Source organism: Lynx canadensis, chromosome D1, assembly GCF_007474595.2.
Source record: "Lynx canadensis isolate LIC74 chromosome D1, mLynCan4.pri.v2, whole genome shotgun sequence".
Lineage (NCBI taxonomy): Eukaryota > Metazoa > Chordata > Mammalia > Carnivora > Felidae > Lynx > Lynx canadensis.
The window spans coordinates 100,846,487-100,911,433 of NC_044312.2; the positions used below are offsets into that span (position 1 = coordinate 100,846,487).

The following is a 64,947-nucleotide window of genomic DNA, read 5'->3' on the forward strand; positions in this document are numbered from 1 at the left end:
GTTTTACACTTGGCAGTGATGGGTGGTATCATCCAGGAACTGCTTTTGGCAGGGTCCTTGGCTTTCATCATCACAGATCAAGGGTAGCGCAATGAGGGGGTCACAATGAGGGGGTTTGGCAGCAGGAATATGCAGAAGGTTAATGGGTAGAAGGGCGGCTAGAAAGCAATGTACAGTGTACAGAAAGCAAAGGTGAAAGGAAAGTGGTAACTGTATCCAGGTGGGATAGAAGAAGCTTTGCTTTTTTATATTAACAATCACTTTTTGGATATCTGAACGTTTGCAGGGAAACAAATGCACTTTCTGGGTATCTCTATAAAATTGACGTAGATTGGCTTGACGTCCTTGCCTGTTACATTTATTTGCATATCGGGAAAACACTTTATTTATTTATTTATTTATTTAGGGTTCCCAATGGTGTCTGAAAATTAAAATTTCATATTCCTCGGGAGAAGCCAGGATTGAAGGTCCACATTAGTGCTTTTCAGTTCTGGTCTTCTGGTTTTGTAGGAGAGAATGTTTGAATACATAGTTTGATTTTTGAAGTTAACCAATTGAGATGTGTAATGAACACCCTACCACCATAACCACCACTGCCTCCGCCACCACCACATCATAATCTCATAATTAAGTACCATCATGTGATGCTGTTTCAGTATCTGAACTTATAATTCCCACCAAATTGGCACCAAGAAGAATTACTTTAAGTGATATAGGCTAATGAGAAAAGAATCCAATGACCTACATAAGTATGTGCAATACCAACTGAAGACCAAATGTTATCATGTCCCATCAAAGATGCCCAAGACTCCTACATAGAAAGAGGTGTCAGAATAAATAGTTAAGTCCCAAGGAAGACATTCGTCAGAGCTCTCAGTGCCATAGTTACAAGAGGCAATTATGTTTTATGTTCTAAGTGAAGACTCAAGATATTCCTAATTTTGTGTCTTGCAGTTTCATTTCTGAAGCATTTGAATCTGGTCATATGAAGGTTATATTTAGAACAATAGCAGAAATTTTCTTGTCATGCTTAGTTCATTTAGATGCCAGATTCTCTTAGATGTTAAATAAAGTCTCAGTTGGAAGGGGTTGGAGAACTTGCAGGGAACTGAAAGATCTTACTTGACCTGGTACCTTAACAAAACTGCCTCACTGTCTCTTCTTCTGGTAAATGGTGAAAGCTTTTTATTTGCCTTCCTTCTGGGGGCTTTTTGTAGGCTCTCTAATTTTAGTGTCCTTGATGTGGAAAGATTTCTATTTCTTGTCATCACTGATGACCCCTTCTTAGCCCTTAGAAAGCCAGTGGTTCAGTTCCAAATTCTGTACTCTTCCCAGTGAACTCTTTTGGGCTGGTCCCTAAAAGATCACTTTCTGGCTTCTCTGTGGCAGTTTGTGGGAAACATCCAGGCATCTCTGCTCCCAAAGTGTTCTATCAAAGAAGAAACATTTCTAACATAGACTGATGTCAACCAGTCACCCTCATCTGATACCAACCAGTCTCTCTTCCTTCCTTGACTTTACTTACCTCAGTCTGCTCAGTGCACCCATATGGAAGGTCCCATGCTAGGTTCTCAGAGTAGGGCTCCGTCACACACGCACATGCACACACACAACACACACACACACACACCCCTGGGGTGAGGGACAGACATACCTCTACAGTGAATTCTCTAAAGCTGTTGTCACAAATTACTCAGCCACTTTATTACCCGACCACGTTTATATCCTTTATGTAGTTGTAGCATACTTCTGTTGATCATTTCCTTGGTTTGGAAGTAGGCATAAGATGATTTAGGCACAAGTTCACATCCATTGTGTCTATTCAACATTTCAGTTTTAACACCTTGCTACATAAGAAAGGTTACATTATAAACAATTTGTATGACCACTGGACCTGAAGAGAATTTATTTTCATTTGGAAAGTGATGGTAGACAGCACTGGAGGGGCAAAGATGGTGGAGCAGCAGGGTAGGTTTTTCTTTTCTCTCTCTCTTCCCTGAAATACAGTTAGGTAAGGGGCGCCTGGGTGGCGCAGTCGGTTGAGCGTCCGACTTCAGCCAGGTCACGATCTCGCGGTCCGTGAGTTCGAGCCCCGCGTCGGGCTCTGGGCTGATGGCTCAGAGCCTGGAGCCTGTTTCCGATTCTGTGTCTCCCTCTCTCTCTGCCCCTCCCCCGTTCATGCTCTGTCTCTCTCTGTCCCAAAAATAAATAAACGTTGAAAAAAAAATTAAAAAAAAAAAAAAAAAGAAATACAGTTAGGTCATCACCAAACCGTCTTGCACAACTAGAAAACAGATTTGAGGATTAACACCACAATCTGCAACATGAGGCACAGAACTCAGCAGGTACATGGTGCAGAGAGGTGAACTGGGTGAGAGAGAAGCTGTGGATAGTGGGGAGCTGTTTTTGCTTGTGGACAGAGGACAGAGACAGGGCGAGAGTACAGGAAATGCACTCCCCCTAACGGCAGCTGATGAGGAAGAGATAGCGTAGAAAACCCACAAGGACTGAACAAGAAAGAGAGATAGAAAACTTAGAAAGAAAGTTTACATTTACAAACTGGGGTTTTATCAAGAAAGGATGCTGAATTTTGTCAAATGGTTTCTCCATATCTATTGACAGGTTCACGTGGTTCTTCTCCTTTCTCTTACTAATGTGATGTATCACATTGATTGATTTGTGGAAATTGAGTCATCCTTGCATCCCAGGTATAAATCCCACTTGATGGTGGTGAATAGTTCTTTTAGTGTATTGTTGGATCAGATTAGGTAGCATCTTGTTGAGAGATTTTGCATCCATGTTCATCAGGGAAATTGGCTGTAGTTCTCCTTTTTAGTGGGGTGTTTGTCTGGTTTTGGAATCAAGGTAAATGCTGGCCTCATAGAATGAGTTTGGAACTTCTCCATCCATTTCTAGTTTTTGGAACAGCTTCAAAAGGATAGGCGTTAACTCTTCTTTTAGTGTTTGGTAGAATTCCCCAGGAAAGCCATCCAGCCCTGGACTCTGGTGTTGGGGAGATTTTTGATTACATATTCAGTTTCTTTACAGTTATGGGGCTGTTCAAATCTTCTATTTCTTCCTATTTCGGTTTTTATAGTTTATATGTCTCTAGGAATTTGTCCATTTCTTTGATATTGCCCAATTTATTGGCATATAATTGCTCATAATACTGTCTTAATATTGTTTGTATTTCTGCAGTGTTGGTTGTGATCTCTCCTCTTTCTTTCTTGATTTGATTTATTCGGGTCCTTTCCTTTTCTTCTTGTCAAACTTGTTAGAGGTTTACCAATTTTGTTAATACTTTCTTTTTTTTTTTTTTTTAAATTTTTTTTTTCAACGTTTATTTATTTGTGGGACAGAGAGAGACAGAGCATGAACAGGGGAGGGGCAGAGAGAGAGGGAGACACAGAATCGGAAACAGGCTCCAGGCTCTGAGCCATCAGCCCAGAGCCTGACGCGGGGCTCGAACTCACGGACCACGAGATCGTGACCTGGCTGAAGTCGGACGCTCAACCGACTGCGCCACCCAGGCGCCCCATAATTTTGTTAATACTTTCAAAGAACCAACTCCTGGTTTCATTGATCTGTTCTACTTTTTTTTTCAATTTTGATATACTTGATTTCCACTCTAACATTTATTATTTGCTGTCTAATGCTGATTTGGGGTTTTATTTGCTGTTCTTTTTCCGACTCTTTTAAGTAGAATGCTCGGTTGTGCATCTGAGATCTTTCTTCCTTCTTTTGGAAGGCGTGCATTGCTACATACTTCCCTCTTATGACTGCCTTGGTTGCGCCCAGATTTTGTGCTGTGGTGTTAACATTTTCTTTGGCGCATATACTTTTTCTGTACCTCTTTAACTTCTTGGTTAACCTATTCATTCCTTAGTAGGATGCTGTTTAGTATCCATGTATTTGTTGACTTTCCAATTTTTTTCTTGTGGTTGATTTTGTGTTTCACAGTGTTGTGGTCTGAAAATATACAAGGTATGATCGCAATCTTTTTGTACTTATTCAGGGCTGATCTGTGTCCCAGTATGCGATATTTTCTGGAGAATGTTCCACGTGCACTGGAGAAGAATATGTATTGTGCTGCTTTAGGATGGATTGTTCTGAATATATCTGTTAAGTACATCCAGTCCAGTATGTCATTAAAAGCCTTTGTTTCTTTGTTGATGTTCCACTCAGATGATCTGTCTATTGTTGTAATTTGGGTGTTGAAGTCCCCTACTATTATCGTATTATTGTCAATGAGTTCCTTTATATTTGTGATTAATCGATTTGTAAATTTGTGGTATCAAAACTTGGGGACAGAAATGTTTACAATTGTTAAATCTCCTTGGCAGATAGACACCTTAATTTTGATCTGATACCCTCCTTCATCTCTTGTTACACTCTTTATTTTAAAATCTGGATTTTCTGATATAAGACTGGCTACTCCAGCTTTCCTTTGGCAACCATTAGCATGATAGATGGTTCTCTATCTTCTTACTTTCAATCTGAAGGTGTCATAAGTCTAAAATGAGTCTCTTCTAAACAGCATATAGATGGATCTTGTTTTTTCATCCATTCTGTTACCCTATGTCTTTGATTGCAGCATTTAGTCCATTGACATTTAGAATGATTACTGATAGATATGAACTTATTGCCATTGTGTTGTCTGTGGAGTTGGAGTTTCTGGTGGTATTGTCTGGTCCTTTCTAGTCTTTGTTGCTTTTGATCTTTTTTGTTTTGTTTCGTCTTTTTTCCTCTCAGAGAGTTCCCCTTAAAATTTCTTGCAGGTCTTGTTTAGTGTTCACCAACCCATCAGTTTTGTTTGGGAAACTTTTTATCTCTCCTATTTTCAATGACAACCTTGCTGGGTAACGAATTCTTGGCTGCATTCTGATTCAACATGTTGAACATATCTTGCCAATCTTTTCTTGCCTGCCAAGTTTCTGCGGATAGGTCTGCTGTGAACCTGCTCTGTTATCCCTTGTAGGTTAAGGACTTTTTTTTTCTTTTCCCTTGCTGCTTTCATGATTCTTTCCTTGCCTGAGTATTTTGTGAACTTGACTATGATATGCCTTTTTGATGCTTGGTTTTTGTTGAATCTAACGGGAGTTTTCTGGGCTTTGTGGATTTTGAGGTCTACTTTTCCACTATTATTTGCTCCCATGACCCTTCTACCCCTTTTCCCTCTCTTCATCTTCTGGGACCCCTATGATTAGGATATTATTCCTTTTTAATGAGTCACTGAGTTCTCTCATTCTTATATTCTGCTCCTTTGCCTTAGTTTTCCTCTTTTGTTCTTCTTCACTATTCTCTATAATTTTGTCCTCGGTATCATGAATTTGCTGCTCTGCTTCATCCATCCTTGCCACCATAGCACCATTCGAGATTGAATGCCAGTAATAGCATTTTTAATTCCACCTTACTGGAGTTTACTTCCTTTTTGCCACAGAAAGGGATTCTTCGTGTTTTTTGTTTTTTATTTTACCCTGGGTATTATTCTTACTATCGTGATTCTAAATTTGTGTTCTGTCATCTTGCTTGTAACTGTGTTGATTAAGTCCCTGGTTGCCATTTCTTCCTTTTCTTTCTTTTGGGGTGAATTCCTTCATTTAATCATTTTGAAGGAAGAAAAAGAATTAACAAAATAAAGTAAATAAATAAAAATTAAAAAATTAAAATCAACACAAAGAAATCAAATGTAGGATGCTGGTCACAGGTGTGTTCTGGATGTTTGTTGAAAGAAGTTTGATAGAATAGAGAAAAAAAGGAAATAAAAGAAATGAAAAAAAGGCAAACAGTTGAAAATTTAAAATAATGAATACAATAACAAAATAAAAAGTAATGAGGAAAGTGAAATCAATTTAAAAGTTTACAAAAACGTGAAAAATACAGTAGAAAAAACTGAAGAAAAATCTTTTCATAAAAATGGGAATAAGTATCAATTTTTTCTCTTTCTCTATTCACGAACAAGAAAAGAAACTAAAATTAAATATAGAGAACATACAGATGGGTGCTGGGTGGGTTGTGTGTGAGTGGATGAATAAATGGGCAAAGGACCTTGAGGAAGACACTTGTTAGGATGAACACTGGGTGTCAGATGTAGGGCATGAACCACTGGATTCTACTCCTGAAATTATTAGTGAGCTATATGCTCACTATCTTGGATGTAAATTAGAAAATATAATGTGGTATGTACAATGCAGTCATACCATTAAAATGAATGAAATCTTACCATTTTCAACAACATGGATGGACTTAGAGTGTCCATAAGCTAAATAACTCAGACAGAGGAAGTCAAATAGCACATGATTTCACTCATATGTGGAATTTAAGAAATAAGGCAAATGAACAAGAAAGGAAAAAGAAAACAAAACACCCAGACTCTAAAATACCGAACAGAAAATGCTGGTTGCTGAAGGGAGGTGGGTGGCTGTGTGAAATAGTAAAGGAGATCAAGGGAGAGAAGATACTCCACAGGTAGCCAGTCTGTGACACTTGTGATGAGCACTGAGTAATGTGTAGAATTGCTCAATAACAAAAGTGCATTTCATTGTTAAGTATAACTTGAATTGATTTAAAAATAAAAACTACTTGAAAACATCTTCATTTCCATATATTTTCCCTTCTCTCTTTACCTGACAACTTACTGACTTAAAAATATTTAGAAAGTGTAGAAATTTTAATTAGTAGTCTTCATTGTAATTTTATAATTTATGAGTATTTTTAAGATTTATATTATATCTAAGAGTGACATTTTCTAAAATAAGAAACAGGGAGAAGTTTAGAAACATGTTTAAAGTGACAGAGACACAAATAGTGAAGCTAGAATTCAATCATATCAAATGTGGTTAAACTTGTACATAGGCTCCGAGTTTTGTGTGGTGTTACAAAAGATTTGGCTTAAAGAGCAGAGCATTTGGGAACTTTCAGGAATCTATACCTGCTTGCTTTTTCTGTAGGGCAGGGACAGGAGTGGAGCACTTGGTAACTGAAATGAGAAGTGTCCCTTAAGACAGACTGGAGGGGGAGAAGGGCTCTGAGGACAGAATCTGCCCATTGATGGCATTGTTCAGGAATCCTTGGCACTGACGTTTGCTGTGGTCAAGGATTGTTTGAGATTATCCCTTGCGGTGGGTGGAAGGCCAGAGCCCTTGTCCCTCCAAAGGCTCGGCATTTGTGAACATCTATGAAATCTCTATAAATATAAGATGGAGGAGGAAGAAATGTTTAATTCGTGTGCTCTTCTGGGGAGTTGTTTTGGGGTTACAGAGTTGCTTTAAGAGACTTTTCTATCATCAAATATTGGGGATATTTCCTTTTTATTCTCGTAAGTTTTAAGAATAGAAGTGAGAAATTTTTTGCTGATATTACAGCTCTAACTCAGTCCTTTTAATAAAGACTGGCTGTCTGTGGAGTATCTCCTCTCCCCACAGACCCTGCACCGGAAAGCTGAGTAAATCTATTGGATGTATGGTTCACATGTTGCACACTTACTGCACATGATTCATCTTCAAAGTAAATCCGAATTGCGAGAGCAAATATAGGAGCTCTCTATTGGATCTCATCTCCTTTATGAGCAATAAGGTAAGTTTTCAAACCCAAGTAAACTATGTTCTTTTACTTGCCTCCCATGCAGGACTGGGTTTTAGGGCAGTTGCCATGATTTAATTTTGTCTCCTGAGAAGCTTGAAGCTCTGGGAACATATTTGTCTTAGTGATGAGAGGATCTGAATGTGTCAGGGCTCCCAGCTTTCACTGGCCTCTGCTTGAGGCAGCACAGTGTCTGGAAAAATTCTTATCAAAAGGGTGGGGGGTATATTTGAGGGGGCATAAGTATAGTGTCCTCTACATATGGGTTTCTTTTTCTTTTAATGGATTAAATAAGCAGCTGACCCTCAATTTATTTATTTCATTGAAATTTTTAAATTTATTTTGAGAGAGAGAGAGAGGAGAGAGAGAGAAATGGAGAATGAGTGACTGAGAGGCAGGAAGAGAGACAGAGAGAGAGAGAGAGAGAGAGAAAGAGAGAATCCCAGGCAGGCTGTCAGTGCAGAACCCTATGTGGGGCTTGATCCCACGAACCGTGAGATCATGACCTGAGCTGAAATGAAGAGTCTGACACATAACTGACTGATCCACCCAAGCGCCCCTATTCATGTGGATTTCTTATTTATAAGACTTAAGTTCTGGAAAAGGAACAGGTTGTATACTGACCATACGCAGTCTCTATGCATTAATACTGTTGATACCTCGATCTGTGGTTTACTGATTATTCTGCCAGTAATGATACTAAAGTTGGCTGTCCATAGCTCCTGAAAAACCTGCTTACAGCTAAGAATTATATTCTCTTTCTGCTGTTTGGGTAAGGGGTATATATGGAGTGGAGGAATGAGAAGCAAACTCTCTCGTGAAATCCGAGAAAAGTACTCTTTATCCCTAACAAGATTCTTTGCTCAACCTTACACTGTGGGCTTAAATGATAAATGTGAACATAAATAAATATAAATAAACAGAAACATAAATATAAATATAAATTCTGCTCTCTTTTTTAATCCCTCTTCAATTTGCATCCATTTGAGAGTCAGGATACATACTGGGCATGGCAGTGCTTTTCTTCTTTCCTGGTTCATGGTTTCTGGCTTTATGCCGGCTCCACCCAAATAAATGGAGTCTGATGCTTTGCAGGGCAGTGGTGGGTGAGGTGTGGAGTGTTCGAGAGGGAGAGATGACCATGGAGCACAAAGGTTTGAGTTCTGGTACTGGTTGCTTTTTGACTGCTCTCTGCTAAGCTGCTTCCCAGCCTAGTTGGACGTGCACAAAATAGAACAGTGTGAATTTGCCTAATGAGATATAAATTCCAATGAACAAAGATTTTAAAGAGAGAAGGAAAGAGGGGTATAATCAAGGGTTGCATGATTCAAAACACACACACACAAACACACAGACACACACACACACACACACACACACATTTTAACAGTTGAAGGCCATTAGCAAGAAAGTCGTTTGGGAAAACCTGGAAGGCTGTGCCGAGGAGATGGACAGGGTACTCTGGATCCAGGAAGAAATGGAAGGTGGAAGTTGTATCAGAGGAAGTCACATAACCACTAAGAAGTACTTAAAATTTAGGAAATGAGACGGTTCGGGACATATTCATGAGGGACAGCAAGTGTCAGGCATGGCTGGAACACACACAAGCAGAAGCCCTGGGAGGAAAGGTGGTAAGCAAGACTATGGCACAGCATTTGAGGACTTTGAAAGTCATGGTGAGTATTTCAGCCTTTGCACTTGAAAACCACAGTAACCCTTTTATCATAAGTTATGATTTATCATATTTTTAGAACACCCACTTTTCCTTTTGAAGTTGTAGCTAGGAGGTAAAAAGAGGGAGAGGATAGAGTGAGGAGAAGAGGGAACTTCTGAAATTGTGTCCTTTCTTTCTGTATAGAAACATAGAGGGTCCACTAAAGAATTGTAGGATTGACCATTTGTAATACTTCTGTTTATGAGTAACCAGCCTGATTTTGTACTATGAGCTAATAATGCTCACAGTGAAAACTCACATCATTATCTTCCACGATGTATTATTTTCTCCAACAAAATGGTGTGAGACATTTATTTAGAATTTGATGAGTATTAGACACTGTGTGAAAGGAATATTTATGTCCCATGTTTTGAGACTCTAAACTGATCCTATTTTAGGTCAGTGAAAATACTCTGTATGATATTATGATGATGGATGTATGTTACTAATATTTACTGAAACCATAATGTACCACACCAAAGAGTGACCCTTGGGGTAAACTTTGGACTCTGGGTGATGAGGATGTGTCACGGTAGGCTCATCAGTTCTGGGAAATGTACCGTTCTGGCGGGCGATGTTGGTAATGGCAGGGGTGATATTTGGGTGGCAGTTAGGGACCATATGGGGAATCTCTGTACCTGTGTCTTGGTGTTGCTGTGAATGTAGCACTGCTCTAAAAAAATTAAGTCTTAGCAACACGAACAAACTAAAAAGCAACAACGACCAAAAAATCTTATTAAAGTTGAGAGGAGGCGTGTGATTTTGCTGCCTCCTCCCCGCCCCGCACAGAGACAGCTGAGAGGGAGCCCATCTGCTGCTCCTCTGAGAGGGAAGGGACAGGTCTGGAGCCACCACTGAATCATACTCGGGATGCCTGCTGGGCCAGTCTTCGTTCTGTTGGGGCCACAGTGGATCCACCTGTATGCTCTCCATTGAGTTTCCAAGTGCAGGGGATACAAAGATGGATGTCTTCAGGGCAACCCTGACATCTTGAAGGGAGCAGGCACCTCATTCCAGATAAGCCCAAATCCAACTGGACTATGTTTAGAAAACTAGATAACTAAATTTTGATAAACAGCTGAATGATTTTGTTCTTCTGTGCTGAAAAAATCTTAATAAAATCAGCTCTCATATCTTGTATATCTCCAAATCTCATACTTGACTGCAAAAATATGTTCAAATTTCATAACGTGGCTTCCATGGCCTTTGGCAGAGATGAAACCTTGCTTTTCCAAGTTTTTCTACTATGACACTAGAATCAGTCTGTACCAGAGGTTTCATATTGATCTTCTCTATTTGTCCCATCATCGCCATTAAAACTTTGGTTGGTTTCTTTCATGTCAAATGCTCTCACCTCTGTGATTCTTGTTTCTCTGGATCACAAACTCTTTACAACCAAGGGTATGTTTTATTTCTAGTCTCATGTCATCATGGTTCACATATAGGGAAGCTGTTTGCACTTTGTATTTGTTTTTTAGTATGTATAAATGATATTTGGAGTTGCCATTACCAGCTTCTGATCACCATGAGCAAATTAGTGCCAAGATGATTTCAGTCACTTGGGGGAAGGAAATTAGTGTGAAAAAGCGTTGTGCAGATGTAGTATGGGTAAATGAACAGGTATATTAATATCTTGGTAATATTAACAATCATAATGGAATGTTGATACTAGTAATCATAATGAAAGAACCATTCCAATCACAGTTACTAAATACTTGCATCTGTTCTGTGTCGTACATACTGAATTATTTAGCCTTCATAGCAACACTAAAAAGTAGATTATTTTACTCTTCACTTTTATAGGTGAAGAAAATAAAACACAGAGATATGTACGGACTTTGCAATATGCCGCGATACTGAGCAGCGTGTGGGATATGAATCCAGTGGTTCCACTTCAGCCTCGATGCTCTCACTGTGCTAACTTACCTCTCTAGTGTGCTTTCAGGTGTTTGCATCTCAGAGAACTTGGTTCAGATCCTGACTTTTTTCAGTTAAAGCTATAGTTCATCTCTTAACAGAATTCTCAGTTTTTCACTGACCCATCTGTCCTTTAGTAATTTTAACTCTTCTCTCTGCAGATGGTTTCTATACTTGTAATACCAACCACATAGTCCCTTACATAATTAATGATATCATCTACATGTATTTTAAAACTCAAAAATCATTAAGAAAAAGTATTTTGCCCATTTTTGCCATAAGTCCAGGTAATTGTGATTTGATATTTAAAATCAAAGATGATTATGGAAGTATGAGAGAAGGGAATGGCAGTACAATTAGAAAATGTTTTGGAAAAAGACTAAATTAGAATGGGGAAATGGACAGCTTGTAATATAAGAAAAGGAAAAAAGGTCACAGAAAAAGGGAAAAAGTAAAATCATAATAGGGAGAGTAGCAGAGGCTGGGACTTACATAGTTCTCACTTATCATGAGCTGGATCTTTTTCTCATTTTATTTACAGCGTAATCATGGTTATGTGTAAAGTAGCTTTCCCCAGCTAGTAAAGAGTGGAGCTGGGATTTGAACCCAAGACATCTGACTGTAGCAACTGTGCTCTTGACCAAGAATGTAGTTATTTTCTTGATGAATATCCATCCCAGATAAAATACCAAGGTTGCAAATTATGAACTGAACAAAGATAAAAATTTCTCGTAAGAGCAATATTTTCATTAAAAATGTAGTAAAATGTAAAATGTGGTTGCTGATAAAAATGTGTAGGTATAAAACAAAATACAATTTTTTCTACTATCCAAATGAGGGAATAAGATCATGTCATAAAATAACCTTTTTTGTTTGTTTGCATGTTCATCAGCTTTTCTGCAAAATCATCAACTTTGAAATATTGACCATATGTGTATATAGCAAAAGGATGTAGAGATACACATATATGTTAATATACTTAGGGAATGTTTCTTAAAAGACATTTCTTTTTTTTTTAAAGTTTGTTTGTTTATTTAATTTTTTTTTATATATGAAATTTATTGACAAATTGGTTTCCATACAACACCCAGTGCTCATCCCAAAACGTGCCCTCCTCAATACCCATCACCCACCCTCCCCTCCCTCCCACCCCCCATCAACCCTCAGTTTGTTCTCAGTTTTTAACAGTCTCTTATGCTTTGGCTCTCTCCCACTCTAACCTCTTTTTTTTTTCCTTCCCCTCCCCCATGGGTTCCTGTTAAGTTTCTCAAGATCCACATAAGAGTGAAACCATATGGTATCTGTCTTTCTCTGTATGGCTTATTTCACTTAGCATTACATTCTCCAGTTCCATCCACGTTGCTACAAAAGGCCATATTTCATTTTTTCTCATTGCCACATAGTATTCCATTGTGTATATATACCACAATTTCTTTATCCATTCATCAGTTGATGGACATTTAGGCTCTTTCCATAATTTGGCTATTGTTGACAGTGCTGCTATGAACATTGGGGTACAAGTGCCCCTATGCATCAGTACTCCTGTATCCCTTGGATAAATTCCTAGCAGTGCTATTGCTGGGTCATAGGGTAGGTCTATTTTTAATTTTCTGAGGAACCTCCACACTGCTTTCCAGAGCGGCTGCACCAATTTGCATTCCCACCAACAGTGCAAGAGGGTTCCCGTTTCTCCACATCCTCTCCAGCATCTAGAGTCTCCTGATTTGTTCATTTTGGCCACTCTGACTGGCGTGAGGTGATACCTGAGTGTGGTTTTGATTTGTATTTCCCTGATAAGGAGCGACGCTGAACATCTTTTCATGTGCCTGTTGGCCATCTGGATGTCTTCTTTAGAGAAGTGTCTATTCATGTTTTCTGCCCATTTCTTCACTGGGTTATTTGTTTTTCGGGTGTGGAGTTTGGTGAGCTCTTTATAGATTTTAGATACTAGCCCTTTGTCCGATATGTCATTTGCAAATATCTTTTCCCATTCCGTTGGTTGCCTTTTAGTTTTGTTGATTGTTTCCTTTGCTGTGCAGAAGCTTTTTATCTTCATAAGGTCCCAGTAATTCACTTTTGCTTTTAATTCCCTTGCCTTTGGGGATGTGTCGAGTAAGAGATTGCTACGGCTGAGGTCAGAGAGGTCTTTTCCTGCTTTCTCCTCTAATGTTTTGATGGTTTCCTGTCTCACATTTAGGTCCTTTATCCATTTTGAGTTTATTTTTGTAAATGGTGTGAGAAAGTGGTCTAGTTTCAACCTTCTGCATGTTGCTGTCCAGTTCTCCCAGCACCATTTGTTAAAGAGGCTGTCTTTAAAAGACATTTCTAAAAGAAACCAAAAGTAATGATTTCTGGAGAGTAGGATTATATATTCAATTGCTTGGAGACAGCTTTAAATTTTCTTTCATATTTCTGCGTACTTTGAATAATTAATGAAAAACATGAATTATTTCATCAGAAAATATAGTTAATAAATGTACACACAATATTGAAAAATATTTTTAGTAATTATCCACAGCAATGATAATCTCTAGTATTTGGGACAGCAACATCATGCTTGGGAAATTACTCTAAGTTGCTATTTATGTGAGTCAAAATTGGAAGCAATATAACTGTCTCAAAGGAAAAACGGTCAAAGAGATTCCATATAAGAAATTTTATACAAAGTCACATAATTAAATTAACAGTTAAACTAATGATAATTTTGATAACATGGCAGGAAGGGTTATAATAATTCCAAGTCAAAATCAGGACACAAAATGATATTATATGATGATTTCAATGACAAACTCAATATGTTATGAACAAATACTTGAAATAGAACAATCATAACATAGTATGTTGGAATTATGGGATACTTTTCAGATGAAATTTTTAGAAGCGTGCTGGTGACTTCAGGGTAAAATGAACATGTCTGAGTAACATCTCTGAGGCCTATTTAGATTATAGGCATCATTAGGAATTTTATAGCATGTTGAATTCATAGGCAGAGATGCTCAATATTCTAGTTTAGTCTCACAGTACAGTCAAGAAGGTAAACAGTTTTCCTCAACTATTCCAACCTCATAGTTTTCTTGACATTGGTTATATAATGACATCAGGGAAGCTGATGTTGAACATGAAGGCATTAAGTAAAAGATTGTCAAAATAGATTTTTATAAAGCATATTATATCCAAGAAACTGATGGGTTCAGAGATGAAGAGGTAGGAGACCCAAAAATAAGTGAACTGAACTGAGAGTATTTTCTTCCAGAGGGATTCTCCAACAATACGAGTGCTTAATCTTAGTGGAATAGTCTCTTTTAGATTTCAAAGCACATAGATAGAACATATAACACATGAGATATATGTGTGTATCTGTGTGCATAAACAATCTTTTAATTCTTAAGGAAACCCAGGGACAGGTAAGGCAAATACTTGCACTCCATTTTTCAAATGAAAGCTAAATTTTAACACAGTTAAGTTACTTGCTGAAGGAGAATTGAAGTTCTGCAGTTTTCAATCTTGGTAGGAATCAGAATTTTTAAAGGACATTTCATTTTACCTCCCCAAATGCAAAGGCTTTGATCCAAGGTAGTTAGTTTCTGAATCAACAGATAGATCTGGGAGAGGCTTGGGCATCTGCGGATTTACCAAGAGTCAAAAAGGATTGAAGGCAGTCAGAAGTAACATAACATGGTGCAAAAGCAAGGCATTAGAGTTCAGCCCACCGATCTTCCCAAGCTGTCACTTCTTTCCTTCTCTTTGCAGATTCAGCCCTTGTCCTCAACTGCACCTTACTTTCAGCCAGTAGTACTGTGATGAATAGGAGTGTGACTGAATTCATTCTCCTTGGGTTGACACGGGATGCAGGAAAGCAGAAGGCAGTATTTGGGGTCTTCTTGATCTTTTACCTTGCGACACTGTTGGGGAACTTTCTCATTGTAGTGACTATTAAAACAAGCAGGACCCTTGGGAGTCCCATGTACTTCTTCCTGTTCTATTTGTCTTTTGCTGACACCTGCTTCTCTACAACCACAGCCCCCAGATTGATTGTGGATGCCCTTGCTCAGAAGAAGACCATTTCCTACAATGAGTGCATGATTCAGGTCTTTACATTCCATTTCTTTGGGTGCATGGAAATCTTGGTGCTCATCCTCATGGCTTTTGATCGCTATGTAGCCATTTGTAAGCCCTTGCGATACACAACCATCATGAGCCGGCACGTGTGCAGCGTTTTGGTGATTCTAGCCTGGGTGGGATCATGTATCCACTCTTTGGCACAAATTTTCCTGGCTATGAGATTGCCTTTCTGTGGCCCCAACGTGATTGACCACTATTTCTGTGACTTGCAGCCCTTGTTGAAACTTGCCTGCATGGACACTTATGTGACAAATTTGCTAGTTGTTTCCAACAGTGGGGCCATATGCACGGTGAGTTTCATAATCCTGCTTATGTCCTATGTTGTCATCTTGTACTCTCTGCGAAACCACAGTGCTGAAGGAAGGCGAAAAGCCCTTTCCACCTGCACCTCCCACTTTATTGTGGTTGTCTTATTTTTTGGTCCATGCATATTCATGTATACACGCCCCCCAACCACATTTCCAATAGACAAGACAGTGTCTGTGTTTTATACAATTGGGACGCCCCTGCTCAACCCTCTGATCTATACACTGAGGAATATGGAAGTGAAAAAAGCCATGAAGAAATTATGGTGTAGCAAAGCATGACTTCTTTGGATACAGGATATTCAGGGTTTCTAATGTATTTTTCCTTAGCAGCCTGGTCTTCCTTCATGGACAGGCAAAATGAATTATTCTCATTGTGGGAAAAATCCATTAGGAAATTTTAATTTCACTAATATTTATATATTTAATTGACTTATTATGAATAAGTACGAATAATACACATCCCTTTTTCAGAGAGGATGGCATTAGAATAAGATTATTTAAATTCCGTAACCATTGTGAACAACCTGGCTGCCTCTCATTTGAATTCTTTTGACCGCTGCCCATATTCATATGATAATTTCTCTTTCTGTACAATTTGTCTTCAGAAAAAAATATACTATTGACAGAATGATTGTGTGTGTGTGTGTGTGTGTGTGTGTGTTTGCACACACCAATTCTTTACAGATTTTCTTTTAGTCCTTAAAAACTTGGACATAGAGCTAATCCCTATAGTTTCAGAACTTAGAAAGGAAGGTTGTGGTCTTGACAACCTGGGAGTTGGAGAAGATGTTCTGAGAAAATTCTGCGGTGGAATGTGTGCCTGAGGCTGACTCACTGGGACAGGGATGGACCCTCAAACTCCACGAAGAGCTGGAAACCTCAGTGAAAACCTGGACTGTCACTGGAAAACCCTGTCAATGTTCGGTGAATGGTGGGAGAAGGAGAGTTTTACACTTGGCAGTGATGGGAGGTATCAGCCAGGAACTGCTTTTTGGCAGGGTCCTTCTCTTTCATCGTCACAGATCAGGGTCAGTGAGGGGGTTTGGCAGCAGGAATATGCAGAAGGTTAAGGGGTAGAAGGGCGCTAGAAAACAATGTACAGTGTAGAGCAAGCAAAGGTGAAAGGAAAGTGGTAACTGTATCCAGGTGGGATAGAAGCTTTGCCTTTTTATATTGGAGAATCGCTCATTGTGTATCTGAACATTTGCAAGGAGAAAAATGGAGTTCCTGGGTATCTCTAAAAAATTGACCTAGATTAGCTTGACTTCCTTATCTCTTGCATTTATTTGCATATTGAGAAAACACATTTATTTATTTATTTATTTATGATTCCCAATGGTGTCTGAGCATTCAAATTTCATATTCCTCAGGAGAAGCCAGGATTGAAGGCCCACATTAGTGCTTTTCAATTTTGGGCTTCTGGTTTTGTAGGTGAATATTTAAATACATAGTTTGATTTTTTAAGTTAACATAATTGATATGTGTAATAAACACCCTACCACCATAACCACCACCATGTCCACCACCACCACATCATAATTTCATAATTAAGTACCGTCATGTGATGCTGTTTCAGTATCTGAACTTACAATTCCCATCAAATTTGCACCAAGAAGAATTACTTTAAGTGATATAGGCTAATGGGAAAATAATCCAATGACCTTCCCAAGTATGACAACATTTCTACCAACTGAAGACCAAATGTTATCATGTCCCATCAAAGATGCCCAAGACTCCTACATAGAAAGAGGTGGCAGAATAAATAGTTAAGTCCCAAGGAAGACATTTGTCAGAGCTCTAAGTGCCATATTTACAAGAGGCAATTATGTTTTATGTTCTAAGTGAAGACTCAAGATATTCCTAATTTTGTGTCTTGCAGTTTCATTTCTGAAGCATTTGAATCTGGTCTGTGAAGGTTATATTTAGAATACTCGATTCTTAAGTGACCAAGACATAATAAAATTAACGTTTAATTCTTATCACTTGTTGATTCTTAAAATTTAATATAGTGGGAGAAAGAAAATATTCATTAGTATTCAGAAAGCTATGGGAATTTTCTTTTCATGCTTAGGTCATTTAGATCCCAGCTTCCCTTAGATTTTAGATAAAGTCAGTTCATAGGGGTGGAAGAAGTGGTCAGGGGACCAAAAAGTCTTACTTGACCTGGAACCTTAACAAACTCACTCACCGTGTCTGCTTCTGGCAAATGGTGAAAGATTTTTCTTTGCCTTCCTTTTGGGGGATTTTTGTAGGCTCTCTAATTATAGTATCCTGGGTGTGGGAAGAAGATTTCTGTTTCTTATGATCACTGATGACCCCTTGTTAGCCCTCAGAAAGCCAGTGGTTTCCTTCCAAATTTTGTACCCTTCCTAGTGAACTCTTTTGAGCTAGTCCCTAGAAGTTCTCCTTATGGCTTCTCTGTGGGAGTGTGTGGGGAAACATCCAGGCATATCTGCTCCCAAAGAGTTATATTTATATGGAAAATTTCTAACATAGGCTAATGTCAACCAGTCACCCTCACCTGATACCAACCAGTCTCTCTTCCTTCCTTGACTTTTCTTATCTCATTCTGCTGTGAGTACCCATATGGAGGGCCCGCATGCTAGGTTCTCCAAGTAGTGCTGTAGCACGCAAACACACACACGCACACACACACACACACACACACAGACACAGGTGAAGTCTGGGGTGAGGGATAGACATATCTCTACAGTGATTTACTTAAAGCTTTTTTTCACAAGTCTCTTGGCCACTTTATAACCTGACCACGTCTATATCCTTTATCTAGTAGGATACTTTCTTTCATCTTTTTCTTTGGTTTGGAAATAGGCATAAGGTGATTTAGAACATAGTTCCCATCCATTGTGTCTATACAACATTTCAGTTTTAACACCTTGCTACATAAGAAAGGTTACATTATAATTTGTATGAACACTGGGCCTCAACAGAATTTATTTTCATTTAGAAAGTGATGGTAGACACCACTGGAGGGGCCAAGATGGAGGACCAGCCGGGAAGTTTTTTTTTCCTTTCTCATCCCTGAAATGCAGCTGGATCAACACTAAACCACCTTGCACACCTAGAGAAGGGATTTGAGAATTAACACAGCAATCTGCAACTTGAGGCACAGAACTCATCAGGTACATGGTGTAGAGAGGTGAACTGGGAGAGAGAGAAGCTGTGGATACTAGGACCTGTTTTTGCTTGTGGACAGAAGAAAGAGACACGGTGAGAGTATAGGAAATGCACTCCCTCTAAAAGCAGCTGGTGAAGAAGAAAAAGAGCAGAAACACCCACAAGAAAGGGAGGAAGAGAACTTAGAAAAGAGAGGGTTTAATTAAGTCTCCATAAACAAGGGTGGGCAGAATTAAAACTCCACAGCTCAATACCCAGCAAAGCTCTGTTTGGAAGGGTGAATACCCCAGCAGCAGACAGTGAGGTCCGAGGGGGTCCTAGGGCCACACCGGGAGAAGCAGTTTCCCTTCCGGGATAACATTTGGTAGACGCTGTGTGGCCTCCCCACAGGCATAGGTCCCAGCGGACCCTGGATAACAGCCATGTTCACTGGGGTTGCAGCGAGGATGTTAAGGGTGAAGCCTGGTGCCATATCTGTGTTGTGATTTACCATAATTCATAATCCCTGAATCACTGCTGCTACACGATTGCATGAACTTTTTCTAGCACAAGCTGGCACCAGGCTGCACTCTCTGGGTATCTGCAGCATTGCAGTCATGTGAACTTTCCTGGGGGCAGGGAGGCACCAGCCATTGCTCTTGAGACCCTCCCCCAAAGCATCTCAGTGGGCCATACCTGCGAGGCCCTCAGAAGGGAGGGGTTTGGATACACAGCCCCATCTGAGATAAAACTTGGGAGGGAGGTGCTGCCTGGCAGACTGATGTCTTGGTCACAGGCAGTGTAGTTGCGGGGAGTGGACAGAAGCCTGAGACAAAGGAGGAGTGCTTGATTGCTGGTGGCGGAGTTCACAGAGTTCTGATACTAGAGACTGGGTAGCTTAGTGTTTCCATTTTCAGCCCTCCTGAGCATGTGAATACACACCCATGCTCACCACAACCTTCCACTCTAGCACACTAAGAAGCACCATCTTGTGGAGGATCAAGCCATTACACCAAGGTCCTTCCAAGTGGGCCAATGGTGCTCTAGAGGAATGCCATAAGTGTCTGCCTGCTTAGTTTACAACCATAAAGTGCTTGATAGTTTGACTCCTGGGGGAAACTGGATTTCTTTCAACGATATTTCTTTTTTTTTTTTTTTTTAATTTTTTTTTTCAACGTTTATTTATTTTTGGGACAGAGAGAGACAGAGCATGAACGGGGGAGGGGCAGAGAGAGAGGGAGACACAGAATCGGAAACAGGCTCCAGGCTCCGAGCCATCAGCCCAGAGCCTGACGCGGGGCTCGAACTCACGGACCGCGAGATCGTGACCTGGCTGAAGTCGGACGCTTAACCGACTGCGCCACCCAGGCGCCCCTATTTCAACGATATTTCATTCTGTTCACTGGTCCATCTATTCAATTTTTTTTTCTTTTTCTTCTCTTTTCTCATTCTTGAAAAGACAAAGAGAAAAACATATTTATTTTCCATTCTTATAAAAAGATTTCTCTTTATGGTTTCTACTTTACTTTTTACTTTTTTGTAAATTTTTAAATCCTATTTCACTTTCATCATTTCATTTTATTCTACCTTATTGTATTTGTTATTTTAAATGTTCAAATGATTTTCTTTTTGTCCACTTTTATTCACTTGTTTTATTTCCTTTGTTCTCTATTCTATCAAGCTTCTTTCAACAACCAGACCAAAACACACCTACAATCCAGCATTCTTTACTTGATATTTTTTTGTGTTGTTTTAAATTTTTGAATTTTTGTTTATTTATTTTACTTTATTAATTCTTTTTCATTCTACAAAACGATGAAATGAAGGAATTCAGCCGAAAAGAAAGAAGAGGAAGAAGTGACAAACAGAGACTTAATCAATTCAGTTATAAGCAAGATGTCAGAAAGAGAATTTAGAATCACAATATTAAGAATACTACTCAGCTTAAAACACACACACACAAACACACACACAATCGCTTTCTGTGGCAATAAAAGAAGTAAACTCTTGTCACAGTGAAATTAAAAAAGTTATAACTGACATTCAATGTCAAATGGTGCCATAGTGGCAAGGATGGATGAAGCAGAGCAGCAAGTCAATGATATAGAGGACAAAATTATGGAGAATAATAAAGTTGAGAAAAACAGGAAAACTAAGGCAAAAGAGCATGATATAAGAATGAGAGAACTCAGCGACTCATTAAAAGGGAATAATATCCAAATCATAGGGGTCCCAAAGGTGAAGAGAGAGAAAAAGGGGTAGAAGGGTCATGTGACCAAATAATAGTGGAAAAGTAGACCTCAAAATCCAGAAAGCCCAGAAAACTGCCATTAGGGTCAAGAAAAACCAAGCATCAAAAAGGCATATCATGTTCAAATTCACAAAATACTCAGGCAAGGAAAGAGTCATGAAAGCAGCAAGGGGGAAAAAAAAAACCCTTAATCTACAAAGGAAGACAGATCATGTTCACAGCAGACCTATCTGCAGAAACTTGGCAGGCCAGAAAGAAGTGGCAAGATATGTTCACGTGTTGGACCAGAAAAGTATGCATCAAGAATTCGTTATCCAGCAAGGTTGTCATTGAAAATAGAAGGAGAGATAAAAAGTTTCCCAAACAAACCTGATGAAGCTGGTGAACACTAACCCAGCCCTGCAAGAAATTTTAAGGGGAACTCCCTGGGAGGAAAAAAGATGAAACAAACAAAAAAGATTAAAAGCAACAAAGACTAGAAAGGACCAGAGAATACCACCAGAAACTCCAACTCCACAGACAATTTGAATAGCCCCACTAAAGAAATTGAATCCGTAATCGTAAATCTCCCCAAAACCTGAGTCCACGGCTGGATGGCTTTCCCAGGGAATTCTACCAAACACTGAAACAAGAATTAACACCTATTCTTTTGAAGTTGTTCGAAAAAACAGAAAAGGAAGGAAAAGTTCCAAACACATTCTATGAGGCCAGCATTACCTTGATTCCAAAACCAGACAAACACCCCACTGAAAACAACTACAGACCAATTTCCCTGTTGCACATGGACGTAAAAGCTCTCAACAAGATCCTAGCCAACACTAAAAGAATTATTCACCACGATCAAATGGTTTATAGCTGGGAGGCAAGACTGACTCAATTTCCATAAACCAATCAATGTCACACATCTTGCTTAAAAAGAGGGGGGAAGAACCACATGAACCTGTCAATAGATGTGGACAAAGCATTTGACAAAATTCAGCATCCTTTCTTGATGAAACCCCTCAAAGAGTAGTGATAAAAGGATTATACCTCAAGATCATAAAAGCTATATACGATAGATCCACCACTAATATCATCCTTGGTGGGGAAAAAACTGAGAGCTTTCCCACAAGGTCACGAAAATGACGAGGATGTCCACTCTTTCCACTGTTATTCAACATAGTATTGAAAGTCCTAGCCTCAGTAATCACACAACACAAAGGAATAAAATGCATCCAATTGGCAAATAGGAAGTCAAACTTTCACTCTTTGCAGATGACATGATACACTATATGGAAAACCCAAAGGTTCCACCAAAAAGCTGCCAGAACTGATCCGTGAATTCAGCAATGTCGCAGGATATAAATTCAATGCACAAAATCGGATGCATTTCTATATACCAATAATGAAGCAACAGAAAGATACATCGAGGAATCGATCCCATTGGCAATTGCACCAAGAACCATAAGACACCTAGGGATAAATCTAAACAAAGAGGTGAGAAATCTATACACTGAAAACAATAGGAAGCTACTGAAAGAAATGGAAGAAGACACACAACAAGATGGAAAAATATTCCCTGGTCATGGATTAGAAGAACAAATATTGCTAAAATGTCAATACTACCCAAGGAAATCTACGTATGTAATGCAATCCCTATGAAAATAAGACCAGCATGCTTCACAGAGCTAGAACAAACAACCCTAAAGTTTGTGTTGAACCAGAAAATACCCTGAAGAGCCAAAGCAATCCTGATAAAGAAAACCGAAGCTAGAGCATCACATTCTGGACTTCAAGGTGGATTCCAAGGCTGTAATCATCAGGACAGTAGGGTACTTCCACAAAAACAGACATTTAGATTAAGGGAACAGAGTATAGAGCCCAGAAATGGACCCACAAACATATGGGCAACTAATCTTTCACAAAGCAGGAAAGAAAAGCGAATGGAATAAAGACACTCTTCAGCAAATGGTATTGGGAAAACTGGACAGCGACATGCCGAAGAATGAACCTGGAACACTTTCTTACACCAGACACACAAATAAACTCAAAATAGATGAAAGACCTAAGTGTAAGGCAGGAAGCTCTCAAAATCCTAGAGGAGAAAACAGGCAAAAACCTCTTTGACCTCGGTTGCAACAACTTCTTGCTCAACATGTCTCTGGATGCAAGGGAAGAAAGCAAAAATGAACTATTGGGACCTCATCAAGATAAAAAGCTTTTGCGTAGTGAAAGAAACAATCAGCAAAAACAAAAGGCAAATGATGGAATGGGAGAAGACGTGTTCAAATTACATATCAGATAAAGAGTTCATATCCAAAGTCTATAAAGAATTTGTCAAACTCCACACCTGAGAAAGAAATAATCCAGTGAGGAAATGGACTGAAGACCTGAACAGACACTTTTCAAAAGAAGACATCCAGATGGCTGACAGACACATGGAAACATGCTCAACATCACTCATCACCAGGGAAATACAAATCTAAACCACAGGGAGATACCACCTCACAGCTGTCAGAATGGCACACATTAGCAACTCAGGCAACCATAGATGTTGGCGAGGATGTGGAGGAAGGGGAACTCTTTTGCACTCCTGGTGGCAATACAAGCTGGTGCAGCCACTCTGGAAGACAGTATGGAGGTTCCTCAAAAAATTAACAATAGAACTACCCTATGAGCCAACAATTGCACAACTACATATTTATCCAAAGGATACAGGTATGCTGTTTTTTTTTTTTTAATTTTTTTTTCAACGTTTATTTATTTTTGGGACAGAGAGAGACAGAGCATGAACGGGGGAGGGGCAGAAAGAGAGGGAGACACAGAATCGGAAACAGGCTCCAGGCTCTGAGCCATCAGCTCAGAGCCTGACGCGGGGCTGGAACTCACGGACTGCGAGATCGTGACCTGGCTGAAGTCGGACGCTTAACCGACTGCGCCACCCAGGCGCCCCCAGGTATGCTGTTTTGAAGGGACACGTGCACTCCATTGTTTATAGCAGCGCTATTGACAAAAGCCGAAGTATGGAAAGAGACCAAACGTCCATTGACAGATGAATGGATAAAGAGGATGTGGTATACACACACACACACACACACACACACACACACACACACACTGGAGTGTTACTCGGCAATCAAAAAGAATGAAATCTTGCCATTTGCATCAATGTGGATGGGAGTAGAGTATTCTGCTGAGGAAATTAATCAGTCAGAGAAGACAAATATCATATGACTTCACTCATATGTGGAATTTAAGATACAAAACAGATGACCATAGGGCAAAGGAAGCGAAAATAGTGTAAAAAAAGGGAAGGGGACAATGCATGAAACTCTTAAATGTAGAGAACAAACTGATGGGTGCTGGAGGGGTTGTGAGTGGGTGGGTGGATAAATGGGCAACGGACATTGAGGAAGACACTTGTTGGGATGAGCCCTGGATGTCAGATGTAGGGGATGAGTCACTGGATTCTACTCCTGAAATCATTAGTGAACTATATGCTCACTAACTTGCATGTAAATTAAAAAAAATGATGTGGCACGTACATGCAGTAACACTTAGCCTTATTGTGAATGAAATCTTGCCATTTGCAACAACACGGATGGACTTAGAGGGCCCATAAGCTAAATAAATCAGACAGAGGAAGTCAAATAGCGAATGATTTCACTCATATGTGGAATTTAAGAAATAAGGCAAATGAGCAAAGAAAGAAGGAAGAGAAAAAACACCCAGACTCTAAAATACAGAGAATAAAATGCTGGTTGCCGAAGGGAGGTGGGCGGCTGGGTGAAATAGTAAAGGAGATCAAGGGAGACAAGATACTCCACAGGTAGCCATTCTGTGACACTTGTGATGAACGCTGAGTAATGTGTAGAATTGCTCAATAACAAAAGTGCATTTCATTGTTAAGTATAACTTGAGTTGATTTAAAAATAAAAACTAGTTAAAAACATCTTCACTTCCATATTTTTTCTCTTCTCTCTTTACCTGCCGGTTTACTGACTTCAAAATATATAGAAATTGTAGGAATTTTAATGAGTAGTTTCATTGTAATTTTATATTTTATGAGTATCATTAAGATTTATAATATTATATCTGAGAGTGACATTTTCTAGAATAAGAAATAGGGAGAAGTTTAGAAACGTGCTTAAAGTGACAGACATATAAATAGTGAAGCTAGAATTCAATTTCATCACATGTGGTTCAACCTGTACATGGCCTCCGAGTTTCGTGTGGGGTTAGAAAAGATTTGGCTTAAAGAGCAGAGCATTTGGGAACTTTCAGTAATCTATACCTGCTTGCTTTTTCCGTAGGGCAGGGACAGGAGTGGAGCACTTGGTAACTGAAATGAGAGGTGTCCCTTAGGACAGACTGGTAGGGGAGAAGGGCTCTGAGGACAGAATCTGCCCATTGATGGCCTTGTTCAGGAATCCTTGGCACTGAGGTTGCTGTGGTCAAGGATTGATTGAGTTTATCCCTTGGGGTTGGGTGGGAAGGGCCAAGTCCTTGTCCCTTCAAAGGCTCAGCATTTGTGAACGTCTATGAAATCTCTATAAATATCTGATGGAGGAGGAAGAAATGTTAATTCATGTGTTCTTCCAGGGTTTTTTTTTTTTTTTTTTTTTTTTGGGTTACAGAGCTGCTTTTAGAGATGTTCCTATGATAGAACAGTGGGGATGTTTCATTTTAATTCTTGAAAGTTCTAAGAATAGAAGGGAGAAAATTTCTGCTGATATTACAGCCCTAACTCAGGCCTTCTAGGAAAGACTGGCTATCTGTGGAGTATCTCCTCTCCCCACAGACGCTGCACTGGAAAGCTGAGTAAATCTATTGGATGTACGGTTCACATGTTGCACACTTACTGCACATGATTCATCTTCAAAGTAAATCCGAATTGCGAGAGCAAATCTAGGAGCTCTCTAGTGTATCGCATCTCCTTTACGAGCAATAAGGTAAGTTTTCAAACCCAAGTAAACTATGTTCTTTTCCTTTCCTCCCATGCAGGACTGGGTTTTAGGGAAGTTGCCATGGTTTAGTTCTGTCTTCTGAGAAGCTTGAAGCTCTGGGAACATATTTGTCTTAGTGATGAGAGGATCTGGATGTGTCAGGGCTCCCAGCTTTCACTGGCCTCTGCTTGAGGCAGCACAGTCTCAGGAAAAATTCGTATCGAAAGGGTGGGGGGTATATTTGAGGGGGCAGAGGTATAGTGTCCTCTACATATGGGTTTCTTTTTCTTTTAATGGATTAAATAAGCAGCTGATCCTCAATTTTTAAAATTTAGTTTAAATGGTTATTTATTTATTTTGAGAGAGACAGAGAGAGGAGAGATAGAGAAAGAGAGAATGGGTGAGTGAGACAGTGAGAGAGAGAGAGAATCCAAAACAGGTTGTCAGCCCAGAACCCAATGTGGGCCATGTCCCATGAACCGTGAGATCATGGCCTGAGCTGAAATGAAGAGTCTGACACATAACTGACTGAGTCACCCAGGTGCCCCTATACAGGTGAATTTTTTGTTTGTTTAAATTTTTTAAAAATGTTTTATCTTTTTGAGAGAGTGTGACAGAGTGCGAGCAGGGGAGGGGCAGAGAGAGAGGGAGACACAGAATCTGAAGCAGGCTCCAGGCTCTGAGCTGACAGCACAGCACCCAATGTGGGGCTCAAACTCATGAACTGTGAAAGCATGACCTGAGCCAAAGTCGATGCTTAACCGACTGAGCCACCCAGGCACCCCCAGGTGGATTTCTTATTTACAAGGTTTATGTTCAGGAAAAGGATCAGGTTGTATACTGACCATATGCAGTCTGTATGGATTGATACAGTCGATACCACGATTCTATGATACACTGACTGTTCTGACGTCATGATATTAACGTTGGCTATCCAGACCCCATGTAAAACCTGCTTACAGCTAAGAATTATATTCTCTTTCTGCTGTTGGGGTAAGGGGTATATATGGAGTGGAGGAATGAGAAGCAAACTCTCTGGTGAAATCCTAGACAAGTACTCTTTATCCCTAATAGGATCCTTTGCTCAACCTTACACTGTGGGCTTAAATGATAAATATGAACATAAAAATATATACAAATATAAATCTAATCATAAATATCGATACAAATTCTGCTCTCTTTTTTAATCCCTTTTCAATTTGCATCCATTTGAGAGTCAGGATACATACTGGACATGGCAGTGATTTTCTTCTTTCCTGGTTCATGGTTTCTGGCTTTATGCCGGCTCCACCCAAATAAATGGAGTCTGATGCTTTGCAGGGCAGTGGTGGGTGAGGTGTGGAGTGTTCAAGAGAGAGAGATGACCATGGAGCACGAAGGCTTGAGTTCTGGTACTGGATGCTTTTTGACTGCTCTCTGCTAAGCTGCTTTCCAGCCTAGTCTGCAGTGCACCAAATAGATCAATGTGAACTTGCTAATGAGATATAAATTCTAATGTGCAAAGATTTTAAAGAGAAAAGGAAAGAAAACTATAATCAAGGGTTGCATGATTCAAAACACACACACGTGCACACACATTTTAGCAGTGGAAGGTAAGTAGCAAGAAAGTTGTTTGGGAAAACCTAGAAGGCTGTGCTGAGGAGATGGACTGGGTACTCTGGACACAGGAAGTAAATGCGGAAGGTGGAAGTTTATCAGACGAAGGTCATTTAGCCACTAGGAAATACTGAAAATGTAGTGAATGATATGGTTGGAACATATTCACGAGGGACAGCAAGTGTCAGGCATGGCTGGAACACACATGAGCAGAAGCCTTGGGAGGAAAGGTGGTAAGTAAGACTATGGCACAGCATTTGAGGACTTAAAGTCATGGTGAGTATTTCAGCCTTTGCACTTGAAAACCGCAGTAACCCTTTAATCATAAGTTAAGATTCATCATATTTTTAGAATGCCCACTTTTCCTTTTGAAGTTGTAGCTAGGAGGTAAAAAGAGGGGAGGATGGAGAGCAAGGAGAAGATGGAATTTCTGAAATTGGGTCCTTTCTTTCAGTTTAGAAACAGAGGGTCCACTTAAAGAACTGTAGGATTGACCATTTGCAATACTGACGTTCATGAGATACCAGTCCGATTTTGTACTATGTATGAGCTAATAATGCTCACAGTGAAAACTCACGTAGTTATCTCCCTTGACATGTTATTTTTCTTCAACAAAATGGTGTGAGACATTTATTTAGAATTTGATGAGTATTAGACACTGTGTGAAAGGAGTTTTTATGTCCCATGTTTTGAGAATCTAAACTGATCCTGTTTTAGATCAGTGAAAATACTCTGTATGTTATTACAATGATGGATGTCTGTTACTAATATGTACCGAAACCATAGAATGTACCACACCCAAGAGTCAACCTTGGGGTAAACTTTGCACTCTGGGTGATGAGGATGTGTCACGGTAGGCTCATCAGTTCTGGGAAATGTACCGTTCTGGCGGGCGATGTTGGTAATGGCAGGGGTGATATTTGGGTGGCGGCTAGGGGCCATATGGGGAATCTCTGTACCTGTGTGTTGGTGTTGCTGTGAATGTAGCACTGCTCTAAAAAAATTAAGTCTTAGCAACAAGAACAAACTAAGAAGCAACAACGACCAAAAGATCTTATGAAAGCTGAGAGGAGGTGTGTGATTTTGCTGCCTCCTCCCCGCCCCCCACAGAGACAGCTGAGAGGGAGCCCATCTGCTCCTTCTCTGAGAGGGGAAGGGACAGGTCTGGAGTCACCACTGAATCATACTCGGGATGCCTGCTGGACCAGTCTTCGTTCTGTTGGGGCCACAGTGGGTCCACCTGTATGTTCTCCATTGAGTTTCTAATGCAGGGGATTCAAAGATGGATGTCTTCAGTGCAACCCTGACATCTTGAAGGGAGAAGGCACCTCATTCCAGATAAGCCCAAATCCAACTGGGCTAAATTTAGAAAAACCAGATGATTAAATTTTGATAAACAGCTGAATGATTCTGTTCTTCTGTGCTGAATAAATCTTAATAAAATCAGCTCTCATATCTTGTATATCTCCAAATCTAATACTTGACTGCAAAATTATGTTCAAATTTCATAACGTGGCTTCCATGGCCTTTGGCAGAGATGAAACCTTGCTTTTCCAAGTTTTTCTACTATGACACTAGAATCCGTGTAAACCAGAGGTTTCATACTGATCTTCTCTATTTGTCCCATCATCCCCATTAAAACTTTGGTTGGTTTCTTTCATGTCAAATGTTCTCACCCCTCTGATTTTCATGTCTTTGGACCACAAACTCTTTACAACCAAGGGCCTATTTTATTTCTACTTTCATGTCATCATGGATCACATTTAGGGAAGCTGTTTGCACTTTGTATTTGGTTTTTAGCATTTATTAGCGATATTTGGAGATGCCATTCCCAGCTACTGATCACCATGAGCAAATTAGCAGAAACCACAGTGCCGAGATGATTTCAGTCATTCGAAGAAGGAAATTGTCATAGGCTCTGGCTGTAAAATTCTATTTTGTCTGGCAAGAGAGTGGGACACAGGATGAAAAATGAGAGATGGCTAATGTCTGGGAAGGACAAGAGCTCTGAATAAGTGTCTTTGCCCTTTTTTTATTAGGATGAGAAGGATTACAAACATGGCGATGGACGTGCACATAGAGAGAATGAATTTGTCAACATTAACTTGTGGTTGTGAGGGAAAGGGGGTCCTGAAGGTATTTGGGGTTAGGGGTTTGGGTTAATACAAAACAAATCTGGGTGCAGGGCAATCAGGAGGAAGTTTGTTTACAGTGTATATGAGGCAGAACCTCTGTTTATCTTAGCTAGCCTAGAGGATGAGGCAGGTAGGGGAAATAACCTCAGAGTTAACAAGGCACCTTTTCTTTTGTTAACCCTCTCTGCTCTGGGCTGCTTTGCCTGCAGTGCAGCAGTCCACAGTCCAATTCACCAATTTACCTAACTGGGCCCTATCCTCCTGCAAAAGCAGCTTTTCTGATGTAGTACTAAATTGGCAATGCTTTCAACCTGAACATCTAATCTTTTTTATTTCATATACCTATGTGTTGGGCACCTTTGCACCTGTTCCTATTTTAGGCCTTTGCCAATCCCTCTCTATTCTGGGGGTTCTGCACCGGTGTCTATTTTGGGGTGCCTTTACACCTCCCTATTCCTTCTTGGCGCCTTTTTTGCCTCCTTATACTCGGGGTGCCTTTGCAACACCCTATTCTTGGGGTGTCAATCTGGCTAACTCCAACTCGGGTGTGACTCTTTTATGACTGTAATTCTCTATGCCTTGTTAACCCATTGGTGTAAGCCCAGAGGATTCCTAAGCTTATCCCCCACAGGCAATTAGTGTGAAAACAGTCGTGCAGCTGTATTAGGGGTAAATGAACAGGTAGATTAATATCTTGATAATATTAATAATCGTAATACAACATTGATGCTAATAACCTTAATGAAAGGACCATTCCAAAAGCATGTACTGCCTATCTGCATCTCTTATGCATTGTACATACTTAATTATTTAGCTTTCATAGAAACTCTAAAAAGTAGATTATTTTACTCCTCACATTTACAGGTGAAGAAAATGAAGCCCAGAGATATAGCGGGACTTGTGAAATATGGCACCATACTGTGCAGGAGTTGGGGTATGAATCCAGGCGGTTCAGCTTCAGCTTCGATGCTCTGTCACTGTGCTAACCTACCTCTCTGCTCTGCTTTAGGATGTTTGCATCTCAGGGAACCTGGTTCAGAATCTGACTTTCTTCAGTGAAAGCTGTAGTTCATCCCTTAACATAATCTGGAGTTTTTCACGGATCCGTCTGTCTCTTAGGAATTTTTACACTTCTCTCTGCAGATGGTTTCTATTCTTCTAATACCAACCACATAGTCCCTTACATAATGAATGATTTAATCTACATGTATCTTAAAACTCAAAAATCATTAAGAAGAAGTATTTTGCCCATTCTTGACAATAAATGCAGGTAATTGTGATTCCATATTTAAAATAAAAGATTATTATGGATTTATGAGAGAAGGGAACAGGTAGTACAATTGTACTACTTTGGATGTAAATTTTAAAATATAAAAAATAAAATTAAAAAAATAAAAATAAATAAAATGTTTTGAAAAAACACTAAATTAGAATGGGGAAATGGACAGCTAGTATATAAGAAAGGAAAAAAAAGTCATAGGAAAAGGAAAAAGTAAAATCATAATAGGGGAAATAGCAGAGGCTGGGACTTACAGACTTCTCGCTTTTTATGAGCTGGATCTTTTTCTCATTTCATCTGCAGCGTAACCATGTTATGTGTAAAGTAGGTTTTCCCAGCTAGTAAAGAGTGGAGCTGGGATTTGAACCCAAGACATCTGATGGAGCCACTGTGTTCTTGACCAAGAAATGTAGTTATTTTCTTGATGAATAGCCATCCCAGATAAAATATCAACATTGCAAAATATGAACTGAACAAAGATAAAAAAAATTTTCGTAAGAGCAATATTTTCATTAAAAATGTAGTAAACATGTAAAAAAAAGTAGTAAAAATGTAACATGTGGCTGGTGATAAAAATGTGTATGTATATAACAAAATGCAATTTTTTTCTACTAACCAAATGAGATAATAAGATCATGTCATAAAATAACCTTTTTTGTTTGTTTGCATCTTCTGCAAAATCATGAACCTTGAAATATTGACCATATGTGTAAGGTGAGCTCTTCTGAAAAATCATGAACCTTGAAATATTGACCATATGTGTATATAGTAAAAAGATGTGGAGATAAACACAAATGTAAATATACTTAGAGAATGTTTCTTAAAAGACATATAAGAAAACCAATAGTTATTTCCAAAGAGTAGGATTATAGATACAATAATTTGGAGACAGCTTTTAAATTTTCTTTCATTCTTCTGTGTACTTGGAATAATTAATGATAATCGTGAATTATTTCATCAAAAATATAGTTAATAAATGTACACAAAATACTGAAAAACGTTTTTAATAAATGTCAACAGCAATGATAATCTCTAGCATTTGGGACAGTGGCGTCATACTTGGAAATTAAGTTGTTATCTATGTGAGTCAAAATTGGAAGCGATATAAATATCTCAAAAGACAAATGATCAAAGAGATGACACTTAAAAAGCTTTATACAATGTCACATAATTAAATTAACAGTTAAAGTCATGATAAGTATAATAACATGGGAAGAAGTGTTACAATAATCCCAAGTCAAAATGAGGACACAAAATGATATTATATGATGATTTCAGTGAAAACTCAACATGTTATGAACAAATACTTGAAATAGAACAATCATAACATAGTATGTTGGAAATATGGGATACTTTTCAGATGAAATTTTTAGAAGCATGCTGATGACTTCAGGGTAAAATGAACATCTCTGAGTAACATCTCTGATGCCTATTTAGATTATAGGCATCATTAGGAATTTTATAGCATGTTGAATTCATAGGCAGAGATGCTCAATATTCTGAGTTTAGTCCCACAGTACAGTCAAGAGGGTAAACAGTTTCCTCAATTATTCCAACCACAAAGTTGTCCTGTCATTTGTTTTATAATGACATCAGAGAAGCTGACATTGAACATGAGAGGTGTAAGTAAAAGATTGTCAAAACAGACTTTTGTAAAGCATATTACATCCAAGATACAGATGGGATCAGAGATGAAGGGGTCAGGGACCTAAATGAGTGAACTGAACAGAGAATATTTTCTTCCAGAGGGATTCTCCAATGATATGAGTGCTTAATCATAGTGGAATAGAGTTTTTTTTTTATTTCAAAGCACATAGATATCACCTATATGTGTATCCATGTGCATATATCATCTTTTAATTCTTAAGGAAACTCAGGATCAGCTAAGGCAAATATTTGCTCTCACTTTTTCACATGAAAGCTAAATTATGAGACAGTGAAGTCACTTGCCCAAGGACAGTTCAAGTTCTGCAGTTTTCAGTCTTGGTGGGAATCAGAATTTTTTAAGGACATTTAATTTTACCTCCCCAAATGCAAAGGCTTTGTTGATCCAAGGCAGTTAGCTTCTGAATCGACAGATAGATCTGGGAGAGGCTTGGGCATCTGCACATTTACCAAGAGTCATAGAGGATTGAAGGCAGTCAGAGGTAACATAACATGGAGCAACAGCAAGGCATTCAGAGTTCAGCCCACCGATCTTCCCAACTGTCACTTCTTTCCTTCTCTTTGCAGATTCAGCCCTTGTCCTCAACTGCACCTTACTTTCAGCCAGTAGTATTATGATGAATAGCAGTGTGACTGAATTCATTCTTCTTGGGTTGACACAGGATCCAGGAAAGCAGAAGGCAGTATTCGGGGTCTTCTTGATTCTTTACCTTGCGACACTGTTGGGGAACTTTCTCATTGTAGTGACTATTAAAACAAGCAGGACACTTGGGACTCCCATGTACTTCTTCCTGTTCTATCTGTCTTTTGCTGACACCTGCTTCTCTACAACCACAGCCCCCAGATTGATTGTGGATGCCCTTGCTCAGAAGAAGACCATTTCCTACAATGAGTGCATGATTCAGGTCTTTACATTCCATTTCTTTGGGTGCATGGAAATCTTGGTGCTCATCCTCATGGCTTTTGATCGCTATGTAGCCATTTGTAAGCCCTTGCGATACACTACTATCATGAGCCGGCACGTGTGCAGTGTTTTGGTGATACTAGCCTGGGTGGGATCATGTATCCACTCTTCGGCACAAATTTTCCTGGCTTTGAGATTGCCTTTCTGTGGCCCCAACGTGATTGACCACTATTTCTGTGACTTGCAGCCCTTGTTGAAACTTGCCTGCATGGACACTTATGTGACAAATTTGCTACTTGTTTCTAACAGTGGAACCATATGCACGGTGAGTTTCATAATCCTGCTTACCTCCTATGTTGTCATCTTGTACTCTCTGCGTAACCACAGTGCTGAAGGAAGGCGAAAAGCCCTTTCCACCTGCACCTCCCACTTTATTGTGGTTGTCTTATTTTTTGGTCCGTGCATATTCATATACACACGCCCCCCAGCTACATTTCCAATTGACAAAATGGTGGCTGTGTTTTATACAATTGGGACCCCCTTGCTCAACCCTCTGATGTATACACTGAGGAATATGGAAGTGAAAAAAGCCATGAAGAAATTATGGTGTAGCAAAGTATGACTTCTTTGGATACAGGATATTCAGGGATTCTAATGTATTTTTCGTTAACAGTTTGGTTTTCCTTCATGGACAGGCAAGGTGAATTTTTCTCATTGTGAGAAAAATCCATTGGGAAATTTTAATTTCACTATTATTTTATATATTTAATTGAATTATTATGAATAAGTACGAATATATACACAACACATATTCAGAGAGGATGGCATTAGAATAGGATTACTTAAAATCCATAAACATTGTGAACAACCTGGGCTGGCTCTCAGTTGAATTCTTTTGACAGCTGGCTATATTCACATGATAATTTCTCTTCCTGTACGATTTGTCTTCAGAAAAAAATATACTGACTATTGACAGAATGATTGTGTGTGTGTGTGTGCGTGCACACTAATTCTCTACAGATTTTATTCTAGTCTTTAAGAACTTGGATGTAGAGCTAATCCCTATGGAACCAGAACTTAGAAATGAAGGTCGTGGTCTTGACAACCTGGGAGTTGGAGAAGATGTTCTGAGAAAATTCTGTGGTGGAATGTGTGCCTGAGACTGACTCACTGGGACATGGATGGACCCTCAAAATCCACGAAGAGCTGGAAACCTCAGTGAAAACCTGGACTGTCTCTGGAAAACACTCTCAGTGTTCAGTGAATGGTGGGAGAAGGAGAGTTTTACACTTGGAAGTGATGGGCGGTATCAGCCAGGAACTGCTTTTTGGCAGGGTCCTTCTCTTTCATCGTCACAGATCAGGGTCAGTGAGGGGGTTTGGCAGCAGGAATATGCAGAAGGTTAAGGGGTAGAAGGGCGCTAGAAAACAATGTACAGTGTAGAGAAAGCAAAGGTGAAAGGTAAGTGGTAACTGTATCCAGGTGGGATAGAACAAGCTTTGCTTTTTTATATTAACAATCACTTTTTGGATATCTGAACGTTTGCAGGGAAACAAATGCAGTTCCTGGGTATCTCTATAAAATTGACCTAGATTAGCTTGACTTCCTTGGGTCTTACATTCATTTGCATATCGGGAAAACACTTTATTTATTTATTTATTTATTTATTTATGGTTCCCAATGGTGTCTGAAAATTCAAATTTTCTATTTCTCGGGAGAACCCAGGATTGAAGGTCCACATAGTGCTTTTCAGTTCTGGTCTTCTGGTTGTGTAGGAGAATGTTTAAATATATATTTTGATTTTTGAAGTTAACCAATTGAGATGTGTAATAAACACCCTACCCCCATAACTACCACCACATCCGCCACCACCACATCATAATCTCATAATTAAGTACCATCATGTGATGCTGTTTCAGTATCTGAATGTATAGTTACCATCAAATTTGCACCAAGAAGAATTACTTTAAGTGATACAGGCTAATAAGAAAAGAATCCAATGACCTACATAAGTATGTGCAATACCAACTGAAGACCAAATGTTATCATGTCCCATCAAAGATGCCCAAGACTCCTACATAGAAAGAGGTGGCAGAATAAATAGTTAAGTCCCAAGGAAGACATTCGTCAGAGCTCTCAGTGCCATATTTACAAGAGGCAATTATGTTTTATGTTCTAAGTGAAGACTCAAGATATTCCTAATTTTGTGCCTTGCAGTTTCATTTCTGAAGCATTTGAATCTGGTCATGTGAAGGTTATACTTAGAACAATTGCAGAAATTTTCTTATCATGCTTAGTTCATTTAGATGCCAGATTCTCTTAGATGTTAAATAAAGTCTCAGTTGGAAGGGGTTGGAGAACTTGTAGGGAACTGAAAGATCTTACTTGACCTGGTACCGAACAAACTGCCTCACTGTCTCTGCTTCTGGCAAATGGTGAAAGCTTTTTATTTGCCTTCCTTTGGGGGCTTTTTGTAGGCTCTCTAATTTTAGTGTCCTTGATGTGCAAAGATTTCTATTTCTTGTCATCACTGATGACCCCTTCTTAGCCCTTAGAAAGCCAGTGGTTCAGTTCCAAATTCTGTACTCTTCCCAGTGAACTCTTTTGGGCTGGTCCCTAAAAGATCTCTTTATGGCTTCTGTGTGGTAGTTTCTGGGAAACATCCAGGCATCTCTGCTCCCAAAGTGTTCTATTGATGAAGAAACATTTCTAACATAGGCTGATGTCAAACAGTCACCCTCATCTGATACCAACCAGTCTCTCTTCCTTCCTTGACTTTACTTGCCTCAGTCTGCTCAGTGCACCCATATGGAGGGTCCCATGCTAGGTTCTCAGAGTAGGGCTCCATCACACACGCACATGCACACACACAACACACACACACACACACCCCTGGGGTGAGGGACAGACATACCTCTACAGTGAATTCTCTAAAGCTGTTGTCACAAATTACTCAGCCACTTTATTACCCGACCACGTTTATATCCTTTATCTAGTTGTAGCATACTTCTGTTGATCATTTCCTTGGTTTGGAAGTAGGCATAAGATGATTTAGGCACAAGTTCACATCCATTGTGTCTATTCAACATTTCAGTTTTAACACCTTGCTACATAAGAAAGGTTACATTATAAACAATTTGTATGACCACTGGACCTGAAGAGAATTTATTTTCATTTGGAAAGTGATGGTAGACAGCACTGGAGGGGCAAAGATGGTGGAGCAGCAGGGTAGTTTTTTCTTTTCTCTCTCTCTTCCCTGAAATAGAGTTAGGTTATCACCAAACCATCTTGCACAACTAGAAAACAGATTTGAGGATTAACACAACAATCTGCAACATGAGGCACAGAACTCAGCAGGTACATGGTGCAGAGAGGTGAACTGGGTGAGAGAGAAGCTGTGGATAGTGGGGAGCTGTTTTTGCTTGTGGGCAGAGGACAGAGACAGGGCGAGAGTACAGGAAATGCACTCCCCCTAACGGCAGCTGATGAGGAAGAGATAGCGTAGAAAACCCACAAGGACTGAACAAGAAAGAGAGATAGAAAACTTAGAAAGAAAGTTTACATTTACAAACTGGGGTTTTATCAAGAAAGGATGCTGAATTTTGTCAAATGGTTTCTCCATATCTATTGACAGGTTCACGTGGTTCTTCTCTTTTCTCTTACTAATGTGATGTATCACATTGATTGATTTGTGGAAATTGAGTCATCCTTGCATCCCAGGTATAAATCCCACTTGATGGTGGTGAATAGTTCTTTTAGTGTATTGTTGGATCAGATTGGGTAGGATCTTGTTGAGAGATTTTGCATCCATGTTCATCAGGGAAATTGGCTGTAGTTCTCCTTTTTAGTGGGGTGTTTGTCTGGTTTTGGAATCAAGGTAAATGCTGGCCTCATAGAATGAGTTTGGAACTTCTCCATCCATTTCTAGTTTTTGGAACAGCTTCAAAAGGATAGGCGTTGACTCTTCTTTCAGTGTTTGGTAGAATTCCCCAGGAAAGCCATCCAGCCCTGGACTCTGGTTTTGGGGAGATTTTTGATTACATATTCAGTTTCTTTACAGTTATGGGGATGTTCAAATCTTCTATTTCTTCTTATTTCAGTTTTTATAGTTTATATGTCTCTAGGAATTTGTCCATTTCTTTGATATTGCCCAATTTATTGGCATATAATTGCTCATAATACTGTCTTAATATTGTTTGTATTTCTGCAGTGTTGGTTGTGATCTCTCCTCTTTCTTTCTCGATTTGATTTATTCGGGTCCTTTCCTTTTCTTCTTGATCAAACTTGTTAGAGGTTTACCAATTTTGTTAATACTTTCAAAGAACCAACTCCTGGTTTCATTGATCTGTTCTACTTTTTTTTTTTCAATTTTGATACACTTGATTTCCACTCTAACATTTATTATTTGCTGTCTAATGCTGATTTGGGTTTTATTTGCTGTTCTTTTTCCGACTCTTTTAGGTATAATGCTAGGCTGTGTATCTGAGACCTTTCTTCCCTCTTTAAGAAGGCGTGCATGGCTACATACTTCCCTCTTATGACTGCGTTGGTTGTGCGCAGATTTTTTGCTGTGGTGTTATCATTTTCTTTGGCCCATATACTTTTTATGTACCTCTTTAACTTCTTGGTTAACCTATTCATTCTCTAGTAGGATGCTCTTTAGTACCCAAGTATTGGTTGACTTTCCAAATATTTTCTTGTGGTTGATTTTGTGTTTCACAGTGTTGTGGTCTGAAAATATACAAGGTATGATCTCAATATTTTTGTACTTATTCAGGGCTGATCTGTGTCCCAGTATGCGATATTTTCTGGAGAATGTTCCACGTGCACTGGAGAAGAATATGTATTGTGCTGCTTTAGAATGGATTGTTCTGAATATATCTGTTAAGTACATCCAGTCCAGTATATCATTAAAAGCCTTTGTTTCTTTATTGATGTTCCATTCAGATGATCTGTCCATTGCTGTAATTTGGGTGTTGAAGTCCCCTATTATTATCGTATTATTGTCAATTATTTCCTTTATGTTTTGATTCATTGATTTGTAAATTAGTGGTATCAAAACTTGGGGGCATAAATGATTACAATTGTTAAATCTCCTTAGTAGATAGACACCTTAATTATGATCTAATGCCCTTCTTCATCTCTTGTTACACTCTTTATTTTAAAATCTAGATTTTCTGATATTAGACTGGCTACCCCAGCTTTCCTTTGGTAACCATTAGCATGATAGATGGTTATCTATCTCCTTACTTTCAATCTGATTGTGTCTTAAGTCTAAAATGAGTCTCTTGTGAACAGCTTATAGATGGATCTTGTTTTGTTTTAATCTATTCTGTTACTCTATGTCTTTGATTGCAGCATTTAGTCCATTGACATTTAGAGTGAGTACTGAACGATATGAACTTATTGCCATTGTGTTGTCTGTGGATGGATGTCTTTTCTCCTCTCAGAGAGTTCCCCTTAAAATTTCTTGCAGGCCTTGTTTAGTGTTCACCAACTCCATCAGTTTTGTTTGTCTGGGAAACTTTTTATCTCTCCTTCTGTTTTCTATGACAACCTTGCTGGGTAACGAATTCTTGGCTGCATATTTTTCTGATACAACACGTTGAACGTATCTTGCCACTCCTTTCTGGCCTGTCAAGTTTCTGCGGATAGGTCTGCTGTGAAACTGACCTGTCTTCCCTTGTAGGTTAAGGGCTTTTTTTTTTCCCTTACTGCTTTCATGATTCTTTTCTTGTGTGAGTATTTTGTGAACTTGACTATGATGTGCCTTTTTGATGCTCGGTTTTTGTTGAATCTAATGGGAGTTTTCTGGGCTTCGTGGATTTTGAGGTCTACTTTTCCACTATTATTTGCTCCCATGACCCTTCTACCCCTTTTCCCTCTCTTTGTCTTCTGGGACCCATATGATTTGGATGTTATTCCTTTTTAATGGGTCACTGAGTTCTCTCATTCTTATATCGTGCTCTTTTGCCTTAGTTTTCCTCTTTTTTTTCTGCTTCATTATTCTCTATAATTTTGTCCTCTGTATCATGAATTTGCTGCTCTGCTTCATCCATCCTTGCCACCATAGCACCATTCGAGATTGAATGTCAGTAATAGCATTTTTAATTTCACCTTGACTGGAGTTTACTTATTTTATTGCCACAGAAAGGGATTCTTCGTGTTTTTTGTTTTTTATGTTACTTTCGGTATTATTCTTATTATTGTGATTCTAAATTCGTGTTCTGTCATCTTGCTTGTAACTGTGTTGATTAAGTCCCTGGTTGTCATTTCTTCCTTTTCTTTCTTTTGAGGTGAATTCCTTCATTTCATCATTTTGAAGGAAGCAAAAGAATTAACAAAATAAAGTAAATAAATAAAAATTAAAAAATTAAAATCAACACAAAGAAATCAAATGAAGGATGCTGGTCATAGGTGTGTTTTGGTCTGGTTGTGGAAAGAAGTTTGATTGAATAGAGAAAAAAGGGAAAGAAAAGAAGTGAAAAAAGGCAAACAGTTGAAAATTTAAAATAATGAATGCAATAACATAATATAAAAAGAAATGAGGAAAGTGAAATCGATTTAAAAGTTCACAAAAATGGAAAAATACATTAGAAAACACTGAAGAAAAATATTTCATAAAAATGAGAATAAGTATCAATTTTTTCTCTTTCTCTCTTCATGGACAAGAAAAGGATATAACATTACATATAGACAACAAAAGGATGGGTGCTGGATTGATTGTGAGTTGGTGGATGAATAAATGGGCAAAGGACATTGAGGGAGACACTTATTGTGATGAGCACTGGGTGTGAGATGTAGGGGATGAATCACTGGATTCTACTCCTGAAATTATTAGTGAACTATATGCTCACTACCTTGGATGTAAATTAACAAATATAATTTGGTATGTACAATGCAGTCATAGCATTAAAATGAATGAAATATTACCATTTGCAAAAACATGGATGGACTTAGAGTGTCCATAAGCTAAATAAATCAGTCAGAGGACGTCAAATAGCACATGATTTCATTCATATGTGGAAGTTAAGAAATAAGGCAAATGAACAAAGAAAGGAAAAAGAAAAAAAAAACAGACTCTAAAATACAGAGCAGAAAATGCTGGTTGCTGAAGGGAGGTGGGTGGCTGTGTGAAATAGTAAAGGAGATCAAGAGGAGAGAAGATACTCCACAGGTAGTCAGTCTGTGACACTTGTGATGAGCACTGAGTAATGTGTAGAATTGCTCAATAACAAAAGTGCATTTCATTGTTAAGTATAACTTGAGTTGATTTAAAAATAAAAACTACTTGAAAACATCTTCATTTCCATATTTTTTTCTCTTCTCTTTTTACCTACTGACTTACTGACTTCAAAATATTTAGAAATTGTAGAAATTTTAATGAGTAGTTTTCATTGTAATTTTATATTTTATGGATATTATTAAGATTTATAATATTATATCTAAGAGTGACATTTTCTAGAATAAGAAGCAGGGAGAAGTTTAGAAACTTACTTAAAGTGAGAGACACAAATAGCGAGGCATGAATTCAATTACATCACATGTGGTTCAACCTGTACATGGGCTCCGAGTTTTGTGTGGTGTTGGAAAAGATTTGCCTTAAATATCAGAGCATTTGGTAACTTTCAGGAATCTATACCTGCTTGCTTTTTCCATAGGGCAGGGACAGGAGTGGAGCACATGGTAACTGAAATGAAAGGTGTCCCTTAGGACAGACTGGGAGGGGAGAAGGGCTCTGAGGACAGAATCTGCCCATTGACAGCCTTGGTCAGGAATCCTTGGCACTGTGGTTTGCTGTGGCCAAGGATTGACTGAGTTGATCCCTTTGGGTTGGGTGGGAAGGGGAGAGTCCTTGTCCCTCCAAAGGCTCAGCATTTGTGAACATTTATGAAATCTCTATAAATATCAGATGGAGGAGGAGAAATGTTTAATTCGTGTGCTCTTCCAGGGAGTTGTTTTGGGGTTACAGAGTTGCTTTAAGAGACGTTTCTATAGCAGAATAGTGGGGATATTTCCTCTTTATTCTAGAAAATTCTAAGAATAGAAGTGAGAATTTTCTGCTGATATTACAGCTCTAACTCAGGCCTTCTAGGAAAGACTGGCTATCCGTGGAGTATCTCCTCTCCCCACAGACCCTGCACTGGAAAGCTGAGTAAATCTATTGGATGTACGGTTTACATGTTGCACACTTACTGCACATGATTCATCTTCAAAGTAAATCCGAAATGCGAGAGCGGATCTAGGAGCTCTCTCTTGGATCTCATCTCCTTTACGAGCAATAAAGTAAGTATTCAAACCCAAGTAAATCATGTTCTTTTCCTTGCCTCCCATTCAGGACTGGGTTTTAGGGCAGTTGCCATGATTTAATTCTGTCTCCTGAGACGCTTGAAACTCCGGGAACATATTTGTCTTAGTGATGAGAGGATCTGAATGTGTCAGGGCTCCCAGCTTTCACTGGCCTCTGCTTGAGGCAGGACATTCTCAGGACCAATGCTTATTGGAAAGGTGGGGGGTATATTTGAGGGGGCAGAGGTATAGAATCCTATACATATGGGTTTCTTTTTTTTTAATTGATTAAATAAGCAGCTGACCCTCAATTTATTTATTTTGTTTAAATGTTTTTTATTTATTTTGAGAGAGAGAGAGGAGAGAGAGAGAAAGAGGGAATGAGTAAGGGAGAGTCAGGGAGACAGAGAGAGAGAATCCCAAGCAGGCTGTCAGCGCAGAACCCTATGTGGGGCTTGATCCCACGAACCGTGAGATCATGACCTGAGCTGAAATGAAGAGTTTGACACATAACTGACTGACCCACCCAAGCACCCCTATTTTGTGGATTTCTTATTTACAAGGCTTAAGTTCTGGAAAAGGAACAGGTTGTATACTGACCATATGCAGTCTGTATGCATTAATACTGTTGATACCTCGATCTGTGATATATTGATTGTTCTGCCAGTAATGATACTAAAGTTGGCTGTCCATACCTCCTGAAAAACCTGCTTACAGCTAAGAATTATATTCTCTTTCTGCTATTGGGGTAAGGGGTATATGTGGAGTGGAGGAATGAGAAGCAAACTCTCTATTGAAATCCGAGAGAAGTACTCTTTAACCCTAACAAGATTCTTTGCTCAACCTTACACTGTGGGTGTAAGTTATAAATATGAATATGAATGTAGATATAAATAAACATAAACATAAATATAAATATAAACATAAATGTAAATGTAAATATATATAAATTCTGATCTTATTTTGATCCTCTTCAAGTTTGCATCCATTTGAGAGTCAGGGTACATACTGGGCATGGCAGTGCTTTTCTTCTTTACTGATTCATGGTTTCTGGCTTTACGCTGGCTCCACCCAAATGAATGGAGTCTGCTGCTTTGCATGGCACTGGTGGGTGAGGTGTGGAGTGTTAGAGCGGGAGAGATTACCATGGAACACAAAAATTTGAGTTCTGGTACTGGTTTCTTTTTGACTGCTCTGTGCTAAGCTACTTCCCAGCCTAGTCGGAAGTGCACAAAACAGAACAATGTGAATTTGCCTAATGAGATATGAATTCCAGTGAGAAAAGATTTTAAAGAGAAAAGGAAAGAAGACTATATTCAAGGGTTGCATGATTCAAACACACACACACACACACACACACACACACACACACATTTTAGCAGTGGAAGGCAAGTAGCAAGAAAGTTGTTTGGGAAAACCTGGAAGGCTGTGCTCAGGAGATGGACAGAGTACTCTGGACACAGGAAGCAATGGAAGGTGGAAGTTTATCAGACGAAGGTCATTTAGCCACTGAGAAATAAAGAAAATGTAGGGAATGAGATGGTCGGGACATATTCATGAGGGACAGCAAGTGTCAGGCATGGCTGGTCACACACAAGCAGAAGCCCTGGGAGGAAAGGTGGTAAGCAAGACTATGGCACAGCGTTTGAGGACTTTGAAAGTCATGGTGAGTATTTCCGCCTTTGCACTTGAAAACCACAGTAACCCTTTTATCATAAGTTATGATTCATCATATTTTTAGAACACCCACTTTTCCTTTTGAAGTTGTAGCTAGGAGGTAAAAAGAGGGAGAGGATGGAGTGAGGAGAAGAGGGAATTTCTGAAATTGTGTCCTTTCTTTCTGTATAGAAACATAGAGTGTCCACTTGAAGAATTGTAGGATTGACCATTTGTAAGACTGCTGTTTATGAGTAACTGATTTTGTACTATGTATGAGCTAATAATGCTCACAGTGAAAACTCACGTAGTTATCTCCCTTGACGTGTTATTTTCTCCAACAAGATGGCGTGAGACATTTTATTTAGATTTTAATGAGTATTAGACACTGTGTGAAAGGAGTTTTTATGCCCCATGTTTTGAGAATCTAAACTGATCCTGTTTTTAGATCAGTGAAAATACTTTGTATGATATTACGATGATGGATGTCTGTTACTAATATGTACCGAAACCATAGAATGTACCACACCCAAGAGTCAACCTTGGGGTAAACTTTGGACTCTGGGTGATGAGGATGTGTCACGGTAGGCTCATCAGTTCTGGGAAATGTGCCGTTCTGGCGGGCGATGTTGGTAATGGCAGGGGTGATATTTGGGTGGCGGCTAGGGACCATATGGGGAATCTCTGTACCTGTGTGTTGGTGTTGCTGTGAATGTAGCACTGTTGTAAAAAAATAAACTCTTGACAACGAGAACAATCTAAAAAGCAGCAACAACCAAATGATCTTATCAAAGCTGAGAAAGGTGTGTAATTTTGCTGCCTCCTTCCTGCCCCCCCACAGAGACAGCTGAGAGGAGCCCATCTGCTCCTCCTCTGAGAGGGGAAGGGACAGGTCTGGAGTCACCATTGAATCATACTCGGGATGCCTGCTGGGTCAATCTTCATTCTGTTGGGGCCACAGTGAATTCACCTGTATGCTCTCCATTGAGTTTTCAAGTGCAGGATGTACAAAGACTGATGTCTTCAGTGCAACCCTGACATCTTGAAGGGAGCAGGCACCTCAGTCCAGATAAGCCCAAATCCAACTGGACTATGTTTAGAAAACTAGATGACTAAATTTTGATAAACAGCTGAATGAGTTTGTCCTTCTGGGCTGAATATATCTTAATAAAATCAGCTCTCATATCTTGTATATCTCCAAATCTCATACTTGACTGCAAAAATATGTTCAAATTTCATAACCAGGCTTCCATGGCTTTTGGCAGAGACAAAACCTTGCTTTTCCAAGTTTTTCTGCTGTGACACTAGAGTCCGTCTAAACCAGCGGTTTCATATTGATCTTCTCTATTTGTCCCATCACCCCCATTAAAACGTTGGGTGGTTTCTTTCATGTTAAATGCTCACCCCTCTGATTTTCATATCTTTGCATTACAAACTCTTTACAAACCAGGGTATATTTTATTTCTACTTTCATGTCATTATGGGTCACATATAGGGAAGCTGTTTGCACTTTGTATTTGTTTTTTAGTATGTATTAACGATATTTGGAGTTGCCATTACCAGCTTCTTATCACCATGAGCAAATTAGTGCCAAGATGATTTCAGTCACTTGGGGGAAGGAAATTAGTGTGAAAAAGCGTTGTGCAGATGTAGTATGGGTAAATTAACAGGTAGATTAATATCTTGGTAATATTAATAATCATAATGGAATGTTGATACTAGTAATCATAATGAAAGAACCATTCCAATCACACTTACTAAATACCTGCATCTCTTCCGCGTCGTACATACTGAATTATTTAGCCTTCATAGAAACACTAAAAAATAGATTATTTTACTCTTCACTTTTATAGGTGAAGAAAATAAAACACAGAGATATGTATGGATTTTGCAATATGCCACGATACTGAGCAGTGTGTGGGGTATGAATCCAGTGGTTCCGCTTCAGCCTTGATGCTCTCACTGTGCTAACTTACGTCTCTAGTGTGCTTTAGGATGTTTGCATCTCAGGGAACCTGGTTCAGATTCTGACTTTCTTCAGTCAAAGCTATAGTTCATCTCTTAACAGAATCTGGAGTTTTTCACTGATCCGTCTGTCTCTTAGGAATTTTTACTCTTCTCTCTGCAGATGGTTTCTATTCTTCTAATACCAACCACATAGTCCCTTACATAATTAATGATTTCATCCACGTGTATCTTAAAACTCAAAAATCATTAACAAGAAGTGAATATTTTGCCCATTCTTTGCAATAAGTCCAGATAATTGTGATTTGATATTTAAAATCAAAGATATATGGAATTATGAAAGAAGGGAAAGGCAGTACAATTAGAAAATGTTTTGAAAAAAGACTAAATTAGAATGGGGAAATGGACAGTTTGTAATATAAGAAAAGGAGAAAATGTCACAGAAAAAGGGAAAAAATAAAATCATAATAGGGAAAGTAGCAGAGGCTGGGACTTACATAGTTCTCACTTATCATGAGCTGGATCTTTTTCTCATTTTATCTGCAGTGTAACTATGGTTATATGTAAAGTAGCTTTCCCCAGCTAGTAAAGAGTGGAGCTGGGATTTGAACCCAAGACATTTGACTGGAGCAACTGTGTTCTCGACCAAGAAATGTAGTTATTTTCTTGATGAATAGCCATCCCAGATAAAATACCAAGGTTGCAAAATATGAACTGAACAAATACAAAAAATTCTCAAGAGAACAATATTTTCATTAAAAATGCAGCAACAATGTAAAATGTGGTTGCTGATAAAAAATTTATATGTATATAACAAAATTCAATTGTTTTCTACTAACCAAATGAGAGAATAAGATCGTCATAAAATAACCTTTTTTGTTTGTTTGCATGTTCATCAGCTTTTCTGCAAAATCATCAACCTTGAAATATTGACCATATGTGTATACAGTAAAAGGATGTAGAGATACATTCATATGTAAATATACTTACAGAATGTTTCTTAAAAGATATTTCTAAAAGAAAACCAAAAGTGGTTATTTCTGGAGAGTGCGTTTATAAATTCAATAATTTGGAGACAGCTTTAAATTTTCTTTCATTTTTCTTTGAAATATTTGAAATATTAATGATACTTTGAAATATTAATGATAAACATGAATTAGTTCATCATAAATATAGTTAATAAATGGACACACCATATTGAAAAATATTTTTAGTAATTATCCACAGCAATGATAATCTCTAGCATTTGGGACAGCAGCATATTACTTGGGAAACTACTCTAAGTTGCTATTTATGTGAGTCAAATTGGAAGCAATATAAATATCTCAAAGGACAAATAGTCAAAGAGATTCCATTTAAGACACTTAATACAATGTCACATAATTAAATTAACAGTGAAACTAACGATAAGTATGATAACATGGGAAGAAGAGCTATAATAATTCCAAGTCAAAATCAGGACACAAAATGATATTATATGAAGATTTCAATGACAAACTCAATATGTTATGAACAAAAACTTGATGTAGAATAATCATAACATAGTATGTTAGAATTATGGGATATGTTTCAGATGAAGTTTTTAGAAGTATGCTGGTGAAATCAGGGTAAAATGAATATCTCTTGGTTACAAAACTATTTAGATTATAGGCATCATTAGGAATTTTATAGCATGTTGAATTCAGAGGTAGAGATGCTGAATATTCTGAGTTTAGTCCCAGAGTACAGTCAAGAGGGTAAACAGTTTTTCTTAATTATTCCAACCTCAAAGTTGCCTTGACCTTTGTTATATAATGATATCAGGGAAGTGGACATTGAACAGGAAAGGTGTAAGTAAAAGATGGTCAAAATAGATTTACATAAAGCATATTGCATCCAAGAAACTGATGGGTTCAGAGATGAAGGGGTCAGAGACCCAAAAATAAGTGAACCGAACTGAGAGTATTTTCTTCCAGAGGGACTCTCCGACAATATGAGTGCTTAATCTTAGTGGAATAGTCTTTTTTATATGTCAAAGCATATAGATAAAACGCATAACACATGAGATATATGTGTGTATCTGTGTGCATAAACAATCTTAATTCTTAAGAAAACTCAGGATCAGGTAAGGCAAATATTTGCACTCCGTTTTTCACTTGAAAGCTAAATTTTGAGATAGTTAAGGCACTTGCCAAAGGAGAAGTGAAGTTCTGCAGTTTTCAATCTTGATAGAAATCATAATTTTTAAAGGACATTTAATTTTATCTCCCCAGATGCGAAGGCTTTGTTGATCCAATTCAGTTATCTTCTGAATTAACAGATAGATCTGGGAGAGGCTTCGGCATCTGCATATTTACCAAGAGTCATAGAGGACTGAAGGCAGTCAGAGGTAACATAACATGGAGCAAAAGCAAGGCATTCAAAGTTCAGCCCACCGATCTTCCCAAGCTGTCACTTCTTTTCTTCTCTTTGCAGATTCAGCCCTTGTCCTCAACTGCACCTTACTTTCAGCCAGTAGTATTATGATGAATAGCAGTGTGACTGAATTCATTCTCCTTGGGCTGACACAGGATCCAGTAAAGCAGAAGGCAGTATTCGGGGTCTTCTTGATCTTTTACCTTGCGACACTGTTGGGGAACTTTCTCATTGTAGTGACTATTAAAACAAGCAGGACCCTTGGGACTCCCATGTACTTCTTCCTGTTCTATCTGTCTTTTGCTGACACCTGCTTCTCTACAACCACAGCCCCCAGATTGATTGTGGATGCCCTTGCTCAGAAGAAGACCATTTCCTACAATGAGTGCATGATTCAGGTCTTTACACTCCATTTCTTTGGGTGCATGGAAATCTTGGTGCTCATCCTCATGGCTTTTGATCGCTATGTAGCCATTTGTAAGCCCTTGCGATACACTACTATCATGAGCCGGCACGTGTGCAGTGTTTTGGTGATACTAGCCTGGGTGGGATCATGTATCCACTCTTCGGCACAAATTTTCCTGGCTTTGAGATTGCCTTTCTGTGGCCCCAACGTGATTGACCACTATTTCTGTGACTTGCAGCCCTTGTTGAAACTTGCCTGCGTGGACACTTATGTGATAAATTTGCTAGTTGTTTCCAACAGTGGGGCCATATGCACGGTGAGTTTCATAATCCTGCTTATCTCTTATGTTGTCATCTTGTACTCTCTGCGAAACCACAGTGCTGAAGGAAGGCGAAAAGCCCTTTCCACCTGCACCTCCCACTTTATTGTGGTTGTCTTATTTTTTGGTCCATGCATATTCATATACACACGCCCCCCAGCTACATTTCCAATTGACAAAATAGTGGCTGTTTTTTATACAATTGGGACGCCCCTGCTCAACCCTCTGATCTATACTCTGAGGAATATGGAAGTGAAAAAAGCCATGAAGAAATTATGGTGTAGCAAAGCATGACTCTTTGGATACAGGATATTCAGGGATTTCAATGTATTTTTCCTTAACAGCTTGGTTTTCCTTCATGGACAGGCAAGATAAAATATTCTCATTGTGGGAAAAATCCACTGGGAAATTTTAATTTCACTAATATTTTATATATTTAATTGAATTATTATGAATAAATACACATATATACACAACTTATTCAGATAAGATGGCATTAGAATAAGATTACCTAGGGGCGCCAGGGTGGCTCAGTCGGTTAAGCGTCCGATTTCAGCTCAGGTCACGATTTCACGGTCCGTGAGTTCGAGCCCCGCGTCAGGCTCTGGGCTGATGGCTCAGAGCCTGGAGCCTGTTTCCGGTTCTGTGTCTCCCTCTCTCTCTGCCCCTCCCCCATTCATGCTCTGTCTCTCTCTGTCTCAAAAATAAATAAACGTTAAAAAAAAAAAGAATTGGATTACTTAAAATCCATAAACATTGTGAACAACCTCGGCTGGCTCTCAGTTGAATTGTTTTGACAGCTGGCTATATTCACATGATAATTTCTCTTCCTGTATGATTTGTCTTCAGAAAAAAATATACTGACTATTGACAGAATGATTGTGTGTGTGTGTGTGTGTGTGTGTGTGTGCGCACACTAATTCTCTACAGATTTTATTCTAGTTTTTAAGAACTTGGATGTAGAGCTAATCCCTATGGAACCAGAATTTAGAAATGAAGGTCGTGGTCTTGACAACCTGGGAGTTGGAGAAGATGTTCTGAGAAAATTATGTTTTGGAATCTGTGCCTGAGGCTGACTCACTGGGACATGGATGGACCCTCAAAACCCACGAAGAGCTGGAAACCTGAGTGAAAACCCGGACTGTCTCTGGAAAACACTCTCAGTGTTCAGTGAATGGTGGGAGAAGGAGAGTTTTACACTTGGCAGTGATGGGGGGTATCAGCCAGGAACTGCTTTTTGGCAGGGTCCTTCTCTTTCATCGTCACAGATCAGGGTCAGTGAGGGGGTTTGGCAGCAGGAATATGCAGAAGGTTAAGGGGTAGAAGGGCGCTAGAAAACAATGTACAGTGTAGAGAAAGCAAAGGTGAAAGGAAAGTGGTAACTATATCCAGGTGGGATAGAAGAAGCTTTGCCTTTTTTATTGGAGAATCACTCATTGGGTATCTCAACGTTTGCAGGGAAACAAATGCAGTTCCTGGGTATCTCTATAAAATTGACCTAGATTAGCTTGACTTCCTTGGCTCTTCCATTTATTTGCATATCGGGAAAACCCTTTATTTATTTATTTATTTATTTATGGTTCCCAATGGTGTCTGAAAATTCAAATTTCCTATTCTTTGGGAGATCCTATGATTGAAGGTCCACATTACTGCTTTTTGTTTATGGTCTTCTGGTTTTGTAGAGGAATGTTTAAATATGTATTTTAATTTTTGAAGTTAAACTAATTGATATCTGTAATAAACACCCTACCACCATAACCACCACCAAGTCCGCCTCCACTACATCATAATCCCATAATTAAGTACTGTCATGTGATGCTGTTTCAATATCTGAACGTATAGTTACCTTCAAATTTGCACCAAGAAGAATTACTTTAAGTGATACAGGCTAATGAGAAAGGAATCCAATGACCTTCCCAAGTATGAGATCATTTCTAGCAACTGAAGACCAAATGTTATCATGTCTCATCTAAGATGCCCAAGACTCCTACATAGAAAGAGGTGGCAAATAAATAGCTAAATCCCAACGAGAACATATGTCAGAGCTCTCAGTGCCATATTACAAGAGGCAATTATGTTTTATGTTCTAAGTGAAGACTCCTGATCTTCCTAGTTTTGTGTCTTGCAGTTTCATTTCTGAAGCATTTGAATCTGGTCATGTGAAGTTTATATTTAGAATAATTGATTCTTAAGTGACCAAGACATAATAAAAATAAATGTTTAATTCTTATCATTTTTTTATTTTTAAAATTTAATATAGTGGGAGAAAGAAAATATTCATTAATATTCAGAAAACTGTGGGAATTTTCTTCTCACGCTTAGATCATTTAGACCCCAGCTTCCCTTAGATTTTAGATAAAGTCAGTTCATAACGGTGGAAGAAGTGGTCAGGGGACTAAAAAGTCTTACGTGACCTGCTACCTTAACAAACTCACTCACCGTGTCTGCTTCTGGCAAATGGTGAAAGATTTTTCTTTGCCTTGCTTTTGGGGGATTTTTGTAGGCTCTCTAATTATAGTATCCTGGGTGTGGGAAGAAGATTTCTGTTTCTTATGATCACTGATGACCCCTTGTTAGCCCTCAGAAAGCCAGTGGTTTCCTTCCAAATTCTGTACCCTTCCCAGTGATCTCTTTTGAGCTAGTCCCTAGAAGTTCTCCTTATGGCTTCTCTGTGGGAGTGTGTGAGGAAACATCCAGGCATATCTGCTCCCAAAGAGTTATATTTATATGGAAAACTTCTAACATAGGCTAACGTCAACCAGTCACCCTCACCTGATACCAACCAGTCTCTCTTCCTTCCTTGACTTTTCTTATCTCATTCTGCTGTGAGTACCCATATGGAGGGTCCCATGCTATGTTCTCAGAGTAGCGCTCCAGCACTCAAACACACACACACACACACACACACACACACACACACAGACATGTGAAGTCTGGGGTGAGGGACAGACATATCTCTACAGTGATTTACTTAAGGATTTTTTTCACAAGTCTCTTAGCCACTTTATAACTTGACCACGTCTATATCCTTTTTCTAGTAGGATACTTTCCTTCATCTTTTCCTTTGGTTTGGAAATTGGCAAAAGGTGATTTAGACACACAGTTCACATCCATTGTGTCTATACAACATTTCAGTTTTAACACCTTTTTACATAAGAAAGGTTACATTATAATTTGTATGAACACTGGGCCTCAACAAGATTTAGTTTCATTTAGAAAGTGATGGTAGACACCACTGGAGGGGCCAAGATGGTGGAGCAGCAGGGAAGTCTTTTTTTCCCTTTCTTGTCCCTGAAATGCAGCTAGATCAACACAAAACCACCTGCACACCTAGAGAAGAGATTTGAGGATTAACACAACAATCTGCAACTTCAGGCACAGAACTCATCAGGTACATGGTGCAGAGAGGTAAACTGGGGGAGAGAGAAGCTGTGGATAGTAGGGAGCTGTTTTTGCTTGTGGACAGAGGACAGAGACAGGGCGCGAGTACAGGAAATGCACTCCCCCTAAAAGAGGCTAGGGAAGAAGAAAAAAAGCGGAAACACCCACAAGAAAGGGAGGAAGAGAACTTAGAAAAGAGAGGGTTTAATTAAGTCTCCATAAACAGGGGTGGGCAGAAGCTGAAACTCCACAGCTCAATACCCGGTGAAGCTCTGTTTGGAAAGGTGAATTCCCCAGCAGCAGACAGTGAGGTCTGAGGGGGTGTAGGGGACAGGAAGTTTCCCTTCCAGGATAACATTTGGTAAACGCTGGGTGGCCTCCCCACAGGCAATGGTCCCAGCAGACCCTGGATAACAGCCACGTTCACTGGGGTTGCGGCGAGCATGTTAAGGGTGAAGCCTGGTGCCATATCTGTGTTGTGATTTACCATAATTCATAATCCCTGAATCACTGCTGCTACACAATTGCATGAAATTTTCTAGCACAGGCTGGAACCAGGCTTCACTCTCTGGGCATCTGGAACGTCACAGTCATGTGAACCTTCCTGGGGGCAGGGAGGCACCGGCCGTTGCTCTTGAGAACCTCCCCCAAAGCATCTCAGTGGGTTATAGCTGCAAGGCCCTCAGAAGTGAGGGGTTGGATACACAGTCCCATCTGAGATAAAATGTGGGGGGAAGGTGCTGCCTGGTGGACTGATGTCTTGGTCACAGGCACTGTAGTTGCGGGGAGTGGACAGAAGCCTGAGACAAAGGAGGAGTGCTTGATTGCTGGTGGGGGAGTTCACAGAGTTCTGATACTAGAGACTGGGTAGCTTGGTGTTTCCATTTTCAGCCCTCCTGAGCATGTGAATACACACCCATGCTTGCCACAACCTTCCACTCTAACAAACTAAGCAGCGCCATCTCATGGAGAACTGAGCCATTACACCAAGACCCTTCCAAGTGGGCCAATGGTGCTCTAGAGGAATGCCATAAGTGTCTGCCTGCTTAGTTTACAACCATAAAGTGCTTGATAGTTTGACTCCTGGGGGAAACTGGATTTCTTTCAACCATATTTCATTCTGTTCACTGGTCCGTCTATTCAATTTTCTTTTTTCTTTTCTTTTCTTTTCTTTTCTTTTCTTTTCTTTTCTCATCCTTGAAAAGACAAACAGAAAAACTTATATTTATTTTCCATTTTTATAAAAAGATTTCTCTTTAGGTTTTCTACTTTACTTTTACTTTTTTGTAAATTTTTAAATCCTATTTCACTTTCATCATTTCATTTTATTTTACCTTATTGTATTTGTTATTTTAAATTTCAAATGTTTTTCTTTTTGTCCCCCTTTTTCACTTGTTTTATTTCCTTTGTTCTCTATTCTATCAAGCTTCTTTCAACAACCAGACCAAAACACACCTACAATCCAGCATTCTTTATTTGATATTTTTGTGTTGTTTTAAATTTTGCTTTATTTCTTTTACTTTATTAATTCTTTTTCATCCTTCAAAATGATGAGACGAAAGAATTAAGCCGAAAAGAAAGAAGAGGAAGAAGTAACAACCAGAGACTTAATCAACTCAGTTATAAGCAAGATGTCAGAAACAGAATTTAGAATCACAATATTAAGAATACTACTCAGCTTAAAACACACACACACACACACACACACACACACACAGTTGCTTTCCGTGGCAATAAAAGAAGTGTCAGAGTGAAATTAAAAAAGTTATAAGTGACATTCAATGTCAAATGGTGCCATAGTGGCAAGGATGGATGAAGCAGAGCAGCAAGTCAATGATATAGAGGACAAAATTATGGAGAATAATAAAGTTGAGAAAAACAGGAAAACTAAGGCAAAAGAGCATGATATAAGAATGAGAGAACTCAGCGACTCATTAAAAGGGAATAATATCCAAATCATAGGGGTCCCAGAAGATGAAGAGAGAGAAAAAGGGGTAGAAGGGTCATGTGAGCAAATAATAGTGGAAAAGTAGACATCGAAACCAGGAAGCCCAGAAAACTGCCATTAGAGCCAAGAAAAACAGAGCATCAAAGAGGCATATCATATTCCAATTCACAAAACACTCAGGCAAGGAAAGAGTCATGAAAGCAGCAAGGGGGAAAAAAAAACCTTAAGCTACAAGGGAAGACAGATCATGTTCACAGCACACCTATCCGCAGAAACTTGGCAGGCCAGAAAGGAGTGGCAAGATACGTTCAATATGTTGGATCAGAAAAGTATGCAGCCAAGAATTCATTATCCAGCAAAGTTGTCATTGAAAATAGAAGGAGAGATAAAAAGTTTCCCAAACAAACCTGATGGAGTTAGTGAACACTAACCCAGCCCTGCAAGAAATTTTAAGGGGAACTCCCTGGGAGGAAAAAAGAGAAAAAAACCCAAAAAAGATCTAAAGCAACAAAGACTAGAAAGGACCAGAGAATACTACCGGAAACTTCAACTCCATAACAACACAATGGCAATAAGCTCATATCTTTTAGGACTCATTCTAAATGTCAACGGACTAAATGCTGCAATCAAAGACATAAGGTAACAGAATGGAAAAGAAAACAAGATCCATCTATATGCTGTTTACAAGGGACTCATTTTAGACATCAAGACACCTTCAGTGTTTATTTATTTTTGAGAATCAGAGAGAGACAGCATGAGCAGGAGAGGGCAGAGAGAGAGAGAGGGAGACCCAAAATATGAAGCAGGCTCCAGGCTCTGAGCTGTCAGCCCAGAGCCCGATGCAGGGCTTGAACCCACAGACCATGAGATCATGACCTGAGCTGAAGTCGGACGCTCAACCAACGGAGCCAACCAGGCACCCCGACATCAAGACACCTTCAGGTCGAAAGTAGAGATGGAGAACCACCTAACAGGCTCCCGGTTGCCAAAAGAGAGCTGGAGTAGCCAGTCTTATAACAGACAATGTAGATTTTAAAATAAAGTCTGTCACAAGAGATTAAGAAGGGCATTAGATCATTATTAAGGGGTTTATCTACCTAGGAGGTCTAACAGTTGTAAACATTTATGCCCCAATGTGAAATAACCCAAATTTATAAATCAATTAATGACAAATATAAAGGAAATCATTGACAATAATACGATAATAGTAGGGGACTTCAACACCCAAATTACAGCAATGGACAGATCATGTGAGTGGAAAATCAACATAGAAGCAAAGGCTTTGAATGACACACTGGACTGGATGTACTTAACAGATATATTCAGAACGTTTCATCCTAAAGCAGCATAATACATATTCTCCAGTGCACGTAGAACATTCTCCAGAATAGATCACATACTGGGACACAAATCAGCCCTTAATAAGTACAAAAGGATTGAGATCATACCTTGCATATTTTCAGACCACAACACAGTAAAACACGAAATCTCAAGAAAAAATTTGGAAGGCAACAAATACTTTGAGACTAAAGAACATCCTACTAACAAATGAATAGGTTAACCAATAAGTTAAAGTGGTACATAAAAAGTATATAGGCCAATGAAAATGATAATACCACAGATAAAAACCTCTGGGACACAACCAAGGCAGTCATAAGAGGGAAGTGTGTTGTAATTCACAGCTTCCTAAAGAAGGAAGAAAGGTCATAGATACACAACCTAACTTTACACTTAAAAGAGCTGGGAAAAGAAGAGCAAATCAGCAGAAGACAGGAAATAATAAAGATTAGAGCAGAAATCAATTCTGTCAAAATTGGAAAAAAAAAGAAACAGTAGAACAGATCAATGAAACCAGGAGTTGGTTCTTTGAAAGAATTAATAAAATTGATAAATCTTTAACAAGTTTGATCAAAAAACAAAAAGGATAGGGCCCAAATAAATCAAATCAAGAATGAAAGAGGGGAAATCATAGCCAACGCTTCCAAAATACAAACAATATTAAGACAATATTATGAACAATTATATGCCAATAAATTGGGCAATCTGGAAGAAATGGACAAATTCCTAGAGACATATAAACTACAAAAACTGAAATAGGAAGAAATAGAAGATTTGAACAGCCCCATAACCAGTAAAGAAATTGAATCCGTAATCAAAAATCTCCCCAAAACCAGAGTCCAGAGCTGGATGGCTTTCCAGGGGAATACTACCAAACACTGAAACAAGAGTTAACACCTATTCTTTTGAAGCTGTTCGAAAAAATAGAAATGGAAGGAAAAGTTCCAAACACATTCTATGAGGCCAGCATTACCTTGATTCCAAAACCAGACAAACACCCCACTAAAAACAACTACAGACCAATTTCCCTGATGAACATGGACGTAAAAGGTCTCAACAAGACCCTAGCCAACACTAAAAGAATTATTCACCACGATCAAGTGGGATTTATACCTGGGAGGCAAGACTGACTCAATTTCCATAAACCAATCAATGTGATACATCTTGCTTAGAAAAGAAAGGAGAAGAACCACATGAACCTGTCAATAGATGTGGACAAAGCATTTGACAAAATTCAGCATCCTTTCTTGATGAAACGCCTCAAAGAGTAGTGATAAAAGGATCATACCTCAAGATCATAAAAGCTATATACGAGAGATCCACCACTAATATCATCCTTGGTGGGGAAAAAACTGAGAGCTTTCCCACAAGGTCATGAAAACGACTGGGATATCCACTCTCTCCAGTTATTCAACATAGTATTGAAAGTCCTAGCCTCAGTAATCACACAACACAAAGGAATAAAATGCATCCAATTGGCAAATAGGAAGTCAAACTTTCACTCTTTGCAGATGACATGATACACTATATGGAAAACCCAAAGGTTCCACCAAAAAGCTGCCAGAACTGATCCGTGAATTCAGCAATGTCGCAGGATATAAATTCAATGCACAAAATCGGATGCATTTCTATATACCAATAATGAAGCAACAGAAAGATACATCGAGGAATCGATCCCATTGGCAATTGCACCAAGAACCATAAGACACCTAGGGATAAACCTAAACAAAGAGGTGAGAAATCTATACACTGAAAACAATAGGAAGCTACTGAAAGAAATGGAAGAAGACACACAACAAGATGGAAAAATATTCCCTGGTCATGGATTAGAAGAACAAATATTGCTAAAATGTCAATACTACCCAAGGAAATCTACGTATGTAATGCAATCCCTATGAAAATAAGACCAGCATGCTTCACAGAGCTAGAACAAACAATCCTAAAGTTTGTGTTGAACCAGAAAATACCCTGAAGAGCCAAAGCAATCCTGATAAAGAAAACCGAAGCTAGAGCATCACATTCTGGACTTCAAGGTGGATTCCAAGGCTGTAATCATCAGGACAGTATGGTACTGCCACAAAAACAGACACTTAGATCAGGGGAACAGAATATAGAGCCCAGAAATGGACCCACAAACATATGGGCAACTAATCTTTCACAAAGCAGGAAAGAAAAGCGAATGGAATAAAGACACTCTTCAGCAAATGGTATTGGGAAAACTGGACAGCGACATGCCGAAGAATGAACCTGGAACACTTTCTTACACCAGACACACAAATAAACTCAAAATAGATGAAAGACCTAAGTGTAAGGCAGGAAGCTCTCAAAATCCTAGAGGAGAAAACAGGCAAAAACCTCTTTGACTTCGGCTGTAACAACTTCTTGCTCAACATGTCTCTGGATGCAAGGGAAGAAAGCAAAAATGAACTATTGGGACCTCATCAAGACAAAAAGCTTTTGCATAGTGAAAGAAACAATCAGCAAAAACAAAAGGCAAATTATGGAATGGGAGAAGATGTGTTCAAATTACATATCAGATAAAGGGTTCGTATCCAAAGCCTATAAAGAATATGTCAAACTCCACACCTGAGAAAGAAATAATCCAGTGAGGAAATGGACAGAAGACCTGAACAGACACTTTTCAAAAGAAGACATCCAGAAGGCTGACAGACACATGGAAACATGCTCAACATCACTCATCACCAGGGAAATACAAATCTAAGCCACAGGGAGATACCACCTCACAGCTGTCAGAATGGCACACATTAGCAACTCAGGCAACCATAGATGTTGGCGAGGATGTGGAGGAAGGGGAACCCTTTTGTACTCCTGGTGGCAATACAAGCTGGTGCAGCCACTCTGGAAGACAGTATGGAGGTTCCTCAAAAAATTAACAATAGAACTACCCTATGAGCCAGCAATTGCACAACTACATATTTATCCAAAGGATACAGGTATGCTGTTTTGAAGGGACACATGCACTCCATTGTTTATAGCAGCGCTATTGACAAAAGCCAAAGTATGGAAAGAGACCAAACGTCCATTGACAGATGAATGGATAAAGAGGATGTGGTACACACACACACACACACACACACACACACACACACACACTGGAGTGTTACTCGGCAATCAAAAAGAATGAAATCTTGCCATTTGCACCAATGTGGATGGAACTAGAGTATTCTGCTGAGGGAAATTAGTCAGTCAGAGAAGACAAATATCATATGACTTCACTCATATGTGGAATTTAAGATACAAAACAGATGACCATAGGGCAAAGGAAGTGAAAATAGTGTTAAAAAAGGGAAGGGGACAATGCATGAAACTCTTAAATGTAGAGAACAAACTGATGGGTTCTGGAGGGGTTGTGAGTGGGTGGGTGGATAAATGGGCAACGGACATTGAGGAAGACACTTGTTGGGATGAGCCCTGGATGTCAGATGTAGGGGATGAGTCACTGGATTCTACTCCTGAAATCATTAGTGAACTATATGCTCACTAACTTGCATGTAAATTAAAAAAAATGATGTGGTACGTACATGCAGTAACACTTAGCCTTATTATGAATGAAATCTTGCCATTTGCAACAACGCGGATGGACTTAGAGGGCCCATAAGCTAAATAAATCAGACAGAGGAAGTCAAATAGCGAATGATTTCACTCATATGTGGAATTTAAGAAATAAGGCAAATGAGCAAAGAAAGAAGGAAGAGAAAAAACACCCAGACTCTAAAATACAGAGAATAAAATGCTGGTTGCCGAAGGGAGGTGGGCGGCTGGGTGAAATAGTAAAGGAGATCAAGGGAGACAAGATACTCCACAGGTAGCCATTCTGTGACACTTGTGATGAACGCTGAGTAATGTGTAGAATTGCTCAATAACAAAAGTGCATTTCATTGTTAAGTATAACTTGAATTGATTTAAAAATAAAAACTAGTTAAAAACATCTTCACTTCCATATTTTTTCTCTTCTCTCTTTACCTGCCGGCTTACTGACTTCAAAATATATAGAAATTGTAGGAATTTTAATGAGTAGTTTCATTGTAATTTTATATTTTATGAGTATCATTAAGATTTATAATATATCTAAGAGTGACATTTTCTAGAATGAGAAAGAGGGAGAAGTTTAAAACCTTGCTTAAAGTGACAGACATATAAATAGTGAAGCTAGAATTCTATTTCATCACATGTGGTTCAAACTCTACATGGACTCTGAGTTTTGTGTGGGGTTAGAAAAGATTTGGCTTAAAGAGCAGAGCATTTGGGAACTTTCAGTAATCTATACCTGCTTGCTTTTCCATAGGGCAGGGACAGGAGTGGAGCACTTGGTAACTGAAATGAGAGGTGTCCCTTAGGACAGACTGGTAGGGGAGAAGGGCTCTGAAGACAGAATCTGCCCACTGATGGCCTTGTTCAGGAATCCTTGGCACTGAGGTTGCTGTGGTCAAGGATTGACTGAGTTTATCCCTTGGGGTTGGGTGGGAAGGGCAGAGTCTTTGTCCCTCCAAAGGCTCAGCGTTTGTGAACGTGTATGAAATCTCTATAAATATCTGATGGAGGAGGAAGAAATGTTAATTCATGTGTTCTTCCAGGGTTTTTTTTTGGGGGGGAGGGTTACAGAGCTGCTTTTAGAGATGTTCCTATCATAGAATAGTGGGGATGTTTCCTTTTAATTCTCAAAAGTTCTAAGAATAGAAGTGAGAAATTTTATGCTGATATTACAGCTCTAACTCAGGCCTTCTAGGAAAGACTGGCTATCCGTGGAGTATCTCCTCTCTCCACAGACCCTGCACTGGAAAGCTGAGTAAATCTATTGGATGTACGGTTCACATGTTGCACACTTACTGCACATGATTCATCTTCAACGTAAATCCGAATTGCGAGAGCAAATCTAGGAGCTCTCTCTTGGATCTCATCTCCTTTATGAGCAATAAAGTAAGTTTTCAAACCCAAGTAAACTATGTTCTTTTCCTTGCCTCCCATGAAGGACTGAGTTTTAGGGCAGTTGCCATGATATAATTCTGTCTCCTGAGACACTTGAAGCTCTGGGAACATATTTGTCTTAGTGATGAGAGGATCTGAATGCGTCAGGGCTCCCAGTTTTCACTGATCTCTGCTTGAGGCAGCACAGTCTCAGGAAAAATTCTTATCAAAAGGGTGGGAGGTATATTTGAGGGGGCAGAGGTATAGTATCCTATACATATGGGTTTCTTTTTCTTTTAATGGTTTAAATAAGCAGCTGATCCTCAGGAAGCAATGGAAAGTGGAAGTTTATCAGACGAAGGTCATTTAGCCACTAGGAAATACTGAAAATGTAGTGAATGATATGGTTGGAACATATTCATGAGGGACAGCAAGTGTCAGGCATGGCTGGAACACACACGAGCAGAAGCCCTGGGAGGAAAGGTGGTAAGCAAGACTATGGCACAGCGTTTGAGGACTTTGAAAGTCATAGTGAGTATTTCAGCCTTCGCAATTGAAAACCACAGTAACCCTTTAATCATAAGTTAAGATTCATCATATTTTTAGAACACCCACTTTTCCTTTTGAAGCTGTAGCTAGGAGGTAAAAAGAGGGAGAGGAGAGAGAGGGAGGAGAAGAGGGAATTTCTGAAATTGGGTCCTTTCTTTCTGTATAGAAACATAGAGGGTCCACTTAAAGAATTGTAGGATTGACCATTTGTAAGACTGACATTTATGAGATACCAGCCTGATTTTGCAGTATGTATGAGCTAATAATACGGTGAAAACTCACATAGTTATCTCCCTCAATGTGAGTGAGACATTCACAAATTTCACAAAATGGTGTGAGACATTTATTTAGAATTAGTGAGGATTAGACATTGTGTGAAAGGAATTTTTGTCTCATGTTTTGAGAATCTAAACTGATCCTGTTTTTAGATCAGTCAAAATACTCTGCATGATATTATGATGATGGATGTCTGTTACTAATATGTACCGAAACCATAGAATGTACCACACCCAAGAGTCAACCTTGGGGTAAACGTTGGACTCTGGGTGATGAGGATGTGTCACGGTATGCTCATCAGTTCTGGGAAATGTACCGTTCTGGCGGGCGATGTTGGTAATGGCAGGGGTGATATCTGTGTGGGGGCTAGGACCTTATGGGGAATCTCTGTACCTGTGTGTTGGTGTTGCTGTGAATGTAGCACTGCTCTAAAAAAATTAAGTCTTAGCAACACAAAGAAACTAAAAAGCAACAATGACCAAAAGATCTTATTAAAGCTGAGAGGAGTTGTGTGATTTTGCTGCCTCCTCCCCGCCCCGCACAGAGACAGCTGAGAGGGAGCCCATCTGCTCCTCCTCTGAGAGGGAAGGGACAGTTCTGGAGTCACCATTGAATCATACTCGGGATGCCTGCTGGGTCAATCTTCATTCTGTTGGGGCCACAGTGGATCCACCTGTATGCTGTCCATTGAGTTTCTAATGCAGGGGATTCAAAGATGGATGTCTTCAGGGCAACCCTGACATCTCGAAGGGAGTAGGAACCTCATTACAGGTAAGCCCAAATCCAAGTAGACTAAATTTAGAAAAAAACAGATGATTAAATTTTGATAAACAACTGAATGATTTTGTTCTGTGCTGAATAAATCTTAATAAAATCAGCTCTCATATCTTGTATATCTTCAAATTTCATACCTGACTGCAAAATGTGTTCAGATTTCAAAACCTGGCTTCCATGGCCTTTGGCAGAGACAAAACCTTACTTTTTCAAGTTTTTCTACTGTGACACTAGAATCCGTCTAAACCAGCGACTTCATATTGATCTTCTCTATTTGTCCCATCATCCCCATTAAAACGTTGGTTGGTTTCTTTCGTGTCAATGCTCTCACCCCTCTGATTTTCATATCTTTGCATCACAAACTCTTTACAACCAAGGGCCTATTATATTTCTACTTTCCTCTCCTCATATAAAGAACCTGTTATGTACTTTGTATTTTATTATTTGTTTATTTATTCATTTATTTATTTAATATTTATTCATAATTGAAAGACAGAGAGAGATAGAGTGCTAATGGGAAGGGGCAGAGAGAGAGGGAGACACAGAATTTGAAGCAGGTTCTAGGCTCTAAGCTGTCAGCCCAAAGCCCCATGCAGGGCTCTAACTCACAGACTGCAAGATCATGACCTGAGCCAAGCCATCTGCTCAACCGACTGAGCCACCCTGGCGCCCCTGTTTTTTAGTATTTATGAACGATATTTGGAGTTGCCATTCCCAGGTTCTGATCACCATGAGCAAATTAGCCGGAACCACAGTGCCGAGATGATTTCAGCTACTCGGGGAAGGAAATATGTGTGAAAAACAGTTGTGCAGATGTATTATGTGTAAATGAACAGGTAGATTAATATCCTGGTAATTTTAATAATCATAATGGAATGTTGATACTAGTAATCATAATGAAAGAGCCATTCCAATCGCAGTTACTAAATACTTGCATCTCTTCTGCATCATACATACTGTATTTAGCCTTCACAGAAACCCTAAAAAGTAGATTGTTTTAATTTTCATGTCTACAGAGGAAGAATAAGTAGCACAGTTATGTAGGGACTTGTGAAATATGGCATCATACTGCGCAGTGCGTGGGGTACGAATCCTGGCGGTGTGGCTTCAGCCTGGATGCTCTGTCATTGTGCTAACCTACCTCTCTGCTCTGCTTTAGGGGATTTGCATCTTAGGGAACCTGGTTTAGAACTTGAATTTCTTCAATCAAATCTATAGTTCATCTCTTAACATAACCCTGAGTTTTTCACTGACCCATTTATCCTTTAGGAATTTTTACTCTTCTCTTTGCAGATGGTTTCTATTCTTCTAATACCAATCACATAGTCCCTTACATAATTAATGCTTTCATCTATGCATATCTTAAAACTCAAAAATCATTAAGAACAGGTGAGTATTTTGCCCAATCTTCGCAATAAGTCCAGATAATTGTGATTTGATATTTAAAATCAAAGATAATTATGGAATTCTGAGAGAAGGGAAAGGCAGTACAATTTTAAAATGTTTTGAAACAAACACTAAATTAGAATGGGGAAATGGACAGCTTGTAATAAAAGAAAAGGAAAAAAAGTCATAGAAAAAGAGAAAAAGTAAAATCATAGTAGGGAAAGTAGCAGAGGCGGGGACTTACATAGTTCTCGCTTATAAGCTGGATCTTTTTCTCATTTTATCTACAGCGTAACCATGGTTATGTGTAAAGTAGTTTTCCCCAGCTAGTAAAGAGTGGAGCTGAGATTTGAACCCAAGACATCTGACTACAGTAACTGTGTTCTTGACCAAGAAATGTAGTTAGTTATTTTCTTGATGAATAGCCATCCCAGATAAAATATCAACATTGTAAAATATGAACTGACCAAAGATAAAAAATTTCGTAAAAGCAATATTTTCATTAAAAATGTAGTAACAATGTAAAATGTGGTTGGTGATAAAAAATTTATGTGCATATAACAAAATACAATTGTTTTCTACTAACCAAATGAGAGAATAAGATCGTGTCATAAAATAACCTTTCTTGTTTGTTTGCATGTTCATCAGCTTTTTTGCAAAATCATCAACCTTGAAATATTGACCATATGTGTATATAGTAAAAGGATGTAGAGATACACACATATGTAAATATACTTAGAGAATGTTTCCTAAAAGACATTTCTAAAAGAAAACCAAAAGTAGTTATTTCTGGAGAGTAGGAGTACAAATTCAATAGTTTGGAGACAGCTTTAAATTTTCTTTTATTCTTCTGTGTCTTTTGAATAATGAATGATAGACATGAATTATTTCATCATAAAATATAGTTAATAAATGGACGCAAAATTTGAGAAACATTTTTAATAATTATCAACAGCAATGATAATCTCTAGCATTTGGGACAACAACATTATACTTTGGAAATTACGTTGTTATCTATGTGACTCAAAATTGGAAACTATATAAATAACTCAAAGGACAAATGGTCAAAGAGATGCCACTTATGAAACTTTATACAATATCACATAATTAAATTAACAGTTAAACTAATGCTAAGTATAATAACATGGGAAGAAGTGTTATAATAATTCAAGTCAAAATCAGGACACAAAATGATATAATATGATGATTTCAGTGACAAACTCAACAAGTTATGAACAAAAACTTGAACTAGAACAATCATAACATAGTATGTTGGAATTATGGGGTATGTTTCAAGATGAAATTTTTAGAAGTATCCTGGTGACTTCAGGGTAAAATGAACATATCTGAGTAAAAATACTATTTAGATTATAGGCATCATTAGGAATTTTATAGCATGTTCAATTCATAGGCAGAGATGCCCAAAATTCTGAGTTTAGTCCCACAGTAGGATCAAGAGGGTAAACAGTTTCAATTATGTCAATTCAATTATGTCAACTCAATTATGTCAACTTCAAAGGTGTCCTGATATTTGTTATATAATAGCGTCAGTGAAACTGACATTGGACAACGGAGGTTAAGTAAAAGATTGTCAAAACATATTTTGTAAAGTATATTTCATCCAACATACTGATGGAGTCAGAGATAAAGGGGTCAGGGGCCCAAAAATGAATAAACTGAACTGTGAATACTTTCTTCCAGAGGGATTCTCCAACAAGTTAATTATAGTGGAATAGTGTTTTCCAGATGTCAAAGCACATAGACAAAATGCATAACACATGAGATATATGTGTGTATCTGTGTGCCTAAATGATCTTTTAATTCTTAGG

At 38.9% G+C, this 64,947-nt stretch overlaps 3 protein-coding genes across 3 annotated transcripts; all 3 read left to right on the plus strand.

Moving 5' to 3' along the window:
* The first annotated feature begins 15,012 nt into the window (after positions 1 to 15,012).
* LOC115525563 (olfactory receptor 4C11-like) lies at positions 15,013 to 15,921 on the plus strand. The gene has a single exon (XM_030332800.1). The coding sequence runs from the start codon at positions 15,013 to 15,015 to the stop codon at positions 15,919 to 15,921; it is 909 nt and encodes a 302-aa protein (XP_030188660.1).
* A 17,300-nt stretch (positions 15,922 to 33,221) lies between these two features.
* Positions 33,222 to 34,133, plus strand: LOC115525760 (olfactory receptor 4C11-like). The gene has a single exon (XM_030333122.1). The coding sequence runs from the start codon at positions 33,222 to 33,224 to the stop codon at positions 34,131 to 34,133; it is 912 nt and encodes a 303-aa protein (XP_030188982.1).
* A 13,789-nt stretch (positions 34,134 to 47,922) lies between these two features.
* On the plus strand, positions 47,923 to 48,834 carry LOC115525622 (olfactory receptor 4C11-like). The gene has a single exon (XM_030332872.1). The coding sequence runs from the start codon at positions 47,923 to 47,925 to the stop codon at positions 48,832 to 48,834; it is 912 nt and encodes a 303-aa protein (XP_030188732.1).
* Positions 48,835 to 64,947: the final 16,113 nt, after the last annotated feature.

Excerpts from the sequence above, each read along its gene's own strand:
- LOC115525760 (XM_030333122.1), top strand. The coding sequence starts at position 33,222 with ATGATGAATAGCAGTGTGACTGAATTCATTCTTCTTGGGTTGACACAG.
- LOC115525563 (XM_030332800.1), top strand. The coding sequence starts at position 15,013 with ATGAATAGGAGTGTGACTGAATTCATTCTCCTTGGGTTGACACGGGAT.
- LOC115525622 (XM_030332872.1), top strand. The coding sequence starts at position 47,923 with ATGATGAATAGCAGTGTGACTGAATTCATTCTCCTTGGGCTGACACAG.